At 42.2% G+C, this 72,089-nt stretch overlaps 7 protein-coding genes across 7 annotated transcripts in view; 6 read left to right on the top strand and 1 right to left on the bottom strand.

Moving 5' to 3' along the window:
• Positions 1 to 5,530: 5,530 nt before the first annotated feature.
• On the bottom strand, positions 5,531 to 6,986 carry LOC310947213 (uncharacterized protein). The gene is made up of 3 exons (XM_083913954.1): positions 6,863 to 6,986; positions 6,133 to 6,256; positions 5,531 to 5,883 (listed from the first exon to the last, which is right to left on the bottom strand). Exons 1-3 carry the CDS (start codon positions 6,918 to 6,920, stop codon positions 5,736 to 5,738), a joined length of 330 nt encoding a protein of 109 aa, XP_083770080.1. The 5' UTR covers positions 6,921 to 6,986; the 3' UTR covers positions 5,531 to 5,735.
• A 7,717-nt stretch (positions 6,987 to 14,703) lies between these two features.
• Positions 14,704 to 26,438, top strand: LOC310952257 (uncharacterized protein; the record flags this gene model as incomplete). Its single annotated transcript, XM_083920824.1, has 3 exons — positions 14,704 to 16,351; positions 21,796 to 21,934; positions 24,716 to 26,438. The coding sequence occupies 3 exons, from the start codon at positions 14,704 to 14,706 to the stop codon at positions 26,436 to 26,438; spliced, it is 3,510 nt and encodes a 1,169-aa protein (XP_083776950.1).
• Positions 26,439 to 33,225: 6,787 nt separating this feature from the next.
• LOC310950133 (tripartite motif-containing protein 16-like) lies at positions 33,226 to 34,778 on the top strand (the record flags this gene model as incomplete). The annotated part of the gene is made up of 2 exons (XM_083917795.1): positions 33,226 to 34,576; positions 34,684 to 34,778. 2 exons carry the CDS (start codon positions 33,226 to 33,228, stop codon positions 34,776 to 34,778), a joined length of 1,446 nt encoding a protein of 481 aa, XP_083773921.1.
• Positions 34,779 to 41,234: 6,456 nt separating this feature from the next.
• On the top strand, positions 41,235 to 42,950 carry LOC310950156 (tripartite motif-containing protein 16-like; the record flags this gene model as incomplete). Its single annotated transcript, XM_083917818.1, has 1 exon — positions 41,235 to 42,950. The coding sequence occupies exon 1, from the start codon at positions 41,292 to 41,294 to the stop codon at positions 42,948 to 42,950; it is 1,659 nt and encodes a 552-aa protein (XP_083773944.1). The 5' UTR covers positions 41,235 to 41,291.
• A 4,596-nt stretch (positions 42,951 to 47,546) lies between these two features.
• LOC310950145 (tripartite motif-containing protein 16-like) lies at positions 47,547 to 49,277 on the top strand (the record flags this gene model as incomplete). Its single annotated transcript, XM_083917807.1, has 1 exon — positions 47,547 to 49,277. The coding sequence occupies exon 1, from the start codon at positions 47,619 to 47,621 to the stop codon at positions 49,275 to 49,277; it is 1,659 nt and encodes a 552-aa protein (XP_083773933.1). The 5' UTR covers positions 47,547 to 47,618.
• An 8,262-nt stretch (positions 49,278 to 57,539) lies between these two features.
• Positions 57,540 to 59,198, top strand: LOC310950178 (tripartite motif-containing protein 16-like; the record flags this gene model as incomplete). Its single annotated transcript, XM_083917840.1, has 1 exon — positions 57,540 to 59,198. The coding sequence occupies exon 1, from the start codon at positions 57,546 to 57,548 to the stop codon at positions 59,196 to 59,198; it is 1,653 nt and encodes a 550-aa protein (XP_083773966.1). The 5' UTR covers positions 57,540 to 57,545.
• A 7,863-nt stretch (positions 59,199 to 67,061) lies between these two features.
• LOC310952249 (uncharacterized protein) overlaps positions 67,062 to 72,089 on the top strand; it is a gene marked incomplete at both ends in the record, with an annotated part of 8,956 nt that continues 3,928 nt past the window's right edge. The window contains one exon of the mRNA XM_083920810.1: positions 67,062 to 68,678. Within this exon, the coding sequence (XP_083776936.1) occupies positions 67,062 to 68,678 (1,617 nt within the window). The remainder of the gene's footprint in view (positions 68,679 to 72,089) is intronic.

Below are 72,089 nucleotides of genomic sequence, written 5' to 3'. Positions count from 1 at the left end.
CTTTTAAAAGGAACTACATCATAAGATTACTACATATTAAAAGTAACTAGTTACAGTACAGCATTATGGACTGAAATAATAAACTTGTTAAGAGTATTTTGCACTACAAAAAATATTGCTTATGTTGTCCAGAGGATGTCAGTACGCCATGCTTTGGATATTGACTGTACCGTCATTTCAAAGCCGGTCTCCAGCTCAGAATCTGTAACTCTGCAGGAGAATAACACGAATGACCGACGCTCTTTATTAAAGATTTATTCAGCTGATTCGAATCCAGCTCTGTGTCGTGGCAGTGGACGTCCAGTTTCATGTACTTCATGTCCTTCCGTGTTCATGAAAGTAGGCTAAATATTAATCCTCGAGGGTACCAGACAGGTTTGTGTAACCCATTTGGCTGCTAACAATCTGACAGAAGGCTGGACAGAGGCGTACGCCATTTCAGAGTCCGCCGATACGTCTGTCCTTTGTCTCAAACACAAAAAGCTCAAGTCGGAGTCTCCTCTGGTGACAGGTGCAGGTGGATCAGTGGTTCTTGCAGGGAAATACTATAATAGTTTACTTATTTGAAAACTTAAGAACTGTTTACTTTAATAGCAAAAACGAACGTGTTACGTTAAATGTTACTCATTAGTACAGAAAAGTAATCTGAGCACTCGCGTAACCTCCAACACTGCAAAAGCAGCAACGCTTCTGTAACATCGGCAGTTGGTCCGAACCAGGACACGACGATCTAGATCACAGATGAGCAACAGGTAACAAAGTTGGAGCCTTTTGTGGTGATGCCCGTGCAGAAGAAAAAGGACCAGAGTGCTGTAGGCCTCATGCTGTAGGAGCTTTATCCGCACTTGATCAAGGGGAACAGAAGAGTTGTCAACATAAATAAGTCCGTGAGGCCACCACGGTTCTAAAGGTGCGTTCAGACCAAACGTGAATGACGTTAATTGAGCGAGGACTCTACATTGAAAATCAATGTAAATGGCGCAAATCAGGCTGAAGTGTCTTGAGCGTCTGAAGCGTCTTGAGCGTCTGAAGCGTCTGTGTCTGGAGCGTCTGAAGCGTCTGTGTCTTGAGCGTCTGAAGTGTCTTGAGCTTCTGAAGCGTCTGTGTCTGAAGCGTCAGTGTCTGGAGCGTCTGAAGCGTCTGTGTCTTGAGCGTCTGAAGTGTCTTGAGCGTCTGAAGCGTCAGTGTCTGGAGCGTCTGAAGCGTCTGTGTCTTGAGCGTCTGAAGTGTCTTGAGCGTCTGAAGCGTCTGTGTCTGAAGCGTCAGTGTCTGGAGCGTCTGAAGCGTCTGTGTCTTGAGAGTCTGAAGTGTCTTGAGCGTCTGAAGCGTCTGTGTCTGGAGTGTCTGAAGCGTCTGTGTCTTGAGCGTCTGAAGTTTCTTGAGCGTCTGAAGCGTCTGTGTCTTGAGCGTCTGAAGCGTCTGTGTCTTGAGCGTCTGAAGCGTCAGTGTCTGAAGCGTCAGTGTCTGGAGCGTCTAACGCGTCAGTGTCTGGAGCGTCTGAAGCGTCTGTGTCTTGAGCGTCTTAAGGGTCTTGAGCGTCTGAAGCGTCTGTGTCTGAAGCGTCCGGTGCGTCTAAAGCGTCCGGAGCGTCTGGAGCATCCGAAGCGTCCGAAGCGTCTGAAGTGTCTGAAGCGTCTGGAGTGTCTGAAGTGTCCGAAGTGTCTGAAGCGAGTGGAGCGTCTGAAGTGACGCAAATAAATTGAACTTTTAAGGCGACATCACGCCACGACATCCAATCAGCGACAAGTTCAAGCCGACAACATCACTTCCCTCACGTACTATTGTTTACATTCAGACCAACATGGACGAGAAAAAAAAAAAGGACGAGGCGTGGTGAAGGTGAGTGAGGAGGTGGGACCCTCTGGTAAGTTTTGAAGCGACCTGTGGCTTGCTTTACTACGTTGCTGACCTTGTTTCTCTACGCCTTTCAAACCCCCGGGCGTCAAGCGCCAAGTGCGAATGACGCGAAAGACATGAATAGTCCAAAAATGGCCAAGCGGCGTGATACAAGCGATTGTATTCGCGTCAATCACGTCTGGTGTGAAGGCACAAAAGGGTCCAGCTCAGATTCTTATACAGCGAAGGGGGGACGTGTTAACATCCAATTGGCTGTAGTGCATAAACATGAAGATTCACACCAGCTAGGGAATGCAAAATGTTACCCAGTGACAGGGAGCGTTATAATCTAACTCTGCAGCCGTGTCTGTAACCTGCACAGAGTGAGATACAAGACGCCAAAGAGGGACCACGGCCGAGAGTTTAGGGCAGATAACTGACCCCAGCAGTGATCCACAGAGAGTCCTGTAGTTAAACTGCCCTACACAGCACAAAAGGCTTCAAATCAATCCTAACTTCCATACTTTTCAGGCCCAGAGCTGCGCAACAATCACGTTATTAGTGATTTCGTAGTACAGCTCTCCACTATAACACACAGGGACTGACTAACTACACAAACTGTCTAGGGAAATCAAATTATTCCCTAACGGAGCCCAGCTGACGAACTGTCTTTACTTTAACACCCATCCACACAGATATATCTCCAATCACATCACGTCAGTCGTCAGTCGTCATTGGCACACCTCCCGGAGAAGTGTGTCATCCCTGTGTTCCCAGGATACAAACTAACGTTGGAAGAGTTTGGTGAGGGTTACTGTTGCAGTTCGAATGACAAAAGGACAAAAGGAGACGGACGTTTCAAATGCAGTTTGAATGGTTAGCGTCTGATCAGCCACTGAGGAGAAATCAACCAAATCAAACTGTCTGAGGAGCATAACATCAGTACGATGTATGATTCATTCATTTGTGCCCGACCCTCGTGGGTTTACAAGACACCAACATTTCCACTGCAGTGTTCAATTTCATTATATTTCATTTAACTACAAAGTTATCTTCCAGCTCAGTCTTAGGGCGCACTCACACTGTTCCTCCGTACCGTGCCCAAACACGTTCCACGGGTAAAGTCTGGTTCCTTTGACCAGTGTGAGTGCAACCGTACCACGCCTAGGAGCGGCACGCTTGCCGTCCACGGTCCGTTTGGGAGAGGTGGGCTTTTGTAAAGCACGTTTGCACATGTACGAGCACGAGCGTGCGCACGTGTACGAGCACGAGGACTACGGCGGCTCTGAGGTCATTTCCTGTGCGCCTGTTGGGACGTAGAAAAAAGAAGGAGGGACCATGCGCGGACATTTAAAACAATGGCGGTGAAAGGTTCACGTTGGTGTGATGCGGAGGTGGAGTGTTTACTGCAGATTTGGTCGATGAAAAGATTCAAAAACAGTCGACAAGTTGGCGTTTGTTGGCATTTGTTGGCGTTTGTTGGCGTTTGTTGGTGTTTGTTGGTGTTGGCCTTTTTTGGTGTTTGTTGGCGTTTGTTTGCATTTGTTGGCGTTTGTTGGCGTTTGTTGGTGTTTCCTGCAATTGTTGGTGTTTGTTGGCGTTTGTTGGTGTTTGTTGGTGTTTGTTGGTGTTGGCGTTGCTGTTTGTTGGTGTTTGTTGGCGTTCGTTGATGTTTGTTGGCGTTGGCGTTTGTTGATGTTTGTTGGTGTTTGTTGGCGTTTGTTGATGTTTGTTGGTGTTTGTTGGCGTTTGTTGATGTTTGTTGGTGTTGGCGTTTGTTGGTGTTTGTTGGCGTTTGTTGGTGTTTCTGTTTGTTGGAGTTTGTTGGCGTTTGTTTATGTTGGCATTTGTTGGCGTTTGCTGGCGTTTGTTGGCGTTTGTTGGCGTTTCTGTTTGTTGGCGTTTGTTGGCGTTTGGCATTTGCTGGCGTTTGTTGGCGTTTTTTGGCGTTTGTTGGCGTTTAAATGTAAAAAAGAAATGAATCCACCGTAACAGACGTGCACTTTCATACAACATTTCCATAATTATGGAAATGCACATATTTGCATGTCCACCAGAGCTCTCTACGGTAAATAATAATATTCTCATTTTGTATAAATATGACTCAGCTGCAGAAGGTCACTCAGCATATTTGCTCAGTTTGTCTTTTGACTCGTGGATTCAAAACACAAAGTGCAACATTAGATACAAAAATGACGCTTTTATTATTTGTAGAAATAACAGAAAAATACGTTTCAGAAATCCTCCTGTAATCAATGAATACATTAAATTACATACACAGCTGTTTTAAAAACATGCAAGAGCAAGAAACTAATTCATATTCATACATTTAAAATCCTAAAAAACTGTGTTTTATTTATTAAAATACATTTTTAACCAAACTTCCTCGGCCACGGTGTCGTTTAAATGCAGCAGTTTGAACCAACAAGTAGCTAAATCTGCGTTATCGTCTTTAATTATCTCTGTTATCGTCATTAATTATCTGCGTTATCGTCTTTAATTATCTGCGTTATCGTCTTTAATTATCTCTGTTATCGTCTTTAATTATCTGCGTTATCGTCTTTAATTATCTGCGTTATCGTCTTTAATTATCTGCGTTATCGTCTTTAATTATCTGCGTTATCGTCTTTAATTATCTGCGTTATCGTCTTTAATTATCTGCGTTATCGTCTTTAATTATCTGCGTTATCGTCTTTAATTATCTGCGTTATCGTCTTTAATTATCTGCGTTATCGTCTTTAATTATCTCTGTTATCGTCTTTAATTATCTGCGTTATCGTCTTTAATTATCTGCGTTATCGTCTTTAATTATCTGCGTTATCGTCTTTAATTATCTGCGTTATCGTCTTTAATTATCTGTGTTATCGTCTTTAATTATCTGCGTTATCATCATTAATTATCTGCGTTATCGTCATTAATTATCTGCGTTATCGTCTTTAATTATCTGCGTTATCGTCTTTAATTATCTGCGTTATCGTCTTTAATTATCTGCGTTATCGTCTTTAATTATCTGCGTTATCGTCTTTAATTATCTCTGTTATCGTCTTTAATTATCTGCGTTATCGTCTTTAATTATCTGCGTTATCGTCTTTAATTATCTGCGTTATCGTCTTTAATTATCTGCGTTATCGTCTTTAATTATCTGCGTTATCGTCTTTAATTATCTGCGTTATCGTCTTTAATTATCTGCGTTATCGTCTTTAATTATCTGCGTTATCGTCTTTAATTATCTGCGTTATCGTCTTTAATTATCTGCGTTATCGTCTTTAATTATCTGCGTTATCGTCATTAATTATCTGCGTTATCGTCATTAATTATCTGCGTTATCGTCTTTAATTATCTGCGTTATCGTCTTTAATTATCTGCGTTATCGTCTTTAATTATCTGCGTTATCGTCTTTAATTATCTGCGTTATCGTCATTAATTATCTGCGTTATCGTCATTAATTATCTGCGTTATCGTCTTTAATTATCTGCGTTATCGTCTTTAATTATCTGCGTTATCGTCTTTAATTATCTGCGTTATCGTCTTTAATTATCTGCGTTATCGTCTTTAATTATCTGCGTTATCGTCTTTAATTATCTGCGTTATCGTCTTTAATTATCTGCGTTATCGTCTTTAATTATCTCTGTTATCGTCATTAATTATCTGCGTTATCGTCTTTAATTATGTGCGTTATCGTCTTTAATTATCGTCATTAATTATCTGCGTTATCGTCTTTAATTATCTCTGTTATCGTCTTTAATTATCTGCGTTATCGTCTTTAATTATCTGCGTTATCGTCTTTAATTATCTGCTTTATCGTCATTAATTATCTGCGTTATCGTCATTAATTATCTGCGTTATCGTCTTTAATTATCTGCGTTATCGTCTTTAATTATCTGCGTTATCGTCTTTAATTATCTGGTGAAAGTCGACTTCTTGAACTTCTTTTCACACTTGTGGCGATTGAAATTGGACGGTTTGGTGTGAAACTCGGCCAAACGGTTCTGGGCCCAGTCCCAGTCCGGATCGATGCAGAACTTCACCTGACACACCGTTGTGATTCTGTAAGAAGCATTTATCATCATTATTTAATTTATTAAGTTAATTATTATTATCACCGCTCATTGTTAGAAACACAGCGTCTTCGGTTCTTTTAAAAAAGCACCAGGAAATGTAAAAATCATAATATTCTTTATTCACTTTTGTATTAATCCCGTGATGTTTTCATTTTCCTATTCTTTTTATATACATTTTTAAATTAAAATGTATTTACGTTTGAATTGAAACATGGTGAGTTTAGTGTAAACTCACATGATGACTTTGGAGGCACAGTCCCGCGGGGTCAGACCCACGTGTCGGATCTTTCCTTTAGGAATCTGCGTTTGATTGAAGCCGGGACAGCATCCGTCCTTCTGCACTGATGGAGCAACAGGCGCTGTACGAACACAAACACACACACACACACACACACACAGAGTCAGCCCAGGGACCCTGACTTATCAAATTTGCTAAAGAAAAACCCACAAAATGTCTAAAAATAGATGCAAAAATGACCAAAAAAAGATGCAAAATGCATAAAAATAGTTGCAAAACCACCACAAAAAGATGCAAAATTACTGAAAAAAGATGCAAAACCACCACAAAAAGATGCAAAATGACAGCAACAAACCAAAAATGACCACAGAGAGACAAAAATTGACTACACGGATGCAAAACGACCACGAATAGATGCTAAATGACTGAAAATAGATGTAAAACTGTCATTAAAAGAGGCAAAATTACTAGAAATAAATGCAAAATCGTTCCATAAAGACGAAAATGTCTAGAAATAGATGCAAAATGGCTGAAAACAGATGCAAAACAACCAGAAAAAGATACAAAATGGCTAAAAATTGATGCTAAATGAGAAATTTAGGAATTTGCGTTTGATTGTAGTCTGGACAGCATCCGTCCTTTTACACTGACGGAGCAACAGGCGCTGTGAACACACACACACACACACACACACACACACACACACACACACACCAGAGTCACTGACCGGTGGAGCTGTGGTGCAGGCAGCAGAGCAGAGTGAGGAGAGCCACCGGAGTCTTCATGGTTCAGAGGTGGTGGAGCTTGTGTCCCGGTGAAAGCCTTTAGTCTCGGAGGTTTGATCTGCGTTGGAAAGCTGCTCTGCCGCTCCCCTTCTTATACACACGTCCATTCATGCTCCGCGACGTTCTCAGAAAACACACCACTGTTCCCCTTTCTTCTGTCGCTCAGCTATTTTCTGCACTACAGAGAAAAAAGAGTGTAAAACATTTCTGCAAAAAGTCGTCCTCAGAAAGTAAAGTGGGGGTTTTCCACGGTTTCATGCTTCTGGGTAACTCAGGGATGACTGAGAGCAGCGACGCATTACCTCCACCCTGCAGTGTGAATCAAGCAATCAGAACATTTGCTTTCATTATTTTTGTCAACTGGTTCCACGCAATTAAATTTGGTCCACCGAACACATTAAGTACTGATTGGTGGATGAATGTGTCAGCTTCAGGAAACTGTGGACATTTATGAAACAAGGGGCCGTGGATGGATTATTAACCCTGACAAGAACAGGCCCAGGGACGCTGACTCATCACATGTTGCTTAAACAAAACCCACAAAATGATTAAATGTGTACACAAAACGACCAAAAATGACCAGAGAGACAAAGAATTACTGTAGGGATGCAAAACGACCACAAAGAGATGCAAAATGACTAAAAGTAGATGCAAAACAAAAAAATAAAGACAAAAAATGACGACAAAGACACGCAATTGACTACAAATAGATGTAAACTGAGAATGAGAGAGAAACAAAACAACATCGAAACATAAAATGACTAAAAATAGATGCAAAACCACCACAAAAAGATGCAAAACCACCACAAAAAGATGCAAAATGACCACAAAAAGATGCAAAACCACCACAAAAAGATGCAAAATGACTAAAAATAGACGCAAAACCACCACAAAAGATGCAAAATGACCACAAAAAGATGCAAAATGACCACAAAAAGATGCAAAACCACCACAAAAAGATGCTAAATGACTAAAAATAGATGCAAAACCACCACAAAAAGATGCAAAATGACTAAAAATAGATGCAAAACCACCACAAAAAGATGCAAAATGACTAAAAATAGATGCAAAATCACCACAAAAAGATGCAAAATGACTAAAAATAGATGCAAAACCACCACAAAAAGATGCAAAATGACTAAAAATAGATGCAAAACCACCACAAAAAGATGCAAAATGACTAAAAATAGATGCAAAACCAGCACAAAAAGATGCAAAATGACTAAAAAAAGATGCAAAACCACCACAAAAAGATGCAAAATGACTAAAAATAGATGCAAAACCACCACAAAAAGATGCAAAATGACTAAAAATAGATGCAAAACCACCACAAAAAGATGCAAAATGACTAAAAATAGATGCAAAACCAGCACAAAAAGATGCAAAATGACTAAAAATAGATGCAAAACCACCACAAAAAGATGCAAAATGACTAAGAGTTTACTTTGAAACCTTGAGCACGTTCTGTTGCTCACCCTCTCACTCTGACGCTGTGAATCCATGAAAAGCTGCTGATGTGTCGGAACCATCAGAGGTTAAATCAGCGGCACGACGTCTGTTCGGAGACGTCAGGGGAGGAAACCCGGCTCGTTTGAGGAGGAAGGAGGAAGAAGTGTGATTCCAGAGAAAACCTCCTTCCTTCCTTCTTCCTCTGAACTTGAAATCCGTTCCTCGTGCCCGTTCACGCCCACGTGTGTGCAGCTGCTTCTGAGAAAGGCTGCTGAGGAGGGACGAGGAAGTGAAAACAGAAGAAGAAACTACTGAGGAAGGAAACTTCACAGTGACGTGATCGCCACATTTTCTGTGTCACTGTTGGTTTAAATGAAGCTTTAACGAAGTTTCCCCTGGTGAGTTAAACTGTTCAATGCAGCTTCAGACTGGCAACACTTTCATATTTGAATCGCTGCCGTCCTTCAAAACACTCCATCTCATCTTCAGCCTCTTATCTGGGGTCGGGTCTCGGGGGCAGCAGCTTTAGCAGGGGACCCCAAACTTCCCTTTCCCGGGCCACATTAACCAGCTCTAACTGGGGGATCCTGAGGCGTTCCCAGGCCAGTGTGGAGATCTAATCTCTCCACCTGGTCCTGGGTCTTCCCCGAGGCCTCCTCCCAGCTGGACGTGCCTGGAACACCTCCCTAGGGAGGCGCCCAGGGTTCATCCTTACCAGATGATCCTGAACCACCTCAACTGGCTCCTTTCAACGCAAAGGAGCAGCGGCTCTACTCCGAGTTCCTCACGGATGCTGAACTTCTCCCCCTCTCTCTAAGGGAGACTCCAGACCCCCTCCTGAGGAAACACATTTCACACGCTTGGACCTGGACCTGGTTCTTTGGGTCCTGACCCAGCTTTCATGACCACAGGTGAGGGTAGGAACCAGGACTGAGCGGTAGATCCAGAGCTTTGCCTTCCTCAGCTCTCTTTTCATCACAACGGTGCGGTAGAGCGACTGCAGCTCCGCCCCCGCTGCTCCGATTCTCCGGCCAAACTCACGCTCCATCGTCCCCTCACTCGTGAACATGATCCCGAGGAACTTGAACTCCTTCACTTGGGGTCAGGACTCATTCCCGACCTGCAGTAAACGATCCACGAGACGAGTTTTTAAAGGAAAATGTAGGAGAGCGAAAGGTGTTCGACTGAGATTATCACTGCAGAGAGAAACCAAAGTGATTCATTCTGCTTTTATTTTGAAATACTTTTATTTATTAATCTTCAGAAGTTGTTAGAATATCCTCTGTGTCTAAACCTGTGTGTTTAAATAACCAAGGCCCTTCAACAGAAACCTTCATTCAGTGAAACAGCAGTGATCTAAGTGAGAGAACAGTGTTGATTGTGTCAGAAGAGAAGATTTCACCAGTGTTTCCTTCTCTAGGAGTCAAACCTGAACAGGAAGTGTCGAGGCCACAGCTTTGAGTGACTTCAAGTATTAATAATATATTCATCTCTAACTTTGATCTCCAGTGTATGTTCACTTTCAACCTGTTTGAATACATCACAAACTCAAGCTTCTGCATTTAGAGCTGGATCCAAATCTATTCAGATATTCATTCATTGGATATTTTGGTTTTTTAATTTTGGGACGTGACTCTGAGCGTCACCGTGAACCCCGGAGATCTGCTCCACCTGAGAGGAAACGCCCTGATGGTGAAGAAAGGACTCGACTACGAGGTGATTACAGCGTAAAGATGAACACGGTTCTTTTAATAAAGCACCAGGAAATGTAAAAATCATAATATTCTTTATTCACTTTTGTATTAATCCCGTGATGTTTTCATGTATTTACGTTTGAATTGAAACATGGCGAGTTTAGTGTAAACTTACATGATGACTTTGGACACACACACACACACACACACACACACACACACACACACACACACACACACACACACACACACACACACACACACACACACACACACACACACACACACACACACACACACACACACACACACACACACACACACACACACACACACACACACACACACACACACACACACACACACACACACACACACACAAAATGACAACAACCAACCAAAAATGACCACAAAATGACTACACGGATGCAAAACGACCACAAAAAGATGAAAAATAACAAAAAATAGTGAAACAATGAAAACAGGGATGCAAAACGACCATGAAGAGATGCTAAATGACTGAATATAGATGTAAAACCGTCATTAAAAGAGGCAAAATGACTAAAAATAAATGCAAAATCGTCACAAAATGATGAATAGTAAAGATGAACACATGTGGTCCCATCAGATCCTTTAAATGTGTTTATTTCTCAAAGATTTGTGAGAGAAAATGTGCCAGAGTTGTTCTTATACTGACACCAGCATTGGAAATGCCTCTGATACTGCCTCTAAAGATATCAGCGTAGCAGATATCACATCATTTAGCCGTGAAGAAATCCACTCTAAAGTAGTTTATACATGTTTTCTTCAGGCTCTAGGATTCAAACATGAACAGGAAGTGTAGAGGCCACAGCTTTGAGTGACTTCAGCACGTCTGCGCCCACAGGACATCACTAGTTTCTCACTCTGCTCTGCTTTGACCTGCGTCCGTTCTGACTCACTCTCTAACACACTTCACTGACTGCAGTGGGTTTATTACACTTTACTTTGTTACAGAGGCTTTTCCAGAGCTTCTCTATGGGGTTTAGATCCATGCTGGACATACAGAACAGTGGGCCCTCGTTAATCACCGGAGTTACGTTCTAAACATAACCAGCAACTAACAATGACCAAAAATAGATGCAAAATGACTAAAAATAGATGCAAAATGACTAAAAATAGATGCAAAATGACTAAAAATAGATGCAAAATGTCCAAAAATAGATGCAAAATGTCCAAAAATAGATCCAAAATGTCCAGAAATAGATGCAAAATGTACAAAAATAGATGCAAAATGACTAAAAATAGATGCAAAATGATAACAAAAAGATGCAAAATTACTAAAAATAGATGCAAAATGACTAAAAATAGATGCAAAATGAATAAAAATAGATGTAAAATGACTAAAAATAGATGCAAAATGTCCCAAAATAAATGCAAAATGTCCAAAAATAGATGCAAAATGTCGCAAAATGAATGCAAAATGACTAAAAAATAGATGCAAAACCACCACAAAAAGATACAAAATGACTAAAAAAAGATGCAAAATGACTAAAAATAGATGCAAAACCACCACAAGATGCAAAATGACTAAAAATAGATGCAAAACCACCACAAAAAGATGCAAAATCACTAAAAATAGATGCAAAACCACCACAAAAAGATGCAAAATGACTAAAAATAGATGCAAAACCACCACAAAAAGATGCAAAATGACTAAAAAAGATGCAAAACCACCACAAAAAGATGCAAAATGACCACAAACAGATGCAAAACCACCACATAAAGATGCTAAATGACTAAAAATAGATGCAAAACCACCACAAAAAGATGAAAAATGACTAAAAATAGATGCAAAACCACCAGGCTCATGGGGGAATTGTTGTGTCTCGTAAATCATAAATAAGTCAGAGAGTGTGGTCTTTACCTGCTCCATATGTAAAGTGTCCTGAGAGAACTTTTGTTATGACTTGGCACTGTAAATAAAACTAAATGGAGTTGAAACGTCTCCATCTAGTGGTGATTTTAAAGGCGTACACCCTCCAAGTAGAAAGTTCCTATTGGTGCAACACAAAGAGAGAGCCTTGGGCTTTTCTTCTGGCTGTGGTGAATGTGTCCTGATCCAGAGAGTCCAGGAAGTGCTCGTCCCCAAACAGTGATTTAAATAAAACCCTACTGCAAAATAAAGGATTTAAACATGTGAGTGATGAATATTGGAGATGACGCAGATTTACAATCCTGGACAGATTTTGTATCTTCGTCATTTTGGGGAAAGAATTGTTGAAACAAATCTCAAATAATGACAAAAAACAATTTCACTGTCATCAAAGAAACAGATGATATAGTTTCTAATGCTGCAATGACAGAGGCCATTCTGCTGCCTGAGAATTACTGTAAGTGCTTTTATACTGAAGTTCACATTTGAATGCAGGACTTTTTGTTGCGGGCCGACTGACAGCTGCACCCTAAAGCAGAGGCAGGCAGGTTAGATAGGTGCGTCAAAAGTGTTTATTTTAACAAAGGGGCTCCACAAGTTAAAGCAACAAGTGGCTGGCAAGGCATGCGGGGAGAACTCAACCGCCAGAAGACGCTCAGGCAACGAGGCAGCTCAGGAACTCAGGCAACGAGGCAGCTCGGGGAAAACTCAGGCAACGAGGCAGCTCGGGGCAAACTCGGGCAACGAGGCAGCTCAGGGCAAACTCGGGCAACGAGGCAGCTCAGGGCAAACTCGGGCAACGAGGCAGCTCAGGGCAAACTCGGGCAACGAGGCAGCTCAGGGCAAACTCGGGCAACGAGGCAGCTCAGGGCAAACTCAGGCAACGAGGCAGCTCAGGGCAAACTCGGGCAACGAGGCAGCTCAGGGCAAACTCGGGCAACGAGGCAGCTCAGGGCAAACTCGGGCAACGAGGCAGCTCAGGGCAAACTCAGGCAACGAGGCAGCTCAGGGCAAACTCAGGCAACGAGGCAGCTCGGGGCAAACTCGGGAAACGAGGCAGCTCAGGGCAAACTCGGGCAACGAGGCAGCTCAGGGCAAACTCGGGCAACGAGGCCGCTCAGGGCAAACTCAGGAACTCAGGCACAATGCAGCGAGGTACGAAGAACTGAGAAGGCTCACAAAGAAAAACATCAGCACTTGTTGGAAAGACTGCAGCAAAAACTCACTAGGAGAGGAAGGTCAGCTCTACAGACAAGACGGAAATCTCTGTGAGGGGAGCAGGGCCAAGACCAGGTGTGTATATAGAGGTGGTACTGAGTGAAAGACTGCAGGTGTGCCTCGTCAGCCCCGTCAGCCAAACCCTGCAGAGGGGGAGGAACAACAACAGCCAGACCCAGAACCCTCACACTTTACATCTTTACAGTGTGACAGTGAAACTTTTACTCACAATAAAAGATATAAATACTACTTCCACCTGAAAATGCATTTCTATACAATTCCAACAGGGCATCACTGTTTGTTTATTCATAAACGGTGATTTATTTATTTTATTTGTGTTTGTCTTATTCCCAAATACTGTTTACGTTTTATTTGTTTGTGGTTTTATTTTTTAGAGTTTAACCTCTTCCCCTGAAAAGCAGTTTAATGTAAAATATATATTTAAATGTCTGCAAACACTGATCCAATGTAACCCTGTCTGATGCTGTTGTATACTGTTTTTAGTATTTATATTTAATAAAAACAAACAAAAACAAACATATAACCAGGTCATTTTGTTCAACAAACACAGAATCAAGACAGCTTCAAGTCCAAACTCTGTGTTTTCTAAATATTTCTGCTAAAATCCTGTTGAATAGAGTTTGAAGCAGATGAAAAGTCCATAAATCAAATATCTGCACGACTCTTTGGTTCCTCAATGTGCTGTTTTCTGTACGCAGTGTGTTTCAACACATGAAGCAGGGATGTAGTGCAGGTTAAAGCACCTCAGCTCAGTTCATCTGCATTTTGAGTCAAGAAGATGTTTTAGTGTGATTAAAGAGCTTTAAAGTAAAAGTGCGTCGTTTCAAATATCAGTGCAAATGCAGTCAAAGCAGAAAAAGTGAAGCTTGAATCATTCTGGTCTGATTCATTCACGTCCTTCTGGATTCACAGTCGCAACAAATCACTGATGAAATGATGTTTGTTTAAATGAGGCTTGAAACGCTCGTTTGGCTCCAGATGATGTTGTGTAATTGAATCGTCTTCTCACAAACGCTTCTAAGAAGACGATTGAATTATTATAGAAGAGGTGAAATCATTCAGAGCCGCTGTCAGTCGGCAAGAGTCAGAGAAATACGGAGCCGCCCCCAAAGACTGAGCTGCCAACAAGTGTTTTATAACTAAACACCGACGTGTTTTCAGACGTGGAGCGGGTTTGAACCGAGGCTTTGTTGTCAACGAGGAAACAAAGTGGCGCTCCTCTTCCTGGAGTGAACACAGCTTGATAACCCCTCCCTCCTCCTCCTGCTCTGAAACACAGCCAGCTCCACCCTGAACTCCACTTATTTCCTTGTTCCCTCCCCTTCAGATCTACACTTTGAAAATGGGTGGAACCAACATGGTGGTGACGTGCAGGAGCTGACAGGCCCCACTCACTGCACACAAACATGTTGTTGAGATCAGAGCTCAGACTAGTTTCACTGCTGAGGAAGAGAAACTCACACAGGCGTTGGCACTGAGAGGTGAAATGGCGCAGAAAGGAGTTCAGCTGGACCGGGAAACCTTCTCTTGTTCCATCTGTCTGGATCTACTGAAGGACCCGGTGGCTATTCCCTGTGGACACAGCTACTGCATGAACTGTATTAAAAGCTGCTGGGATGAAGAGGAGGGGAAGAAAACACACAGCTGCCCTCAGTGCAGGCAGAGCTTCACACCGAGGCCTGCCCTGCTGAAAAACACCATGTTAGCAGTTTTAGTGGAGGAACTGAAGAAGACTGGACTCCAAGCTGCTCCTGATGATCCCTGCTATGCTGGACCTGAGGATGTGGGATGTGATTTCTGCACTGGGAGGAAACGGAAGGCCCTCAAGTCCTGTCTCTTCTGTGTGGCCTCTTATTGTGAGGAACACCTGCAGCCTCATTTTGACTCAGTCCCATTCAAGAAACACAAGCTGGTGGAGCCCTCCAAGAAGCTGCAGGAGAACATCTGCTCTCGTCACGATGAGGTGCTGAAGATGTTCTGCCGCACTGATCAGCAGTGTATCTGCTACCTCTGCTCTGTGGACGAACACAAAGGCCACGACACAGTCTCAGCTGCAGCAGAAAGGAGCCAGAGGCAGAGAGAGCTGGAGGGGAGTCGACTAAACATCCAGCAGAGGATCCAGGACAGAGAGAAAGATGTGAAGCTGCTTCAGCAGCAGGTGGAGGCCATCAACCGCTCTGCTGATAAAGCAGCGGAGGACAGCGAGAAGAGCTTCAGCCAGCTGATCCGTCTCATGGAGAAAAGACGCTCCGATGTGAAGCAGCAGGTCAGATCCCAGCAGGAAACTGAAGTGAGTCGAGTCAAAGAGCTGCAGGAGGAGCTGGAGCAGGAGATCACTGAGCTGAAGAGGAAAGACGCTGAGCTGGAACAACTCTCACACACAGAGGATCACAACCAGTTTCTCCACAGCTACACCTCACTGTCTCCACTCACTGAATCTACATCCAGCTTCAAGATCCGTCCTCTGAGACACTTTGAGGACGTGACGGCGGCTGTGTCAGAAGTCACAGAGAAACTACAGGACGTCCTGAGAGAGAAATGGACAAACGTCTCACTGACTGTGACTGAAGTGGATGTTTTACTGTCAGATCCACGAGCAGAGCCCGAGACCAGAGCTGACTTCTTAAGATACTCACGTGAAATCACACTGGATCCAAACACAGCACAGAAATATCTGTTATTATCTGAGGGGAACAGAAAAGCATTATACATGAGTAAAGAACAGTCTTATTCTGATCACACAGACAGATTCAATCATATTTTCTATCCTCAGGTCCTGAGTAGAGAGAGTCTGACTGGACGTTGGTACTGGGAGGTGGAGTGGAGAGGAAGAGTTCGTGTAGCAGTCGCATACAAGAATATGAGCAGAGAAGAGATATTTGGATTCAATGACAAATCTTGGAGGTTATTTTGTGACAACAACAGTTATAACTTTTATCACAACAAAGTCCAAACTCCCGTCTCAGGTCCTTGGTCCTCCAGAGTCGGAGTGTACCTGGATCACAGTGCAGGTGTTCTGTCCTTCTACAGCGTCTCTGAAACCATGACTCTCCTCCACAGAGTCCAGACCACATTCACTCAGCCTCTCTATGCTGGACTTGGTATTTATGGTGTAAACTCTGCTGCTGAGTTGTGTAAAGTCAAATAGTCAGAAGTCATTTAATGGTTAAATCCTCAAACTTATTTCGTCTCCACGTTTGTCGCTGAGAGCTGATTTTTCTTTCCACGTCTCGGCCGCACACAGATCAGCTGTCACTCACACGTTGTGGGCGGGACTTTGACGTCTTGTCATTAAGTTGTGGTGTAAATGTTTGAGTGTCTTTAGGTGGCGCTCCTTCCTGCGTGTGTTTAGCCACGGAGCCTATCACTGCTCATGGGGATGGAAAAGGAAACGTGTGTGTGCTCTAAATGTCTGATGAATATCTGATTCTATGGATGCATTTGTATGTTGTTGTTTCTTTGTTTGTCACACGTACGAATGAGGCTCTGGGATTGATGCTAAAGTGTAATAATCCAGATTATAATGAGGGAGGAAATCCTGATTCTTCTCTGTTCCACAGCTGAGATTCTGCTCAAACATGTTGATTGTGTGGATGAAGTGTTCCTGAAATCATTGAGTCATTTCACTTTACTGATGGGACGTGTGAACAAACTGAAGCTTTATCAAGAAATAAACGTCAACACACTCTTTTCTCCTCTTTGTTGTTTCAATAACATATAATCAGATAATGTTGGAATATAAACAGCTGCAAAAGAAACTAATGAAACATACTGTACAGTAATTATGCTCTTTCATTAGATATTTAATAAATAAATATAGACATCATTTAAAAATATGCCTATGAAATAAATATGACTGCAAAATTAATCTTTAATTAAATAAATAAAATCCTGTTTAATTTCCCCTTTTATTCACTAATTATTTATTTTAATTATATTTTTAAATTATTTATTAATTCATTTATTTTAATAATGTAGCAGATTAAATAAGATGTTATTGTGCTAATTAATAAACATAATTGTTAAAGCTCATTAAACCAGATGTTCATGAATAAAGTGCTGAAATAAAAACATAAAAATAAAAAAACAACGCCCAGGTTTAATTTTTTGCTATTTCATTAAATATTTAATAAATAAATATAGATATAAATAATTTAAAAATATGCCTATGAAATAAAAAAGATAATAAAAAGATGCAAAACTACCACAAAAAGATGCAAAATGACTCAAAATAGATGCAAAACCACCACAAAAAGATGCAAAATGACTAAAAAAAGATGCAAAACCACCACAAAAAGATGCAAAATGACTAAAACAGATGCAAAACCACCACAAAAAGATGCAAAATGACTAAAACAAGATGCAAAACCACCACAAAAAGATGCAAAATGACTAAAAAAAGATGCAAAACCACCACAAAAAGATGCAAAATGACTAAAACAGATGCAAAACCACCACAAAAAGATGCAAAATGACTAAAAATAGATGCAAAACCACCACAAAAATATGCAAAATGTCTAAAAATAGATGCAAAACCAGCACAAGAAGATGCAAAATGACTAAAAATAGATGCAAAACCACCACAAAAAGATGCAAAATGACTAAAAATAGATGCAAAACCACCACAAAAATATGCAAAATGTCTAAAAATAGATGCTAAACCACCACAAGAAGATGCAAAATGACTAAAAATAGATGCAAAACCACCACAAAAAGATGCAAAATGACTTAAAATAGATGCAAAACCACCACAAAAAGATGCAAAGTGACTAAAAATAGATGCAAAACCACCACAAAAAGATGCTAAATGACTAAAAATAGATCCAAAACCACCAAAAAAAGATGCAAAATTAATTAAAATAAATGCAAAACCACCACAAAAAGATGCAAAATGACTAAAAATAGATGCAAAACCACCACAAAAAAATGCAAAATGACTAAAAATAGATGCAAAACCACCACAAAAAGATGCAAAATGACTAAAAATAGATGCAAAACCACCACAAAAATATGCAAAATGAATTAAAATAAATGCAAAACCACCACAAAAAGATGCAAAATGACTAAAAATAGATTCAAAACCACCACAAAAAAATGCAAAATGACTAAAAATAGATGCAAAACCATCATAAAAAGATGCAAAATGACTAAAAAAGATGCTAAACCACCACAAAAAGATGCAAAATGACTAAAAATAGATGCAAAACCACCACAAAAAGATGCAAAATGACTAAAAATAGATGCAAAACCACCACAAAAAGATGCAAAATGACTAAAAATAGATGCAAAACCACCACAAAAAGATGCAAAATGACAAATAGTTGCAAAACCACCACAAAAAGATGCAAAATGACTACAAATATATGTAAAACCACCACAAAAAGATGCAAAATGACTAAAAAATAGATGAAAAACCACCACAAAAAGATGCAAAATGACTAAAAATAGATGCAAAACCACCACAAAAAGATGTAAAATGACTAAAAATAGATGAAAAACCACCACAAAAAGATGCAAAATGACTGAAAATGGATGCAAATTTGAGGCGCTTTCATCTTCTTACACATCAGAGTAATATTTCACTTATTTGACTTCACTGCATTTATTTAAAGAGCTGTAGTAACTTTTCAAATGAAGATGAACGTCATTAAAGTTGACATGTTAACACATCAATAAAAACACGGTGTAACAGTCACAGGAGCAGGATGAGCACCTTTACTTTGACACTTGAAGCACGTTCTGTTGCTAATGTTGTAAACAGCAGCAGCAGCAGCAGCAGCAGAGGTCACGTTATAACCGTCACTTTCACTTCCCCGTCACTTTCCTCCGCAGCGTTTCTGAGAACTGTGAAAAAGTCTTTCACATTAAATCTGTGTGTGCTTCAGAATTCTGGCTCTGAGATCAAACACGAGTTCATGAGGAAACAACAGGAAGTGACGTTACAAAGAAGCTTTTTTCCTGATCTGTGAGCTTCAGGAAGTCCCGTTATTAGATGTGTTGATATTAGGGCGTCCATTGTTTCAAGGATGTCATTCTAAATGAATAACACATTTTCTTATCTGCTCTAAATGAACACAGAACAGATGAAGGATTTATCAGTCCATGAATCTGTCCGTTGGCCATTTGGGCTTCAGGAAACTGTGGACATTTATAGAACAAGGACGGATTACAGAACGGACCTATCAGGATGCTGAATGACCACAAGTGCACACGAAACAACCAGAAACGACCACAGAGAGACAAAAAATGACTACAGGGATGCAAAACCACCACGAAGAGATGCTAAATGACTGAAAACAGATGCAAAATGACCACGAAGAGATGCTAAATGACTGAAAATAGATGAAAAACCACCACGAAGAGATGCAAAATGACTAAAAACAGATGCAAAACCACCAAAAATGATGCTAAATGACTGAAAATAGATGCAAAACCACCACAAAAAGATGCAAAAAGACTAAAAATAGATTCAACACTACCCCAAAAAGAGGCAAAATGACTAAAAATAGATGCAAAACCACCACAAAAAGATGCAAAATGACTAAAAAAGATGCAAAACCACCACAAAAAGATGCAAAATGACTAAAAATAGATGCAAAACCACCACAAAAAGATGCAAAATGACTGAAAATAGATGCAAAACCACCACAAAAAGATGCAAAAAGACTAAAAATAGATTCAACACTACCCCAAAAAGAGGCAAAATGACTAAAAATAGATGCAAAACCACCACAAAAATATGCAAAATGACTAAAAATAGATGCAAAACCACCACAAGAAGATGCAAAATGACTAAAAATAGATGCAAAACCACCACAAAAAGATGCAAAATTAATTAAAATAGATGCAAAACCACCAAAAAAAGATGCAAAATGACTAAAAATAGATGCAAAACCACCACAAAAAGATGCAAAATCACTAAAAATAGATGAAAAACCACCACAAAAAGATGCAAAATGATTAAAAAAAGATGCAAAACCACCAAAAAAAGATGCAAAATGACTAAAAATAGATGCAAAACCACCACAAAAAGATGCAAAATGACTAAAAATAGATGCAAAACCATGATGATTAACATCTTGGTATGGTTCTAGGTGACAAAGGTTATCCTCTAACGGAATAGCTAATAACCCCGCTGGCAAACCCAGCTACAGAGCAAGAGCGCCGGTGTTGTGCCGTATTCAGCCCCCCTGCAGTGAAATGCACCCCCTCGCATTAAAGGTGATATTCTGCATCAGAAGGCTGCTGTTTCCACCTATAGGAGTAGTTTATATACAGGTAACCCATGGTAACGGTCAGAACATGTGTTATCTACAGTCTTTAAACTATTTTAAAGAGTTTAAAATCACAAAGTTGGATGATAGCGAACACAAAACAACACCTTTTTATATGTTCTGTGGAAATAAACTGCAGCAGAATTACAACATGAATGAAATGGATCTTTGGAGCAAGTTGAATGTGTTTGACTCAGTGTTTCCTAAATATGATCCCAGCTTTTCTTGCAGTTCATAGGTTCAAACGTGTGCTTTTAATTGGGTTACACCTGTCCAACAGTGCGCACAGGCGCGCTCGGGTCACAGTGGAGCGCTGCCGTTATTCTTTTCCATACAGCGTTTTTATGGGGCCCTTTTATTCCACTCTTAAGACAAAAAACATCTTTATTTTGCTCCATCTCGGATGTCAGGATGCCGATCTGTGTGTCGGAAAAGTTTATTTTCTAACCTGCGTTCTTCCTCTCCGTGTTTGACCTCAGTGGGCGAGGCCTCCGAACCAGGAATATTTAAGGGCGTAACGTGTTAAAGACGATCGAATTCAGCCGCCGCATTTATCACGGCCCGCTCGTTCGTACGCTGAGATTGGTCCGATACGAATGTTTCATGAATCACACCTGGGTCCTTTCCTACGAACACTTCTGCGCTCAGATCTGCGCCCGTTTTCACGCAACATTGATAAATGAGGCCCAATGAGTGGTAAAGGGTACTTATTACGTAGAGTAATGTCATTTAAGCCCCTGCAGTCAATACAGGGCCGAACAGTGTTGTCCTTCTTATCCACAAAGAAGAAGCCCGCCCCCACAGAAGAGGAGGAGGGACGGATAAGATCAGCTGCAAGGGAGTCTCTGATGTGAGTTTCCATGGCCTCCCTTTCTGGTCTGGAGAAGTTATAAAGCTTGCTGGACGGTAGGGGGGCGCCGTGGAGTAAATCTATGCCACAGTCATAGGGTCTGTGGGGTGACAAGGATTGGGCACGGTCCTTATTAAAAACCTCCTGGAGGTCGTGATACTGAGCAGGGACAAGAGTGAGGTCAACTGGTCAGGGTGGAGGTGGTGTAGAGGAGACTGTGGTAGGAATGGCAGAGTGAAAGCAGTGTAAGTGGCAAAAAAGGCGCGTGTCGTCGTCGCCAGGTGTCGTTGTCGTTCAGTTGGGCCTCCTTGCCCTGTAAGGGGTGGTCAAAAATCTTTCTTATCTCAGCTGTAAACAAAGGGAGTGAACTAGATAGGGGAGAGATGCTGTCAGACAAGGCCAGATGCCTTATCTGACAGCAAACTCATAATAAAAGCAATCTTTGATCCATCAGTGGAGTGGGTTAAAGGCTGTTGTACCTGGACGGTTCATGGGATGAAGGGCTCACGAGGATGGTTGGATGGAAGAACCGGGGCGGAGTCCGGAGAGGAGTTCAGAGAAGGATCAGAGTCTGGAGCTGGAGGACTGAGGATGTGAGTGGAAACATGGTCCAAATGACTCGAGTTGAGTAAATCCTGAAGCAAGGTGCTGAAGTGTGTCCCTACTTTGTTTAAGGGCCCCTTCGTTTTGCCCCAAAAGGACTCCCTGACTTGCTAGCGCCTGCCGAAGTGAAGAGATCTCTGCAGGGTCCATATTGGCCAGATAATTCTGACGCGGGCCTACTGACAGCTGGACCCTAAAGCAGAGGCTGGCAGGTTAGATAGGTGCGTCAAAAGTGTTTATTTTAACAAAGGGGCTCCACAAGTAAAAGCAACAAGTGGCTGGCAAGGCATGCGGGGAGAACTCTACCGCCAGAAGACGCTCAGGCACGGGGCAAACTCAGGAACTCAGGCAACGAGGCAAACTCAGGAACTCAGGCAACGAGGCAGCTCAGGGTAAACTCGGGCAACGAGGCAGCTCAGGGCAAACTCGGGCAACGAGGCAGCTCGGGGCAAACTCGGGCAACGAGGCAGCTCGGGGCAAACTCGGGCAACGAGGCAGCTCGGGGCAAACTCGGGCAACGAGGCAGCTCGGGGCAAACTCGGGCAACGAGGCAGCTCGGGGCAAACTCGGGCAACGAGGCAGCTCGGGGCAAACTCGGGCAACGAGGCAGCTCGGGGCAAACTCGGGCAACGAGGCAGCTCGGGGCAAACTCGGGCAACGAGGCAGCTCGGGGCAAACTCGGGCAACGAGGCAGCTCAGGGCAAACTCGGGCAACGAGGCAGCTCAGGGCAAACTCGGGCAACGAGGCAGCTCAGGGCAAACTCGGGCAACGAGGCAGCTCGGGGCAAACTCGGGCAACGAGGCAGCTCAGGGCAAACTCGGGCAACGAGGCAGCTCAGGGCAAACTCGGGCAACGAGGCAGCTCAGGGCAAACTCGGGCAACGAGGCAGCTCAGGGCAAACTCAGGCAACGAGGCAGCTCAGGGCAAACTCAGGCAACGAGGCAGCTCAGGGCAAACTCAGGCAACGAGGCAGCTCAGGGCAAACTCAGGCAACGAGGCAGCTCAGGGCAAACTCAGGCAACGAGGCAGCTCAGGGCAAACTCAGGCAACGAGGCAGCTCAGGGCAAACTCAGGCAACGAGGCAGCTCAGGGCAAACTCAGGCAACGAGGCAGCTCAGGGCAAACTCAGGCAACGAGGCAGCTCAGGGCAAACTCAGGCAACGAGGCAGCTCAGGGCAAACTCAGGCAACGAGGCAGCTCAGGGCAAACTCAGGAACTCAGGCAACGAGGCAGCTCGGGGCAAACTCGGGCAATGAGGCAGTGAGGTACGAAGAACTGAGAAGGCTCACAAAGAAAAACATCAGCACTTGTTGGAAAGACTGCAGCAAAAACTCACTAGGAGAGGAAGGTCAGCTCTACAGACAAGATGGAAATCTCTGTGAGGGGAGCAGGGCCAAGACCAGGTGTGTATATAGAGGTGGTACTGAGTGAATGGCTGCAGGTGTGCCTCGTCAGCCCCGTCAGCCAAACCCTGCAGAGGGGGAGGAACAACAACACCAAGACCCAGAACCCTCACACTTTACATCTTTACAGTGTGACAGTGAAACTTTATTCACAATAAAAGATATAAATACTACTTCCACCTGAAAATACAGTTCTATACAATTCCAACAGGGCATCACTGTTTATTTATTCATTAACGGTGATTTATTTATTTTATTTGTGTTTGTCTTATTCCCAAATACTGTTTACGTTTTATTTGTTTGTGTTTTTATCTTTTAGAGTTTAACCTCTTCCTCTGAAAAGCAGTTTAATGTAAAATATATATTTAAATGTCTGCAAACACTTATCCAATGTAACCCTGTTTGATGCTGTTGTATACTGTTTTTAGTATTTATATTTAATAAAAACAAACAAAAACAAACATATAACCAGGTCATTTTGTTCAACAAACACAGAATCAAGACAGCTTCAAGTCCAAACTCTGTGTTTTCTAAATATTTCTGCTAAAATCCTGTTGAATAGAGTTTGAAGCAGATGAAAAGTCCATAAATCAAAGATCTGCACGACTCTTTGGTTCCTCAATGTGCTGTTTTCTGTACGCAGTGTGTTTCAACACATGAAGCAGGGATGTAGTGCAGGTTAAAGCGCCTCAGCTCAGTTCATCTGCATTTTGAGTCAAGAAGATGTTTTAGTGTGATTAAAGAGCTTTAAAGTAAAAGTGCGTCGTTTCAAACATCAGTGCAAATGCAGTCAAAGCAGTAAAAGTGAAGCTTGAATCATTTTGGTCTGATTCATTCACGTCCTTCTGGATTCACAGTCGCAACAAATCACTGATGAAATGATGTTTGTTTAAATGAGGCTTGAAACGCTCGTTTGGCTCCAGATGATGTTGTGAAATTGAATCGTCTTCTCACAAACGCTTCAAAGAAGACGATTGAATTATTATAGAAGAGGTGAAATCATTCAGAGCCGCTGTCAGTCGGCAAGAGTCAGAGAAATACGGAGCCGTCCCCAAAGACTGAGCTGCCAACAAGTGTTTTATAACTAAACACCGACGTGTTTTCAGACGTGGAGCGGGTTTGAACCGAGGCTTTGTTGTCAACGAGGAAACAAAGTGGCGCTCCTCTTCCTGGAGTGAACACAGCTTGATAACCCCTCCCTCCTCCTCCTGCTCTGAAACACAGCCAGCTCCACCCTGAACTCCACTTATTTCCTTGTTCCCTCCCCTTCAGATCTACACTTTGAAAATGGGTGGAACCAACATGGTGGTGACGTGCAGGAGCTGACAGGCCCCACTCACTGCACACACACATGTTGTTGAGATCAGAGCTCAGACTAGTTTCACTTCTGAGGAAGAGAAACTCACACAGGCGTTGGCACTGAGAGGTGAAATGGCGCAGAAAGGAGTTCAGCTGGACCGGGAAACCTTCTCTTGTTCCATCTGTCTGGATCTACTGAAGGACCCGGTGACTATTCCCTGTGGACACAGCTACTGCATGAACTGTATTAAAAGCCACTGGGATGAAGAGGAGGGGAAGAAAACACACAGCTGCCCTCAGTGCAGGCAGAGCTTCACACCGAGGCCTGCCCTGCTGAAAAACACCATGTTAGCAGTTTTAGTGGAGGAACTCAAGAAGACTGGACTCCAAGCTGCTCCTGATGATCACTGCTATGCTGGACCTGAGGATGTGGGATGTGATTTCTGCACTGGGAGGAAACTGAAGGCCCTCAAGTCCTGTCTCTTCTGTGTGGTCTCTTATTGTGAGGAACACCTGCAGCCTCATTACAACGTAGCTGCTTTAAAGAAACACAAGCTGGTGGAGCCCTCCAAGAAGCTGCAGGAGAACATCTGCTCTCGTCACGATGAGGTGATGAAGATGTTCTGCCGTACTGATCAGCAGTGTATCTGCCACCTCTGCCTCGATGACGAACACAAAGGCCACGACACAGTCTCAGCTGCAGCAGAGAGGAGCCAGAGGCAGAGAGAGCTGGAGGGGAGTCGACTAAACATCCAGAAGGGGATCCAGGACAGAGAGAAAGATGTGAAGCTGCTTCAGCAGCAGGTGGAGGCCATCAACCGCTCTGCTGATAAAGCAGCGGACGACAGCGAGAAGAGCTTCAGCCAGCTGATCCGTCTCATGGAGAAAAGACGCTCCGATGTGAAGCAGCAGGTCAGATCCCAGCAGGAAACTGAAGTGAGTCGAGTCAAAGAGCTTCAGGAGGAGCTGGAGCAGGAGATCACTGAGCTGAAGAGGAAAGACGCTGCGCTGGAACAACTCTCACACACAGAGGATCACAACCAGTTTCTCCACAGCTACACCTCACTGTCTCCACTCACTGAATCTACATCCAGCTTCAAGATCCGTCCTCTGAGACACTTTGAGGACGTGACGGCGGCTGTGTCAGAAGTCACAGAGAAACTACAGGACGTCCTGAGAGAGAAATGGACAAACGTCTCACTGACTGGGACTGAAGTGGATGTTTTACTGTCAGATCCACAAGCAGAGCCCAAGACCAGAGCTGACTTCTTAAGATACTCACGTGAAATCACACTGGATCCAAACACAGCAAACAAATGTCTGTTATTATCTGAAGGGAACAGAAAAGCAACATGGATGCTTGAAGAACAGTCTTATTCTGATCACACAGACAGATTCATTGGTTATCCTCCTCAGGTCCTGAGTAGAGAGAGTCTGACTGGACGTTGGTACTGGGAGGTGGAGAGGAGAGGAGCAGTTTCTGTAGCAGTCGCATACAAGAATATGAGCAGAGCAGAGAGTTTTGGAAACGATGACAAATCTTGGGTGTTAGTTTGTTACAACAACATTTATGACTTTTATCACAACAACGTCCGAACTCCCGTCTCAGGTCCTCGGTCCTCCAGAGTCGGAGTGTACCTGGATCACAGTGCAGGTGTTCTGTCCTTCTACAGCGTCTCTGAAACCATGACTCTCCTCCACAGAGTCCAGACCACATTCACTCAGCCTCTCTATGCTGGACTTGGTCTTTATTGTGTAAACTCTGCTGCTGAGTTGTGTAAAGTCAAATAGTCAGAAGTCATTTAATGGTTAAATCCTCAAACTTATTTCGTCTCCACGTTTGTCGCTGAGAGCTGATTTTTCTTTCCACGTCTCGGCTGCACACAGATCAGCTGTCACTCACACGTTGTGGGCGGGACTTTGACGTCTTGTCATTAAGTTGTGGTGTAAATGTTTGAGTGTCTTTAGGTGGCGCTCCTTCCTGCGTGTGTTTAGCCACGGAGCCTATCACTGCTCATGGGGATGGAAAAGGAAACGTGTGTGTGCTCTAAATGTCTGATGAATATCTGATTCTATGGATGCATTTGTATGTTGTTGTTTCTTTGTTTGTCACACGTACGAATGAGGCTCTGGGATTGATGCTAAAGTGTAATAATCCAGATTATAATGAGGGAGGAAATCCTGATTCTTCTCTGTTCCACAGCTGAGATTCTGCTCAAACATGTTGATTGTGTGGATGAAGTGTTCCTGAAATCATTGAGTCATTTCACTTTACTGATGGGACGTGTGAACAAACTGAAGCTTTATCAAGAAATAAACGTCAACACACTCTTTTCTCCTCTTTGTTGTTTCAATAACATATAATCAGATAATGTTGGAATATAAACAGCTGCAAAAGAAACTAATGAAACATGCTGTACAGTAATTATGCTCTTTCATTAGATATTTAATAAATAAATATAGACATCATTTAAAAATATGCCTATGAAATAATAAAGATAATAAAAAGATGAACAACCACCACAAAAAGATGCATAATGACTAAAAATAGATGCAAAACCACCACAAAAAGATGCAAAATGACTAAAAACAGATGCAAAACCACCACAAAAAGATGCAAAATGGCTAAAAATAGATGCAAAACCACCACAAAAAGATGCAAAATGACTAAAAACAGATGCAAAACCACCACAAAAAGATGCTAAATGACTAAAAATAGATGCAAAACCACCAAAAAAAGATGCAAAATGAATTAAAATAAATGCAAAACCATCACAAAAAGATGCAAAATGACTAAAAATAGATTCAAAACTACCACAAAAAGATGCAAAATGACTAAAAATAGATTCAAAACCACCACAAAAAGATGCAAAATAACTGAAAATAGATGAAAAACCACCAGAAAAAGATGTAAAATGACTAAAAATAGATGCAAAATGTCACAAAAAGATGCAAAATGACTGAAAATAGATGCAAATTTGAGGCGCTTTCATCTTCTTACACATCAGAGTAATATTTCACTTATTTGACTTCACTGCATTTATTTAAAGAGCTGTAGTAACTTTTCAAATGAAGATGAACGTCATTAAAGTTGACATGTTAACACATCAATAAAAACACGGTGTAACAGTCACAGGAGCAGGATGAGCACCTTTACTTTGACACTTGAAGCACGTTCTGTTGCTAATGTTGTAAACAGCAGCAGCAGCAGCAGCAGCAGAGGTCACGTTATAACCGTCACTTTCACTTCCCCGTCACTTTCCTCCGCAGCGTTTCTGAGAACTGTGAAAAAGTCTTTCACATTAAATCTGTGTGTGCTTCAGAATTCTGGCTCTGAGATCAAACACGAGTTCATGAGGAAACAACAGGAAGTGACGTTACAAAGAAGCTTTTTTCCTGATCTGTGAGCTTCAGGAAGTCCCGTTATTAGATGTGTTGATATTAGGGCGTCCATTGTTTCAAGGATGTCATTCTAAATGAATAACACATTTTCTTATCTGCTCTAAATGAACACAGAACAGATGAAGGATTTATCAGTCCATGAATCTGTCCGTTGGCCATTTGGGTTTCAGAAAACTGTGGACATTTATAGAACAAGGACGGATTACAGAACGGACCTATCAGGATGCTGAATGACCACAAGTGCACACGAAACAACCAGAAACGACCACAGAGAGACAAAAAATGACTACAGGGATGCAAAACCACCACGAAGAGATGCTAAATGACTGAAAATAGATGAAAAATGACCAAAAAAGATGCTAAATGTCTGAAAATAGATTTAAAACCAGCACAAAAAGATGCAAAAAGACTAAAAATAGATGCAAAACCACCACAAAGAGATGCAAAATGACTAAAAAAAGATGCAAAACCATCACAAAAAGATGCAAAATGACTGAAAATAGATCAAAACCACCACAAAAAGATGCGAAATGACTAAAAATAGATGCAAAAACACCACAAAATGATGCAAAATGACTAAAAATAGATGCAAAACACCACAAAAAGATGCAAAATGACTGAAAATAGATGCAAAACCATCACAAAAAATGTAAATGACCAAAAAAGATGCAAAACCACCACAAAAAGATGCAAAATGACTAAAAATAGATGCAAAACCATCAGAAAAAGATGCAAAATGACTGAAAATAGATGCAAAACCATCACAAAAAGATGCAAAATGACTAAAAATAGATGCAAAGCCACAACAAAAAGATGTAAATGACTAAAAAAGATGCAAAACCATCACAAAAAGATGCAAAATGACTGAAAATAGATCAAAACCACCACAAAAAGATGCGAAATGACTAAAAATAGATGCAAAAACACCACAAAATGATGCAAAATGACTCAAAATAGATGCAAAACACCACAAAAAGATGCAAAATGACTAAAAATAGATGCAAAACCACCACAAAAAGATGCAAAATGACTAAAAATAGATGCAAAACCACCACAAAAAGATGCAAAATGACTAAAAATAGATGCAAAACCATCAGAAAAAGATGCAAAATGACTAAAAATAGATGCAAAACCATCAGAAAAAGATGCAAAATGACTAAAAATAGATGCAAAACCACCACAAAAAGATGTAAATGACTAAAAACAGATGCAAAAACATCACAAAAAGATGCAAAATGACTAAAAATAGATGCAAAACCATCAGAAAAAGATGCAAAATGACTAAAAATAGATGCAAAACCAGCACAAAAAGATGAAACAGATGAAATATAAAAGCTTAGTAAGTTAGAAAGTTAAAGGGATATTTTTCATGCTTTTTATTCTCTTAAAGACGTGGGAGCGGACAAATGTGCTGCTTGTGTCTGTAAGTTGGAAGCAGCCCTGTAAAGCTTCATCGGGCTCCTGTGACCATCTCCTCACAGTCCTGGTGCTCACAGGAAGCCGCTGGACTTGGGGCTGCAGGTGGATGAGGTTGTGATCTGATCTTCCAAGAGGAGGAAGGGCAGTGGAGCTGTAAGCCTCCTTAACGTTAGCATACAGCAGGTCCAGTGTCTTGTTTTCCCTGGTGGGACAGTCCACAAACTGCTTGAAAGTGGGCAGTGTCGCAGCCGGAGCGATGTGGTTGAAGTCCCCAGATATTGCAATGAATGCGTCTGGGTGCCGTGTCTGAAGGCCCGAGACGACGATGTGGATGACGTCACTCGTGCGCCGCGTTTGCAGTCGGAGGAATGTAAACAACCAGAACGATCACGTGTGAAAACTCCCTCGGCAGGTAGTATGGCCTCAGACTCACGGCGAGCAGCTCAATGTCCGGGCTACACACACGCTCCTTTACAGTCACGTGTCCAGGATGACACCACTTGTTGTTAATAAGAATAGCAAGTCCCCCACCTTTCCTCTCGCCACTCTCACGGTGACTCCTGTCCGCCCGAACAGTCTGAAAGCCGTCCACAGTTACGTTGAGTCCGGGATGTCCTCGTGGAGCCACCTCTCCGTGAAACACAGCACGCTGCTCACACGATACATCCACTGAGTCTTCACCAGGCCCGCCAGCTCGTCCATCTTGTTAGCCAGCGACCTCACGTTCCCCATGGTGATGGAAGGGAGAGATGGTTTATATCTCCTCTTCTTTTCCCGGTGTTTACGTCCAGCTTTACATCCCCTGTACTTTCTCCTCAGTTCTTTGGGGATTTCAGGCGTCTCCCACATTAGCGCCGTTGGTGTTAGCGACAACAGCTGTTCACGGGTGTAAACAATGGAGCCGCCGCATTGTTGCGTCCAGACGGAGACGCGGTCGGCAAAAAGTGCCAAGAATGAGACAAACGGACAAAAAACACGTAAGAAAGTTCACGAACATAGTTGGCTAAGGTTAGCACTACGACTTACAGGGAAAAGCACCAATAAAACGACAGTAAATAAGATAAACATGAATATTCAGACATCCGTTCGTTACGTCGGCGTTTGGTTTTTAATTTGGTATTTGGATGTTTGTTGTTTTCACACTTGCAGACATCAGATAAGCCGTCGACTATTAACAGAGAAATCCTGGAGAGACACTAATAGCTGGATGTGGCTAACAGTGATTAGCTCGGGGCAGCACGGTGAAGGCATTCAAAGGTCTTTTTTAACCACTAATGCTGCTGAAAATAACAGCAAACCTCTGCAGCAGCATGAGAAGAGTCCCTACACACAAAACAAAGCAGCAACAGTGTAGTCAGTGAAGCCAGAGTTTATTAAAAGAGGGTTTTAAAGACTTACCTACTGGCCCCTGTACCAGCTCCTCTCATAGTAAAGCCCATTCAAGTGGATTAGCAAAGTCAATCCCAAAGGAAGGAGAACAGAGGGAAGGGGAGATGGGGCTTCATTCACAGAGTTTCAGGCCAGAAAATAGGAGCAACATCAACCTCCGTGTGGACACGAGCGGAGGGAGAAACCGTGAGATTTGGAGCCACTTGGACATCCAGTGGAGAGTGAGAGCGAGAAAGAATTCAAGGTTTCAAACGGTGACAGATGAACTGAAATGACGGCTAGAACATCACAGCAAAGAAAGAGAGAGAAGAGAGCAACAAACATGCTGCTGAATATTCTTTTATTCCATGCTGAACAAACAGAACAGTGGGCCCTCGTTAATCACCGGAGTTACGTTCTAAACATAACCCGCAACAAACAATGACCAAAAATAGATGCAAAATGAGCACAAAAAGATGCAAAATGACTAAAATTAGATGCAAAATGACTAAATATAGATGCAAAATGACTAAATATAGATGCAAAATGACTAGAAAAAGATGCAAAACCACCACAAAAAGATACGAAATTACTAAAAATAGATGCAAAACCACTAAAAAAAGATGCAAAATGTCTAAAAACAGATGCAAAACCACCACAAAAAGATGCAAAATGACTAAAATTAGATGCAAAATGACTAAAAATAGATGCAAAACCAGCACAAAAAGATGCAAAATGACTAAAATTAGATGCAAAATGACTAAAAATAGATGCAAAATGAGCACAAAAAGATGCAAAATTACTAAAAATAGATGCAAAATGACAAAAAATAGATGCAAAATGTCTAAAAACAGATGCAAAATGACTAAAAATAGATGCAAAACCACCACAAAAAAATGCAAAATGACTAAAAATAGATGCAAAATGACTAAAAATAGATGCAAAATGACTAAAAAAAGATGCAAAACCACCACAAAAAGATGAAAAATTACTAAAAAAAAGATGCAAAATTACTAAAAAAAGATGCAAAATGACCAAAAAGAGATGCAAAACCACCACAAGATGCAAAATGACTTAAAATAGATGGAAAACCACCACAAAAAGATGCAAAATGACTAAAATTAGATGCAAAACCACCACAAAAAGATGCAAAATGACTAAAAATAGATGCAAAACCACCACAAAAAGATGCAAAATGACTAAAATATATGCAAAACCACCACAAAAAGATGCAAAATGACTAAAATAGTTGCAAAACCACCACAAAAAGATGCAAAATGTCTAAAAATAGATGCAAAACCACCACAAAAAGATGCAAAATGTCTAAAAATAGATGCAAAACCACCACAAAAAGATGCAAAATGTCTAAAGATAGATGCAATAAGAGAAACATCAGTGTTAATACAGGTGATATGGATTCATGTGAGGAGCTACAGAAGCAGGTCAGGAAATCAATAAAACTTGCCAAGCAGCAAAATAAGGACAGGGTGGAGAACCTGTTCAGCACTGGCAGCGCACGCCCTGCATGGGAGGGGTTGAATTCCTGGCTGGGGACGCAGCCTCATAAGACAAACATCTCCTTAGATATGAAGTCTGATTACCACCTGGCAAATGAACTAAATATGTATTCAAACCGTTTGAATGACCATGATTTTAGCCAGGAACATTTTGAGTCAAGAAGATGTTTTAGTGTGATTAAAGAGCTTTAAAGTAAAAGTGCGTCGTTTCAAACATCAGTGCAAATGCAGTCAAAGCAGTCAAAGTGAAGCTTGAATCATTCTGGTCTGATTCATTCACGTCCTTCTGGATTCACAGTCGCAACAAATCACTGATGAAATGAAGTTTGTTTAAATGAGGCTTGAAACGCTCGTTTGGCTCCAGATGATGTTGTGAAATTGAATCGTCTTCTCACAAACGCTTCAAAGAAGACGATTGAATTATTATAGAAGAGGTGAAATCATTCAGAGCCGCTGTCAGTCGGCAAGAGTCAGAGAAATACGGAGCCGCCCCCAAAGACTGAGCTGCCAACAAGTGTTTTATAACTAAACACAGACGTGTTTTCAGACGTGGAGCGGGTTTGAACCGAGGCTTTGTTGTCAACGAGGAAACAAAGTGGCGCTCCTCTTCCTGGAGTGAACACAGCTTGATAACCCCTCCCTCCTCCTCCTGCTCTGAAACACAGCCAGCTCCACCCTGAACTCCACTTATTTCCTTGTTCCCTCCCCTTCAGATCTACACTTTGAAAATGGGTGGAACCAACATGGTGGTGACGTGCAGGAGCTGACAGGCCCCACCCACTGCACACACACCTGTTGTTGAGATCAGAGCTCAGACTAGTTTCACTGCTGAGGAAGAGAAACGCACACAGGCGTTGGCACTGAGAGGTGAAATGGCGCAGAAAGGAGTTCAGCTGGACCGGGAAACCTTCTCTTGTTCCATCTGTCTGGATCTACTGAAGGACCCGGTGGCTATTCCCTGTGGACACAGCTACTGCATGAACTGTATTAAAAGCTACTGGGATGAAGAGGAGGGGAAGAAAACACACAGCTGCCCTCAGTGCAGGCAGAGCTTCACACCGAGGCCTGCCCTGCTGAAAAACACCATGTTAGCAGTTTTAGTGGAGGAACTGAAGAAGACTGGACTCCAAGCTGCTCCTGATGATCACTGCTATGCTGGACCTGAGGATGTGGGATGTGATTTCTGCACTGGGAGGAAACTGAAGGCCCTCAAGTCCTGTCTCTTCTGTCTGGTCTCTTATTGTGAGGAACACCTGCAGCCTCATTTTGACTCAGCCACATTCAAGAAACACAAGCTGGTGGAGCCCTCCAAGAAGCTGCAGGAGAACATCTGCTCTTGTCACGATGAGGTGCTGAAGATGTTCTGCCGTACTGATCAGCAGTGTATCTGTCTTGTGTGCGTTATGGACGAACACAAAGGCCACGACACAGTCTCAGCTGCAGCAGAAAGGAGCCAGAGGCAGAGAGAGCTGGAGGGGAGTCGACTAAACATCCAGCAGAGGATCCAGGACAGAGAGAAAGATGTGAAGCTGCTTCAGCAGCAGGTGGAGGCCATCAACCGCTCTGCTGATAAAGCAGCGGAGGACAGCGAGAAGAGCTTCAGCCAGCTGATCCGTCTCATGGAGAAAAGACGCTCCGATGTGAAGCAGCAGGTCAGATCCCAGCAGGAAACTGAAGTGAGTCGAGTCAAAGAGCTTCAGGAGGAGCTGGAGCAGGAGATCACTGAGCTGAAGAGGAAAGACGCTGAGCTGGAACAACTCTCACACACAGAGGATCACAACCAGTTTCTCCACAGCTACACCTCACTGTCTCCACTCACTGAATCTACATCCAGCTTCAAGATCCGTCCTCTGAGACACTTTGAGGACGTGACGGCGGCTGTGTCAGAAGTCACAGAGAAACTACAGGACGTCCTGAGAGAGAAATGGACAAACGTCTCACTGACTGGGACTGAAGTGGATGTTTTACTGTCAGATCCACGAGCAGAGCCCGAGACCAGAGCTGACTTCTTAAGATACTCACGTGAAATCACACTGGATCCAAACACAGCAGACAAACGTCTGTTATTATCTGAGGGGAACAGAAAAGCAACATGGATGAGTAAAGAACAGTCTTATTCTGATCACACAGACAGATTCAATCATATTTTCTATCCTCAGGTCCTGAGTAGAGAGAGTCTGACTGGACGTTGGTACTGGGAGGTGGAGTGGAGAGGAGTAGTTCGTGTAGCAGTCGCATACAAGAATATGAGCAGAGCAGAGAGATTTGGATTCGATGACAAATCTTGGATGTTATTTTGTTACAACAACAGTTATTACTTTAATCACAACAACGTCCAAACTCTCGTCTCAGGTCCTCGGTCCTCCAGAGTCGGAGTGTACCTGGATCACAGTGCAGGTGTTCTGTCCTTCTACAGCGTCTCTGAAACCATGACTCTCCTCCACAGAGTCCAGACCACATTCACTCAGCCTCTCTATGCTGGACTTGGTATTTATGGTATAAACTGTGCTGCTGAGTTGTGTAAAGTCAAATAGACAGAAGCCATTTAATGGTTAAATCCTCAAACTTATTTCGTCTCCACGTTTGTCGCTGAGAGCTGATTTTTCTTTCCACGTCTCGGCTGCACACAGATCAGCTGTCACTCACACGTTGTGGGCGGGACTTTGACGTCTTGTCATTAAGTTGTGGTGTAAATGTTTGAGTGTCTTTAGGTGGCGCTCCTTCCTGCGTGTGTTTAGCCACGGAGCCTATCACTGCTCATGGGGATGGAAAAGGAAACGTGTGTGTGCTCTAAATGTCTGATGAATATCTGATTCTATGGATGCATTTGTATGTTGTTGTTTCTTTGTTTGTCACACGTACGAATGAGGCTCTGGGATTGATGCTAAAGTGTAATAATCCAGATTATAATGAGGGAGGAAATCCTGATTCTTCTCTGTTCCACAGCTGAGATTCTGCTCAAACATGTTGATTGTGTGGATGAAGTGTTCCTGAAATCATTGAGTCATTTCACTTTACTGATGGGACGTGTGAACAAACTGAAGCTTTATCAAGAAATAAACGTCAACACACTCTTTTCTCCTCTTTGTTGTTTCAATAACATATAATCAGATAATGTTGGAATATAAACAGCTGCAAAAGAAACTAATGAAACATACTGTACAGTAATTATGCTCTTTCATTAGATATTTAATAAATAAATATAGACATCATTTAAAAATATGCCTATGAAATAAATAAACATGACTGCAAAATTAATCTTTAATTAAATAAATAAAATCCTGTTTAATTTCCCCTTTTATTCACTAATTATTTTTTAATTATTTATTAAATTATTTATTTTAATAATGTAGTAGCAGATTAAATTAGATGTTATTGTGATAATTAATAAACATAATTGTTAAAGCTCATTAAACCAGATGTTCATGAATAAAGTGCTGAAATAAAAACATTAAAATAAAAAAACGCCCAGGATAAATTTTTTGCTATTTCATTAAATATTCAATGAATAAATATAGATATAAATAATTTTAAAATATGCCTATGAAATAAATAAAGATAGTAAAAAGATGCAAAACCACCACAAAAAGATGCAAAATGACTAAAAATAGATGCAAAACGACCACAAAAAGATGCAAAATGACTAAAAATAGATGCAAAACCACCACAAAAAGATGCAAAATGACTAAAAATAGATGCAAAACCACCACAAAATGATGCAAAATGACTAAAAATAGATGCAAAACCACTACAAAAAGATGCAAAATGACTAAAAATAGATGCAAAACCACCACAAAAAGATACAAAATGACTAAAAATAGATGCAAAACCACCACAAAAAGATGCAAAATGACTAAAATAGATGCAAAACCACCACAAAAAGATGCAAAATGACTAGAAATAGATGCAAAATGTCACAAAAAGATGCAAAATGACTAAAAAGAGATGCAAAACCACCACAAAAAGATGCAAAATGACTAAAAATAGATGCAAAACCACCACAAAAAGATGCAAAATGACTAAAATTAGATGCAAAACCACCACAAAAAGATGCAAAATGACTAAAAATAGATGCAAAACCTCACAAAAAGATGAAAAATAACAAAAAATAGTGAAACAATGAAAACAGGGATGCAAAACGACCATGAAGAGATGCTAAATGACTGAATATAGATGTAAAACCGTCATTAAAAGAGGCAAAATGACTAGAAATAAATGCAAAATCGTCACAAAATGATGAATAGTAAAGATGAACACATGTGGTCCCATCAGATCCTTTAAATGTGTTTATTTCTCAAAGATCTGTGACAGAAAATGTGCCAGAGTTGTTCTTACACTGACACCAGCATTGGAAATGCCTCTGATACTGCCTATAAAGATATCAGCGTAGCAGATATCACATCATTTAGCCCTGAAGAAATCTACTCTAAAGTAGTTTATACATGTTTTCTTCAGGCTCTAGGATTCAAACATGAACAGGAAGTGCAGAGGCCACAGCTTTGAGTGACTTCAGCACGTCTGCGCCCACAGGACATCACTAGTTTCTCACTCTGCTCTGCTTTGACCTGCGTCCGTTCTGACTCACTCTCTAACACACTTCACTGACTGCAGTGGGTTTATTACACTTTACTTTGTTACAGAGGCTTTTCCAGAGCTTCTCTATGGGGTTTAGATCCATGCTGGACATACAGAACAGTGGGCCCTCGTTAATCACCGGAGTTACGTTCTAAACATAACCAGCAACTAACAATGACCAAAAATAGATGCAAAATGATAACAAAAAGATGCAAAATGACTAAAAATAGATGCAAAATGACTAAAAAAAGATGCAAAATGACTAAAAATAGATGCAAAATGTCCAAAAATAGATGCAAAACCACCACAAAAAGATACAAAATGACAAAAAAAAGATGCAAAATGACAAAAAAAAGATGCAAAATGACTATAAATAGATGCAAAATGACTATAAATAGATGCAAAACCACCACAAGATGCAATATGACTTAAAATAGATGCAAAACGACTAAAAATAGATGCAAAACCACCACAAAAAGATGCAAAATTACTAAAAATAGATGCAAAACCACCACAAAAAGATGCAAAATGACTAAAAATAGATGCAAAACCACCACAAAAAGATGCAAAATGACTAAAAATAGATGCAAAACCACCACAAAAAGATGCAAAATGACTAAAAATAGATGCAAAACCACCACAAAAAGATGCAAAATGACTAAAAATAGATGCAAAACCACCACAAAAAGATGCAAAATGACTAAAAATAGATGCAAAACCACCACAAAAAGATGCAAAATGACTAAAAATAGATGCAAAACCACCACAAAAAGATGCAAAATGACTAAAAATAGATGCAAAACCACCAGGCTCATGGGGGAATTGTTGTGTCTCTGTAAATCATGAATAAGTCAGAGAGTGTGGTCTTTACCTTCTCCATATGTAAAGTGTCCTGAGAGAACTTTTGTTCTGACTTGGCACTGTAAATAAAACTAAATGGAGTTGAAACGTCTCCATCTAGTGGTGATTTTAAAGGCGTACACCCTCCAAGTAGAAAGTTCCTATTGGTGGAACACAAAGAGAGAGCCTTGGGCTTTTCTTCTGGCTGTGGTGAATGTGTCCTGATCCAAAGAGTCCAGGAAGTGCTCCTCCCCAAACAGTGATTTAAATAAAACCCTACTGCAAAATAAAGGATTTAAACATGTGAGTGATGAATATTGGAGATGACGCAGATTTACAATCCTGGACGGATTTTGTAGCTTCGTCATTTTGGGGAAAGAATTGTTGAAACAAATCTCAAATAATGACAAAAAACAATTTCACTGTCATCAAAGAAACAGATGATATAGTTTCTAATGCTGCAATGACAGAGGCCATTCTGCTGCCTGAGAATTACTTTAAGTGCTTTTATACTGAAGTTCACATTTGAATGCAGGACTTTTTGTTGCGGGCCGACTGACAGCTGCACCCTAAAGCAGAGGCAGGCAGGTTAGATAGGTGCGTCAAAAAGTTTATTTTAACAAAGGGGCTCCACAAGTTAAAGCAACAAGTGGCTGGCAAGGCATGCAGGGGAACTCAACCGCCAGAAGACGCTCAGGCAACGAGGCAAACTCAGGGCAAACTCGGGCAACGAGGCAGCTCAGGGCAAACTCAGGCAACGAGGCCGCTCAGGGCAAACTCGGGCAATGAGGCAGCTCAGGGCAAACTCGGGCAACGAGGCAGCTCGGGGCAAACTCGGGCAACGAGGCAGCTCGGGGCAAACTCGGGCAACGAGGCGGCTCGGGGCAAACTCGGGCAACGAGGCGGCTCGGGGCAAACTCGGGCAACGAGGCGGCTCGGGGCAAACTCGGGCAACGAGGCGGCTCGGGGCAAACTCGGGCAACGAGGCGGCTCGGGGCAAACTCGGGCAACGAGGCGGCTCGGGGCAAACTCGGGCAACGAGGCGGCTCGGGGCAAACTCGGGCAACGAGGCGGCTCGGAGCAAACTCGGGCAACGAGGCAGCTCGGGGCAAACTCGGGCAACGAGGCAGCTCGGGGCAAACTCGGGCAACGAGGCGGCTCGGGGCAAACTCGGGCAACGAGGCGGCTCGGGGCAAACTCGGGCAACGAGGCGGCTCGGGGCAAACTCGGGCAACGAGGCGGCTCGGGGCAAACTCGGGCAACGAGGCGGCTCGGGGCAAACTCGGGCAACGAGGCGGCTCGGGGCAAACTCGGGCAACGAGGCGGCTCGGGGCAAACTCAGGCAACGAGGCAGCTCGGAGCAAACTCGGGCAACGAGGCAGCTCGGAGCAAACTCGGGCAACGAGGCAGCTCGGGGCAAACTCGGGCAACGAGGCAGCTCGGGGCAAACTCGGGCAACGAGGCAGCTCGGGGCAAACTCGGGCAACGAGGCAGCTCGGGGCAAACTCAGGCAACGAGGCAGCTCGGGGCAAACTCAGGCAACGAGGCAGCTCGGGGCAAACTCAGGCAACGAGGCAGCTCGGGGCAAACTCAGGCAACGAGGCAGCTCGGGGCAAACTCGGGCAACGAGGCGGCTCAGGGCAAACTCGGGCAACGAGGCGGCTCAGGGCCAACTCGGGCAACAAGGCGGCTCAGGGCAAACTCAGGCAACGAGGCGGCTCAGGGCAAACTCGGGCAACGAGGCAGCTCAGGGCAAACTCAGGCAACGAGGCAGCTCAGGGCAAACTCGGGCAACGAGGCGGCTCAGGGCAAACTCAGGCAACGAGGCAGCTCAGGGCAAACTCAGGCAACGAGGCAGCTCAGGGCAAACTCGGGCAACGAGGCGGCTCAGGGCAAACTCGGGCAACGAGGCAGCTCAGGGCAAACTCAGGAACTCAGGCACAATGCAGGGAGGTACGAAGAACTGAGAAGGCTCACAAAGAAAAACATCAGCACTAGTTGGAAAGACTGCGGCAAAAACTCACTAGGAGAGGAAGGTCAGCTCTACAGACAAGATGGAAATCTCTGTGAGGGGAGCAGGGCCAAGACCAGGTGTGTATATAGAGGTGGTACTGAGTGAACGGCTGCAGGTGTGCCTCGTCAGCCCCGTCAGCCAAACCCTGCAGAGGGGGAGGAACAACAACACCAAGACCCAGAACCCTCACACTTTACATCTTTACAGTGTCACAGTGAAACTTTTACTCACAATAAAAGATAGAAATACTACTTCCACCAGAAAATACAGTTCTATACAATTCCAACAGGGCATCACTGTTTATTTATTCATAAACGGTGATTTATTTATTTTATTTTTGTTTGTCTTATTCCCAAATACTGTTTACGTTTTATTTGTTTGTGTTTTTATGTTTTAGAGTTTAACCTCTTCCTCTGAAAAGCAGTTTAATGTAAAATATATATTTAAATGTCTGCAAACACTTATCCAATGTAACCCTGTTTGATGCTGTTGTATACTGTTTTTAGTATTTATATCTAATAAAAACAAACAAAAACAAACATATAACCAGGTCATTTTGTTCAACAAACACAGAATCAAGACAGCTTCAAGTCCAAACTCTGTGTTTTCTAAATATTTCTGCTAAAATCCTGTTGAATAGAGTTTGAAGCAGATGAAAAGTCCATAAATCAAAGATCTGCACGACTCTTTGGTTCCTCAATGTGCTGTTTTCTGTACGCAGTGTGTTTCAACACATGAAGCAGGGATGTAGTGCAGGTTAAAGCACCTCAGCTCAGTTCATCTGCATTTTGAGTCAAGAAGATGTTTTAGTGTGATTAAAGAGCTTTAAAGTAAAAGTGCGTCGTTTCAAACATCAGTGCAAATGCAGTCAAAGCAGTAAAAGTGAAGCTTGAATCATTCTGGTCTGATTCATTCACGTCCTTCTGGATTCACAGTCGCAACAAATCACTGATGAAATGATGTTTGTTTAAATGAGGCTTGAAACGCTCGTTTGGCTCCAGATGATGTTGTGAAATTGAATCGTCTTCTCACAAATGCTTCAAAGAAGACGATTGAATTATTATAGAAGAGGTGAAATCATTCAGAGCCGCTGTCAGTCGGCAAGAGTCAGAGAAATACGGAGCCGCCCCCAAAGACTGAGCTGCCAACAAGTGTTTTATAACTAAACACAGACGTGTTTTCAGACGTGGAGCGGGTTTGAACCGAGGCTTTGTTGTCAACGAGGAAACAAAGTGGCGCTCCTCTTCCTGGAGTGAACACAGCTTGATAACCCCTCCCTCCTCCTCCTGCTCTGAAACACAGCCAGCTCCACCCTGAACTCCACTTATTTCCTTGTTCCCTCCCCTTCAGATCTACACTTTGAAAATGGGTGGAACCAACATGGTGGTGACGTGCAGGAGCTGACAGGCCCCACTCACTGCACACACACCTGTTGTTGAGATCAGAGCTCAGACTAGTTTCACTGCTGAGGAAGAGAAACGCACACAGGCGTTGGCACTGAGAGGTGAAATGGCGCAGAAAGGAGTTCAGCTGGACCGGGAAACCTTCTCTTGTTCCATCTGTCTGGATCTACTGAAGGACCCGGTGACTATTCCCTGTGGACACAGCTACTGCATGAACTGTATTAAAAGCTACTGGGATGAAGAGGAGGGGAAGAAAACACACAGCTGCCCTCAGTGCAGGCAGAGCTTCACACCGAGGCCTGCCCTGCTGAAAAACACCATGTTAGCAGTTTTAGTGGAGGAACTGAAGAAGACTGGACTCCAAGCTGCTCCTGATGATCACTGCTATGCTGGACCTGAGGATGTGGGATGTGATGTCTGCACTGGGAGGAAACTGAAGGCCCTCAAGTCCTGTCTCGTCTGTCTGGTCTCTTATTGTGAGGAACACCTGCAGCCTCATTACAACGTAGCTGCTTTAAAGAAACACAAGCTGGTGGAGCCCTCCAAGAAGCTGCAGGAGAACATCTGCTCTCGTCACGATGAGGTGATGAAGCTGTTCTGCCGTACCGATCAGCAGTGTATCTGCCACCTCTGCCTTGATGACGAACACAAAGGCCACGACACAGTCTCAGCTGCAGCAGAAAGGAGCCAGAGGCAGAGAGAGCTGGAGGGGAGTCGACTAAACATCCAGCAGAGGATCCAGGACAGAGAGAAAGATGTGAAGCTGCTTCAGCAGGAGGTGGAGGCCATCAACCGCTCTGCTGATAAAGCAGCGGAGGACAGCGAGAAGAGCTTCAGCCAGCTGATCCGTCTCATGGAGAAAAGACGCTCCGATGTGAAGCAGCAGGTCAGATCCCAGCAGGAAACTGAAGTGAGTCGAGTCAAAGAGCTTCAGGAGGAGCTGGAGCAGGAGATCACTGAGCTGAAGAGGAAAGACGCTGAGCTGGAACAACTCTCACACACAGAGGATCACAACCAGTTTCTCCACAGCTACACCTCACTGTCTCCACTCACTGAATCTACATCCAGCTTCAAGATCCGTCCTCTGAGACACTTTGAGGACGTGACGGCGGCTGTGTCAGAACTCACAGAGAAACTACAGGACGTCCTGAGAGAGAAATGGACAAACGTCTCACTGACTGTGACTGAAGTGGATGTTTTACTGTCAGATCCACGAGCAGAGCCCAAGACCAGAGCTGACTTCTTAAGATACTCACGTGAAATCACACTGGATCCAAACACAGCACACAAACATCTGTTATTATCTGAGGGGAACAGAAAAGCAACATACATGAGTGAAGAACAGTCTTATTCTGATCACACAGACAGATTCATTCATTATTATCCTCAGGTCCTGAGTAGAGAGAGTCTGACTGGACGTTGGTACTGGGAGGTGGAGTGGAGAGGAGGAGTTTCTGCAGCAGTCGCATACAAGAATATGAGCAGAACAGATGGATTTGGATTCAATGACAAATCTTGGATGTTATTTTATTACAACAACAGTTATGACTTTTATCACAACAAAGTCAAAACTCCCGTCTCAGGTCCTCGGTCCTCCAGAGTCGGAGTGTACCTGGATCACAGTGCAGGTGTTCTGTCCTTCTACAGCATCTCTGAAACCATGACTCTCCTCCACAGAGTCCAGACCACATTCACTCAGCCTCTCTATGCTGGACTTGGTATTTATTATGAAAACTCTGCTGCTGAGTTGTGTAAAGTCAAATAGTCAGAAGTCATTTAATGGTTAAATCCTCAAACTTATTTCGTCTCCACGTTTGTCGCTGAGAGCTGATTTTTCTTTCCACGTCTCGGCTGCACACAGATCAGCTGTCACTCACACGTTGTGGGCGGGACTTTGACGTCTTGTCATTAAGTTGTGGTGTAAATGTTTGAGTGTCTTTAGGTGGCGCTCCTTCCTGCGTGTGTTTAGCCACGGAGCCTATCACTGCTCATGGGGATGGAAAAGGAAACGTGTGTGTGCTCTAAATGTCTGATGAATATCTGATTCTATGGATGCATTTGTATGTTGTTGTTTCTTTGTTTGTCACACGTACGAATGAGGCTCTGGGATTGATGCTAAAGTGTAATAATCCAGATTATAATGAGGGAGGAAATCCTGATTCTTCTCTGTTCCACAGCTGAGATTCTGCTCAAACATGTTGATTGTGTGGATGAAGTGTTCCTGAAATCATTGAGTCATTTCACTTTACTGATGGGACGTGTGAACAAACTGAAGCTTTATCAAGAAATAAACGTCAACACACTCTTTTCTCCTCTTTGTTGTTTCAATAACATATAATCAGATAATGTTGGAATATAAACAGCTGCAAAAGAAACTAATGAAACATACTGTACAGTAATTATGCTCTTTCATTAGATATTTAATTAATAAATATAGACATCATTTAAAAATATGCCTATGAAATAAATAAATATGACTGCAAAATTAATCTTTAATTTAATAAATAAAATCCTGTTTAATTTCCCCTTTTATTCACTATTTATTCATTTTAATTATATTTTTAAATTATTTATTAATTCATTTATTTTAATAATGTAGTAGCAGATTTAATTAGATGTTATTGTGATAATTAATAAACATAATTGTTAAAGCTCATTAAACCAGATGTTCATGAATAAAGTGCTGAAATAAAAACATAAAAACAAAAAACAACACCCAGGTTTAATGTTTTGCTATTTCATTAATATTTAATAAATAAATATAGATATAAATAATTTAAAAATATGCCTATGAAATAAAAAAGATAATAAAAAGATGCAAAACCAGCACAAAAAGATGCAAAACCACCACAAATAGATGCAAAATGACTGAAAATAGATGCAAAACCAACACAAAAAGATGCAAAATGACTGAAAATAGATGCAAAACCACCACAAAAAGATGCAAAATGACTGAAAATAGATGCAAAACCATCACAAAAAGATGCAAAATGACTAAAAATAGATGCAAAACCACCACAAAAAGATGCAAAATGACTGAAAATAGATGCAAAACCATCACAAAAAGATGCAAAATGACTAAAAATAGATGCAAAACCACCACAAAAAGATGAAATATAGACGAAATATAAAAGCTTAGTAAGTTAGAAAGTTAAAGGGATGTTTTTTATGCTTTTAATTCTCTTAAAGACGTGGGAGCGGACAAATGTGCTGCTTGTGTCTGTAAGTTGGAAGCAGCCCTGTAAAGCTTCATCGGGCTCCTGTGACCATCTCCTCACAGTCCTGGTGCTCACAGGAAGCCGCTGGACTTGGGGCTGCAGGTGGATGAGGTTGTGGTCTGATCTTCCAAGAGGAGGAAGGGCAGTGGAGCTGTAAGCCTCCTTAACATTAGCATACAGCAGGTCCAGTGTCTTGTTTTCCCTGTTGGGACAGTCCACAAACTGCTTGAAAGTGGGCAGTGTTGCAGCCAGAGCGATGTGGTTGAAGTCCCCAGATATTGCAATGAATGCGTCTGGGTGCCGTGTCTGAAGTCCCGCGACGACGATGTGGATGACGTCACTTGCGCGCGCCGCGTTTGCAGTCGGAGGTATGTAAACAGCCAGGACCATCACGTGTGAAAACTCCCTCGGCAGGTAGTAAGGCCTCAGACTCACGGCGAGCAGCTCAATGTCCGGGCTACACACACGCTCCTTTACAGTCACGTGTCCATGATGACACCACTTGTTGTTAATAAGAATAGCAAGTCCCCCACCTTTCCTCTTGCCACTCTCACGGTGACTCCTGTCCGCCAGAACAGTCTGAAAGCCGTCCACAGTTACGCTCGAGTCCGGGATGTCCTCGTGGAGCCACGTCTCCGTGAAACACAGCACGCTGCTCACACGATACATCCACTGAGTCTTCACCAGGCCCGCCAGCTCGTCCATCTTATTAGCCAGCGACCTCACGTTCCCCATGGTGATGGAAGGGAGAGATGGTTTATATCTCCTCTTCTTTTCCCGGTGTTTACGTCCAGCCTTACATCCCCTGTACTTTCTCCTCAGTTCTGTGGGGATTTCAGGCCTCTCCCGCATTAGCGCCGTTGGTGTTAGCGACAACAGCTGTTCACAGGTGTAAACAATGGAGCCGCCGCATTGTTGCGTCCAGACGGAGACGCGGTCGGCAAAAAGTCCCAAGAATGAGACAAACGGACAAAAAACATGTAAGAAAGTTCACGAACATAGTTGGCTAAGGTTAGCACGACGACTTACAGGGAAAAGCACCAATAAAACGACAGTAAATAAGATAAACATGAATATTCAGACATCCGTTCGTTACGTCTGCGTTTGGTTTATAATTTGATATTTGGATTTTTGTTGTTTTCAACACTTGCATACATCAGATAAGCCATCGACTATTAACAGAGAAATCCTGGAGAGACGCTAACAGCTGGATGTGGCTAACAGTGATTAGCTCGGGGCAGCACGGTGAAGGCATTCAAAGGTCTTTTTTAACCACTAATGCTGCTGAAAATAACAGCAAACCTCTGCAGCAGCATGAGAAGAGTCCCTACACACAAAACAAAGCACCAACAGCGTAGTTAGTGAAGCCAGAGTTTATTAAAAGAGTGTTTTAAAGACTTACCTACTGGCCCCTGTACCAGCTCCTCTCATAGTAAAGCCCATTCAAGTGGATTAGCAAAGTCAATCCCAAAGGAAGGAGAACAGAGGGAAGGGGAGATGGGGCTTCATTCACAGAGTTTCAGGCCAGAAAATAGGAGCAACATCAACCGCCGTGTGGACACGAGCGGAGGGAGAAACCGTGAGATTTGGAGCCACTTGGACATCCAGTGGAGAGTGAGAGCGAGAAAGAATTCAAGGTTTCAAACGGTGACAGATGAACTGCAATGACGGCTAGAGCATCACAGCAAAGAAAGAGAGAGAAGAGAGCAACAAACATGCTGCTTAATATTCTTTTATTCCATGCTGAACATACAGAACAGTGGGCCCTCGTTAATCACCGGAGTTACGTTCTAAACATAACCAGCAACAAACAATGACCAAAAATAGATGCAAAATGAGCACAAAAAGATGCAAAATGACTAAAATTAGATGCAAAACCAGCACAAAAAGATGCAAAATGACTAAAAAAGATGCAAAACCACCACAAAAAGATGCAAAATTACTAAAAAAAGATGAAAAATTACTAAAAATAGATGCAAAACCACCACAAGATGCAAAATGACTTAAAATAGATGAAAAAACATCACAAAAAGATGCAAAATAACTAAAAAAAGATGCAAAATGACTAAAAATAGATGCAAAATGAGCACAAAAAGATGCAAAAAGACTAAAATTAGATGCAAAATAACTAAAAAAAGATGCAAAATGACTAAAAAAAGATGCAAAACCACCACAAAAGATGCAAAATGACTAAAAATAGATGCAATGAGAGAAACCTCAGTGTTAATACAGGTGATATGGATTCATGTGAGGAGCTACAGAAGCAGGTCAGCAAATCAATAAAACTTGCCAAGCAGCAAAATAAGGACAGGGTGGAGAACCTGTTCAGCACTGGCAGCGCACGCCCTGCATGGGAGGGGTTGAATTCCTGGCTGGGGACGCAGCCTCATAAGACAAACATCTCCTTAGATATGAAGTCTGATTACCACCTGGCAAATGAACTAAATATGTATTCAAACCGTTTCAGTGACCATGATTTTAGCCATGAACATTTTGAGTCAAGAAGATGTTTTAGTGTGATTAAAGAGCTTTAAAGTAAAAGTGCGTCGTTTCAAACATCAGTGCAAATGCAGTCAAAGCAGTAAAAGTGAAGCTTGAATCATTCTGGTCTGATTCATTCACATCCTTCTGGATTCACAGTCGCAACAAATAACTGATGAAATGATGTTTGTTTAAATGAGGCTTGAAACGCTCGTTTGGCTCCAGATGATGTTGTGAAATTGAATCGTCTTCTCACAAACGCTTCAAAGAAGACGATTGAATTATTATAGAAGAGGTGAAATCATTCAGAGCCGCTGTCAGTCGCCAAGAGTCAGAGAAATACGGAGCCGTCCCCAAAGACTGAGCTGCCAACAAGTGTTTTATAACTAAACACCGACGTGTTTTCAGACGTGGAGCGGGTTTGAACCGAGGCTTTGTTGTAAACGAGGAAACAAAGTGGCGCTCCTCTTCCTGGAGTGAACACAGCTTGATAACCCCTCCCTCCTCCTCCTGCTCTGAAACACAGCCAGCTCCACCCTGAACTCAACTTATTTCCTTGTTCCCTCCCCTTTAGATCTACACTTTGAAAAAGGGTGGAACCAACATGGTGGTGACGTGCAGGAGCTGACAGAGCCCCACTCACTGCACACACACCTGTTGTTGAGATCAGAGCTCAGACTAGTTTCACTGCTGAGGAAGAGAAACTCACACAGGCGTTGGCACTGAGAGGTGAAATGGCGCAGAAAGGAGTTCAGCTGGACCGGGAAACCTTCTCTTGTTCCATCTGTCTGGATCTACTGAAGGACCCGGTGACTATTCCCTGTGGACACAGCTACTGCATGAACTGTATTAAAAGCTACTGGGATGAAGAGGAGGGGAAGAAAACACACAGCTGCCCTCAGTGCAGGCAGAGCTTCACACCGAGGCCTGCCCTGCTGAAAAACACCATGTTAGCAGTTTTAGTGGAGGAACTGAAGAAGACTGGACTCCAAGCTGCTCCTGATGATCACTGCTATGCTGGACCTGAGGATGTGGGATGTGATTTCTGCACTGGGAGGAAACTGAAAGCCCTCAAGTCCTGTCTCGTCTGTCTGGTCTCTTATTGTGAGAAACACCTGCAGCCTCATTACAACGTAGCTGCTTTAAAGAAACACAAGCTGGTGGAGCCCTCCAAGAAGCTGCAGGAGAACATCTGCTCTCGTCACGATGAGGTGATGAAGATGTTCTGCCGTACCGATCAGAAGTGTATCTGCTACCTCTGCCTTGATGACGAACACAAAGGCCACGACACAGTCTCAGCTGCAGCAGAAAGGAGCGAGAGGCAGAGAGAGCTGGAGGGGAGTCGACTAAACATCCAGCAGAGGATCCAGGACAGAGAGAAAGATGTGAAGCTGCTTCAGCAGCAGGTGGAGGCCATCAACCGCTCTGCTGATAAAGCAGCGGAGGACAGCGAGAAGAGCTTCAGCCAGCTGATCCGTCTCATGGAGAAAAGACTCTCCGATGTGAAGCAGCAGGTCAGATCCCAGCAGGAAACTGAAGTGAGTCGAGTCAAAGAGCTTCAGGAGGAGCTGGAGCAGGAGATCACTGAGCTGAAGAGGAAAGACGCTGAGCTGGAACAACTCTCACACACAGAGGATCACAACCAGTTTCTCCACAGCTACACCTCACTGTCTCCACTCACTGAATCTACATCCAGCTTCAAGATCCGTCCTCTGAGACACTTTGAGGACGTGACGGCGGCTGTGTCAGAAGTCACAGAGAAACTACAGGACGTCCTGAGAGAGAAATGGACAAACGTCTCACTGACTGGGACTGAAGTGGATGTTTTACTGTCAGATCCACGAGCAGAGCCCAAGACCAGAGCTGACTTCTTAAGATACTCACGTGAAATCACACTGGATCCAAACACAGCACACAAACGTCTGTTATTATCTGAGGGGAACAGAAAAGCAACATGCATGAGTGAAGAACAGTCTTATTCTGATCACACAGACAGATTCAGTCATTGTCATCCTCAGGTCCTGAGTAGAGAGAGTCTGACTGGACGTTGGTACTGGGAGGTGGAGTGGAGAGGAGCAGTTTCTGTAGCAGTCGCATACAAGAATATGAGCAGAGCAGATGCATTTGGATTCAATGACAAATCTTGGAGGTTATATTGTTACAACAACAGTTATAACTTTTATCACAACAGAGTCAAAACTCCCGTCTCAGGTCCTCGGTCCTCCAGAGTCGGAGTGTACCTGGACCACAGTGCAGGTGTTCTGTCCTTCTACAGCGTCTCTGAAACCATGACTCTCCTCCACAGAGTCCAGACCACATTCACTCAGCCTCTCTATGCTGGACTTGGTCCTTATGATGTAAACTCTGCTGCTGAGTTGTGTAAAGTCAAATAGTCAGAAGTCATTTAATGGTTAAATCCTCAAACTTATTTCGTCTCCACGTTTGTCGCTGAGAGCTGATTTTTCTTTCCACGTCTCGGCTGCACACAGATCAGCTGTCACTCACACGTTGTGGGCGGGACTTTGACGTCTTGTCATTAAGTTGTGGTGTAAATGTTTGAGTGTCTTTAGGTGGCGCTCCTTCCTGCGTGTGTTTAGCCACGGAGCCTATCACTGCTCATGGGGATGGAAAAGGAAACGTGTGTGTGCTCTAAATGTCTGATGAATATCTGATTCTATGGATGCATTTGTATGTTGTTGTTTCTTTGTTTGTCACACGTACGAATGAGGCTCTGGGATTGATGCTAAAGTGTAATAATCCAGATTATAATGAGGGAGGAAATCCTGATTCTTCTCTGTTCCACAGCTGAGATTCTGCTCAAACATGTTGATTGTGTGGATGAAGTGTTCCTGAAATCATTGAGTCATTTCACTTTACTGATGGGACGTGTGAACAAACTGAAGCTTTATCAAGAAATAAACGTCAACACACTCTTTTCTCCTCTTTGTTGTTTCAATAACATATAATCAGATAATGTTGGAATATAAACAGCTGCAAAAGAAACTAATGAAACATACTGTACAGTAATTATGCTCTTTCATTAGATATTTAATAAATAAATATAGACATCATTTAAAAATATGCCTATGAAATAAAAAAAGATAATAAAAAGATGCAAAATGACTAAAAATAGATGCAAAACCATCACAAAAAGATGCAAAATGAATAAAAATAAATGCAAAACCACCACAAAAAGATGCAAAATGACTAAATATAGATGCAAAACCACCACAAAAAGATGCAAAATGACTAAAAATAGATGCAAAACCACAAAAAGATTCAAAATGTCTAAAAATAGATGCAAAACCACCACAAAAAGATGCCAAATGACTAAAAATAGATGCAAATCCACCTCAAGAAGATGCAAAATGACTAAAAATAGATGCAAAACCACCAAAAAAGATGCAAAATGACTAAAAATAGATGCAAAACCACCAAAAAAGATGCAAAATGACTAAAAATAAATGCAAAACCACCACAAAAAGATGCATAATGACTAAAAATAGATGCAAAACAATCACAGAAAGATGCAAAATGACTAAAAATAGATGCAAAACCACCACAAAAAGATGTGAAATGACTAAAAATAGATGCAAATCCACCTCAAGAAGATGCAAAATGACTAAAAATAGATGCAAAACCACCACAAAAAGATACAAAATGACTAAAAATAGATGCAAAACCACCACAAAAAGATGCAAAATGACTAAAATAGATGCAAAATGTCACAAAAAGATGCAAAATGACTAAAAATAGATGCAAAACCACCACAAAAAGATGCAAAATGACTTAAAATAGATGCAAATTTGAGGCGCTTTCATCTTCTTACACATCAGAGTAATATTTCACTTGTTTTACTTCACTGCATTTATTTAAAGCGCTGTAGTAACTTTTCAAATGAAGATGAGCGTCATTAAAGTTGACATGTTAACACATCAATAAAAACACGGTGTAACAGTCACAGGAGCAGGATGAGCACCTTTACTTTGACACTTGAAGCACGTTCTGTTGCTAATGTTGTAAACAGCAGCAGCAGCAGCAGCAGCAGAGGTCACGTTATAACCGTCACTTTCACTTCCCCGTCACTTTCCTCCGCAGCGTTTCTGAGAACTGTGAAAAAGTCTTTCACATTAAATCTGTGTGTGCTTCAGAATTCTGGCTCTAAGATCAAACACGAGTTCATGAGGAAACAACAGGAAGTGACGTTACAAAGAAGCTTTTTCCTGATCTGTGAGCTTCAGGAAGTCCCGTTATTAGATGTGTTGATATTAGGGCGTCCATTGTTTCAAGGATGTCATTCTAAATGAATAACACATTTTCTTATCAGCTCTAAATGAACACAGAACAGATGAAGGATTCATCAGTCCATGAATCTGTCCGTTGGCCATTTGGGCTTCAGGAAACTGTGGACATTTATAGAACAAGGACGGATTACAGAACGGACCTATCAGGATGCTGAATGACCACAAGTGCACACAAAACAACCAGAAACGACCACAGAGAGACAAAAAATGACTACAGGGATGCAAAACGACCACGAAGAGATGCTAAATGACTGAAAAAAGATGCAAAATGACCACGAAGAGATGCTAAATGACTGAAAACAGATGCAAAATGACCAGAAAGATGCAAAATTACTAAAAATAGATGCAAAACCACCACAAAAAGATGCAAAATGACTAAAAATAGATGCAAAACCACTACAAACGGATGCAAAATGACTAAAAATAGATGCAAAACCACCACAAATAGATGCAAAATGACTAAAAATAGATACAAAACCACCACAAAAAGATGCAAAATGACTAAAAATAGATGCAAAACTACCACAAAAAGATGCAAAATTACTTAAAATAGATGCAAAACCACCACAAAAAGATGCAAAATGACTCAAAATAGATGCAAAACCACCACAAAAAGATGCAAAATGTCACAAAAAGATGCAAAATGACTAAAAATAGATGCAAAACCACCACAAAAAGATGCAAAATGACTAAAAATAGATGCAAAACAATCACAAAAAGATTCAAAATGACTAAAAATAGATGCAAAACCACCACAAAAAGATGCAAAATTACTAAAAATAGATGCAAAACCACCACAAAAAGATGCAAAATGACTAAAAATAGATGCAAAACCACCACAAAAAGATGCAAAATGACTAAAAATAGATGCAAAACCACCACAAAAAGATGCAAAATGACTAAAAATAGATGCAAAAAGATGCAAAATGACTAAAAATAGATGCAAAAAGATGCAAAATGACTAAAAATAGATGCAAAACCACCACAAAGATGCAAAATGACTAAAAATAGATACAAAACCACCACAAAAAGATGCAAAATGACTAAAAATAGATGCAAAACCACCACAAAAAGATGCAAAATGACTCAAAATAGATGCAAAACCACCACAAAAAGATGCAAAATTACTAAAAATAGATGCAAAACCACCACAAAAAGATGCACAATTACTAAAAATAGATGCAAAACCACCACAAAAAGATGCAAAATGACTAAAAATAGATGCAAAACCACTACAAAAAGATGCAAAATGACTAAAAATAGATGCAAAAAGATGCAAAATGACTAAAAATAGATGCAAAACCACCACAAAAAGATGCAAAATGACTAAAAATAGATGCAAAAAGATGCAAAATGACTAAAAATAGATGCAAAACCACCACAAAAAGATGCAAAATGACTAAAAATAGATGCAAAACCACTACAAAAAGTTGCAAAATGACTAAAAATAGATGCAAAACCACCACAAAATGATGCAAAATGACTAAAAACAGATGAAAAAACCACCACAAAAAGATGCAAAATGACTTAAAATAGATGCAAAACCACCACAAAAAGATGCAAAATGACTAAAAATAGATGCAAAACCACCACAAAAAGATGCAAAATGACTAAAAATAGATGCAAAACCACCACAAAAAGATGCAAAATGACTAAAAATAGATGCAAAATGTCACAAAAAGATGCAAAATGACAAAAAATAGATGCAAATTTGAGGCGCTTTCATCTTCTTACACATCAGAGTAATATTTCACTTATTTGACTTCACTGCATTTATTTAAAGAGCTTTAGTAACTTTTCAAATGAAGATGAGCGTCATTAAAGTTGACATGTTAACACATCAATAAAAACACGGTGTAACAGTCACAGGAGCAGGATGAGCACCTTTACTTTGACACTTGAAGCACGTTCTGTTGCTAATGTTGTAAACAGCAGCAGCAGCAGCAGCAGCAGAGGTCACGTTATAACCGTCACTTTCACTTCCCCGTCACTTTCCTCCGCAGCGTTTCTGAGAACTGTGAAAAAGTCTTTCACATTAAATCTGTGTGTGCTTCAGAATTCTGGCTCTGAGATCAAACACGAGTTCATGAGGAAACAACAGGAAGTGACGTTACAAAGAAGCTTTTTTCCTGATCTGTGAGCTTCAGGAAGTCCCGTTATTAGATGTGTTGATATTAGGGCGTCCATTGTTTCAAGGATGTCATTCTAAATGAATAACACATTTTCTTATCTGCTCTAAATGAACACAGAACAGATGAAGGATTTATCAGTCCATGAATCTGTCCGTTGGCCATTTGGGCTTCAGGAAACTGTGGACATTTATAGAACAAGGACGGATTACAGAACGGACCTATCAGGATGCTGAATGACCACAAGTGCACACAAAACAACCAGAAACGACCACAGAGAGACAAAAAATGACTACAGGGATGCAAAACCACCACGAAGAGATGCTAAATGACTGAAAATAGATGCAAAACCACCACGAAGAGATGCAAAATGACTAAAAACAGATGCAAAACCACCACGAAGAGATGCTAAATGACTGAAAATAGATGCAAAACCACCACGAAGAGATGCTAATTGATTAAAAATAGATGCAAAACCACCAAAAAAAGATGCTAAATGACTGAAAATAGATGCAAAACCACCACAAAAAGATGCAAAATGACTAAAAATAGATGCAAAACCAACACAAAAAGATGCAAAATGACTAAAAATAGATGCAAAACCACCAAAGAAGAGGAAAAATGACCAAAAATAGATGCAAAATGAGTTAAAATAGATACAAAACCACCAAAAGAAGATGCAAAATGACTAAAATTGATGCAAAACCAACACACAAAGATGCAAAATGACTAAAAATAGATGCAAAACCACCACAGAAGATGCAAAATGACTTAAAATAGATGCAAAACCAACACAAAAAGATGCAAAATGACTAAAAATAGATGCAAAACCACCACAAAAAGATGCAAAATGACTAAAAATAGATGCAAAACCACTACAAAAAGATGCAAAATTACTAAAAATAGATGCAAAACCACCACAAAAACATGCAAAATGTCTAAAAATAGATGCAAAACCACCACAAGAAGATGCAAAATGACTAAAAATAGATGCAAAACCACCACAAAAAGATGCAAAATTACTAAAAATAGATGCAAAACCACCACAAGAAGATGCAAAATGACTAAAAATAGATGCAAAACCACCACAAAAAGATGCTAAATGACTAAAAATAGATGCAAAACCACCACAAAAAGATGCATTAACCAGCTCTAACTGGGGGATCCCGAGGCGTTCCCAGGCCAGTGTGGAGATCTAATCTCTCCACCTGGTCCTGGGTCTTCCCCGAGGCCTCCTCCCAGCTGGACGTGCCTGGAACACCTCCCTAGGGAGGCGCCCAGGGTTCATCCGTACCAGATGATCCTGAACCACCTCAACTGGCTCCTTTCAACGCAAAGGAGCAGCGGCTCTACTCCGAGTTCCTCACGGATGCTGAACTTCTCCCCCTCTCTCTAAGGGAGACTCCAGACCCCCTCCTGAGGAAACACATTTCAGACGCTTGGACCTGGACCTGGTTCTTTGGGTCCTGCCCCAGCTTTCATGACCACAGCTCTCTATGTCAATCAGAACTGGTGTAGAGACGTGATGGTCAGGGAGAGTCTTTGTTCCCCGGACCTTGACCTTCTCTCTGTTTAGCTTTGGCCCTTTTGTTTACCAAGGGAATTCACTCAGTTGTTTGTCACACTGGTAAATATTCACCCCAAAGCTAATATGGATAATGCTGTTGGGGCTATCACTCGCACAGGGCTACAGCTACAAGCTCTATCGCCAGACGCTCCTAGCTTCATTATGGGTGACTTTAATAACTGTAAACCAGGGAAACACCTGGGGAACTTTTACCAGTATGTGACATGTGCGACTAGACTTACTAAGTGCCTGGATCTGTGTTATGGTTCCAGAAAAGGGGCTTATAAGTCCCTCCGGAGAGCTTCACTGGGTGCGTCAGACCACAACACTGTTTATTTGGTCCCGTCCTACAAACCGGTCCTGAAGAGACACAAACCGGAATGAAGATTAGTTCAGTTCAGTTCAGTTCAGTTTATTTTCAGACATTTCAGACAAAGACATTTCATGACAAACACAAAAAATAAATGTATAAGGTCTGAAAAAAGGGAACAGGCAGAAGCTAAAGCTGATAACGCCGGCCCTTTAAAACACATAAACGTAGGTCGCTGCTACACACAGGTCAGAAAGAAAATGTATAATAATGAATTTATTGCTGCTGTCAGCGAAACACAATCAACATATGTTTGAATCATGTTCCTCTTGAGCACAGTTTTAAAGTCAATTAATGTTCTGCAGTCTTTTAAATCTACGGCCGAATCATCCAAACATTCACTCCAACAACAGAAACACATGTTTGCGTTTGTTCTAACACTGGGCTTTTTTAGCACGTCTCGCCCTCTCAGCAGATCGGTACTCTCCCTTTCCTGGAACAGGCTCTGGATCAAAATGGGGAATTGATTATTCTTTATTTTAAACATAAATTGTGCCGTTCGAAAGTAAACTAAGTCCTTGAATTTCAAGGCTTTTTTTCCGGATGAAAAGTGTATTTGTGTGTTCCCTATATCCAGCTTTATTTATAAGTGGCATTGCCCTTTTTTGGATCAAACTGACTGGTTTGGTGTTAGTTTGGTATGTGTGTCCCCACACCTCCAGACCATAGGTCATGTAGATTAGTTCCGGTCTGGACGGAGGAGTGTGAAAGAACTTCTCTGGAGTCCTCAGTGTTTCTCAAATCATGTCTTTACTAAATACTGCATGCATACAGGAGAGACATCATACCAACAGCCGGGTCTCCAACCATCTCTCTGCCTGTCTTCAAGTCACTTCAACATTTATACAGTTACATCAAAGCTCCTTACAGACACAAGGACATCAAAGTAACCAAAAACACCCTACCCAATGTTTATGACCCCAGTGGATGTTATCAGTGTTTTACGACCACCCAATGTCACCATTTGCAAACCCCCTGTGACTCCTATCCACAACCCCCCCAGCAGTCATTCACAGCTTGACTATTATGGGATTTACATCATAAATAAAGAGTTACAAAAAAAAGTTAGGTCCATCTTTGGTTATTTCTCACAGGAGTCTATCGGACGTCTCCAGGATTGTTACGATTGCACGGACTGGGACTTGTTCAAAAAGTCGTGGATGAAATGACTGAGACCGTCTCTGATTATGTTACATTTTGTGAGGAGCTATGTATCCATAAAAAATCAATCTCCATTTCCCCTAACAATCAGCCATGGGTCTCAAAATCAGTCAAAAACGCTATCAACAAGAGAAACATCAGTGTTAATACGATATGGATTCATGTGAGGAGCTACAGAAGCAGGTCAGCAAATCAATAAAACTTGCCAAGCAGCAAAATAAGGACAGGGTGGAGAACCTGTTCAGCACTGGCAGCGCACGCCCTGCATGGGAGGTGTTGAATTCCTGGCTGGGGACGCAGCCTCATAAGACGAACATCTCCTTAGATATGAAGTCTGATTACCACCTGGCAAATGAACTAAATATGTATTCAAACCGTTTGAATGACCATGATTTTAGCCATGAACATTTTGAGTCAAGAAGATGTTTTAGTGCGATTAAAGAGCTTTAAAGTAAAAGTGCGTCGTTTCAAACATCAGTGCAAATGCAGTCAAAGCAGTCAAAGTGAAGCTTGAATCATTTTGGTCTGATTCATTCACGTCCTTCTGGATTCACAGTCGCAACAAATCACTGATGAAATGATGTTTGTTTAAATGAGGCTTGAAACGCTCGTTTGGCTCCAGATGATGTTGTGAAATTGAATCGTCTTCTCACAAACGCTTCAAAGAAGACGATTGAATTATTATAGAAGAGGTGAAATCATTCAGAGCCGCTGTCAGTCGGCAAGAGTCAGAGAAATACGGAGCCGCCCCCAAAGACTGAGCTGCCAACAAGTGTTTTATAACTAAACACCGACGTGTTTTCAGACGTGGAGCGGGTTTGAACCGAGGCTTTGTTGTCAACGAGGAAACAAAGTGGCGCTCCTCTTCCTGGAGTGAACACAGCTTGATAACCCCTCCCTCCTCCTCCTGCTCTGAAACACAGCCAGCTCCACCCTGAACTCCACTTATTTCCTTGTTCCCTCCCCTTCAGATCTACACTTTGAAAATGGGTGGAACCAACATGGTGGTGACGTGCAGGAGCTGACAGGCCCCACTCACTGCACACACACCTGTTGTTGAGATCAGAGCTCAGACTAGTTTCACTGCTGAGGAAGAGAAACTCACACAGGCGTTGGCACTGAGAGGTGAAATGGCGCAGAAAGGAGTTCAGCTGGACCGGGAAACCTTCTCTTGTTCCATCTGTCTGGATCTACTGAAGGACCCGGTGACTATTCCCTGTGGACACAGCTACTGCATGAACTGTATTAAAAGCCACTGGGATGAAGAGGAGGGGAAGAAAACACACAGCTGCCCTCAGTGCAGGCAGAGCTTCACACCGAGGCCTGCCCTGCTGAAAAGCACCATGTTAGCAGTTTTAGTGGAGGAACTGAAGAAGACTGGACTCCAAGCTGCTCCTGATGATCACTGCTATGCTGGACCTGAGGATGTGGGATGTGATTTCTGCACTGGGAGGAAACTGAAGGCCCTCAAGTCCTGTCTCTTCTGTCTGGCCTCTTATTGTGAGAAACACCTGCAGCCTCATTTTGACTCAGCCACATTCAAGAAACACAAGCTGGTGGAGCCCTCCAAGAAGCTGCAGGAGAACATCTGCTCTCGTCACGATGAGGTGATGAAGATGTTCTGCCGTACTGATCAGCAGTGTATCTGTCTTGTGTGCGTTATGGACGAACACAAAGGCCACGACACAGTCTCAGCTGCAGCAGAAAGGAGCCAGAGGCAGAGAGAGCTGGAGGGGAGTCGGCTAAACATCCAGCAGAGGATCCAGGACAGAGAGAAAGATGTGAAGCTGCTTCAGCAGGAGGTGGAGGCCATCAACCGCTCTGCTGATAAAGCAGCGGACGACAGCGAGAAGAGCTTCAGCGAGCTGATCCGTCTCATGGAGAAAAGACGCTCCGATGTGAAGCAGCAGGTCAGATCCCAGCAGGAAACTGAAGTGAGTCGAGTCAAAGAGCTTCAGGAGGAGCTGGAGCAGGAGATCACTGAGCTGAAGAGGAAAGACGCTGAGCTGGAACAACTCTCACACACAGAGGATCACAACCAGTTTCTCCACAGCTACACCTCACTGTCCCCACTCACTGAATCTACATCCAGCTTCAAGATCCGTCCTCTGAGACACTTTGAGGACGTGACGGCGGCTGTGTCAGAAGTCACAGAGAAACTACAGGACGTCCTGAGAGAGAAATGGACAAACGTCTCACTGACTGGGACTGAAGTGGATGTTTTACTGTCAGATCCACGAGCAGAGCCCAAGACCAGAGCTGACTTCTTAAGATACTCACGTGAAATCACACTGGATCCAAACACAGCACACAAACATCTGTTATTATCTGAGGGGAACAGAAAAGCAACATACATGAGTGAAGAACAGTCTTATTCTGATCACACAGACAGATTCATTGTTTATCCTCAGGTCCTGAGTAGAGAGAGTCTGACTGGACGTTGGTACTGGGAGGTGGAGTGGAGAGGAACAGTTTCTGTAGCAGTCGCATACAAGAATATGAGCAGAGCAGGTGGATTTGGAAAGAATGACAAATCTTGGAGGTTATATTGTAACATCAACAGTTATTACTTTTATCACAACAACGTCAAAACTCCCGTCTCAGGTCCTCGGTCCTCCAGAGTCGGAGTGTACCTGGATCACAGTGCAGGTGTTCTGTCCTTCTACAGCGTCTCTGAAACCATGACTCTCCTCCACAGAGTCCAGACCACATTCACTCAGCCTCTCTATGCTGGACTTTATATTTATGTAAACTCTGCTGCTGAGTTGTGTAAAGTCAAATAGACAGAAGTCATTTAATGGTTAAATCCTCAAACTTATTTCGTCTCCACGTTTGTCGCTGAGAGCTGATTTTTCTTTCCACGTCTCGGCTGCACACAGATCAGCTGTCACTCACACGTTGTGGGCGGGACTTTGACGTCTTGTCATTAAGTTGTGGTGTAAATGTTTGAGTGTCTTTAGGTGGCGCTCCTTCCTGCGTGTGTTTAGCCACGGAGCCTATCACTGCTCATGGGGATGGAAAAGGAAACGTGTGTGTGCTCTAAATGTCTGATGAATATCTGATTCTATGGATGCATTTGTATGTTGTTGTTTCTTTGTTTGTCACACGTACGAATGAGGCTCTGGGATTGATGCTAAAGTGTAATAATCCAGATTATAATGAGGGAGGAAATCCTGATTCTTCTCTGTTCCACAGCTGAGATTCTGCTCAAACATGTTGATTGTGTGGATGAAGTGTTCCTGAAATCATTGAGTCATTTCACTTTACTGATGGGACGTGTGAACAAACTGAAGCTTTATCAAGAAATAAACGTCAACACACTCTTTTCTCCTCTTTGTTGTTTCAATAACATATAATCAGATAATGTTGGAATATAAACAGCTGCAAAAGAAACTAATGAAACATACTGTACAGTAATTATGCTCTTTCATTAGATATTTAATAAATAAATATAGACATCATTTAAAAATATGCCTATGAAATAAATAAATATGACTGCAAAATTAATCTTTAATTAAATAAATAAAATCCTGTTTAATTTCCCCTTTTATTCACTAATTATTTATTTTAATAATATTTTTAAATTATTTATCAATTAATTTATTTTATAATGTAGCAGATGAAATTAGATGTTATTGTGCTAATTAATAAACATAATTGTTAAAGCTCATTAAACCAGATGTTCATGAATAAAGTGCTGAAATAAAAATAATAAAAAATATTCAATAAATAAATAAAGATATATATAATTTAAAATTATGCCTATGAAATAAAAAAGATAATAAATAGATGCAAAACCACCACAAAAGATGCAAAATGACTAAAAATAGATGCAAAACCACCACAAAAAGTTGCAAAATGTCTAAAAATAGATGCAAAACCACCATAAAAAGATACAAAATGACTAAAAATAGATGCAAAACCACCACAAAAAGATGCAAAATGACTAAAAATAGATGCAAAACCAGCACAAAAAGATGCAAAACAACTAAAAATAGATGCAAAACCACCACAAAAAGATGCAAAATGACTAAAAATAGATGCAAAACCACCACAAAAAGATGCAAAATGTGTAAAAATAGATGCAAAACCACCACAAAAAGATGCAAAATGTGTAAAAATAGATGCAAAACCACCACAAAAAGATGCAAAATGACTATAAATAGATGCAAAACCACCACAAAAAGATGCAAAATGACTAAAAATAGATGTCCAGACCACAGAGAGCGCTGCACTTCATTCACTTCCCCAGTGAAGTGTTTGTCATAAACTCACTCTTAGTGACTCATTACAAACTCATGCTGCCTTCAGGTGCTCTGGAAAAGACGGTTCTTTCCTCTTGTGACCTGGAAATGACCAGTGCGTTGTGTTCAAGTGCGTTTGTTGTGGTAGTGAAATGAAAGATGGCGGAGCCACAGATCCTGACCTGTTACTTTGGGAAAAGCATTTGAAACTAATTCATCAGCTGCAGCAAAAAGAGGATTGATCCAAACCAAAGCAGTAAATAATGTGCTGTATTTTTATAGATCATGAAGAGTCGACTTCTGAAAGGACCAGAGAGAAAGCTCATGTTCCTGTTTTAGCTGCAGGACCTTGTTCTACACTAATCTGCAGCACATCATCTTCCCTTCCAGCTCCAAAACAGCGCTGTTGTAATAAAGTAGACTCTTGCGTTGTGCTCCGCCATGTTGAAAAGGTCAAGGTCATCTCTGCAACTGGTGTATCAAAGTCTTCTACGAGCATCCCAGTGGAAATGACCACATGAGGGGGTATTCATGTGCAATTTTCCCTTCAGCTTTTGGTATTTCACATGTTCCCATAGGACGTGAAGGCTCCAGTAGAGTCCAGCTTAAGGAAAAGATCTGGGTACGTCTTCTGTAGGAATGACGTCGCCTCACTTGGCCTGACGCTTGACGCACGCGGTTACATAAGGACCTGTGGGCTGATCGTCTGGAGCGTTTCTCTTCACGCAGGTAATGTGAGCGCGTCACTCAGGAGATGTGCAGAGGACGAGAAGTGTTCAGGAAACATTCCTGTCATATTCCAGCCTGTCGAGCCTGAAACGCAGCATGCTTCAGGCGTGTCTGAAGGAAGGCTGAGAGCACGCCAGCTGCTGTTTGAACACATGGTTTCATTTGCTCTTCTTAGTGACAGGAAGTAGATATGAGTTGGTCCTGGGAAGCTGTGACATTACCTGTGACTTCAACCAATGAAACACACACATGCTGTACGTTCACAACCTTAAACCCACTTTTCTCCCTGAGGTCAGAAAGCCTGAAACACAAAACATGACGGGAGAAAAGAGACGTCTGATAGATGAAAAATAGATGCAAAACCACCTCAAAAGATGCAAAATGACTAAAAATAGATGCAAAACCACCTCAAAAGATGCAAAATGACTAAAAATAGATGCAAAACCACCACAAAAAGATGCAAAATGACTAAAAATAGATGCAAAACCACCACAAGAAGATTCAAAATGACTAAAAATAGATGCAAAATGACTAAAAATAGATGCAAAACCACCACAAAAAGATGCTAAATGACTAAAAATAGATGCAAAACCAACACAGAAGATGCAAAATGACTAAAAACAGATGCAAAACCACCACAAAAAGATGCAAAATGACTAAAAACCACCACAAAAAGATTAAAAATATCTAAAAATAGATGCAAAACCACCACAAAAGGTGCAAAATGACTAAAAATAGATGCAAAACCACTACAAAAAGATTCAAAATGTCTAAAAATAGATGTTAAACCACCACAAAAAGATGCAAAATGACTGAAAATAGATGCAAAACCACCACAAAAAGATGCAAAATGACTAAAAATAGATGCAAAGCCAGCACAAAAAGATGCAAAATGACTAAAAATAGATGCAAAACCAGCACAAAAAGATGCAAAATGACTAAAAATAGATGCAAAACCAGCACAAAAAGATGCTAAATGACTGAAAACAGATGCAAAACCACCACAAAAAGATGCAAAATGACTAAAAATAGATGCAAAACCACCACAGAAAGATGCAAAATGACTAAAAATAGATGTAAAACCACCACAAAAAGATGCAAAATGACTAAAAATAGATGCAAAACCAGCACAAAAAGATTCAAAATGTCTAAAAATAGATGTTAAACCACCACAAAAAGATGCAAAATGACTGAAAATAGATGCAAAACCACCACAAAAAGATGCAAAATGACTAAAAATAGATGCAAAGCCAGCACAAAAAGATGCAAAATGACTAAAAATAGATGCAAAACCAGCACAAAAAGATGCAAAATGACTAAAAATAGATGCAAAACCAGCACAAAAAGATGCTAAATGACTGAAAACAGATGCAAAACCACCACAGAAAGATGCAAAATGACTAAAAATAGATGCAAAACCAGCACAAAAAGATGCAAAATGACTAAAAATAGATGCAAAACCAGCACAAAAAGATGCTAAATGACTGAAAACAGATGCAAAACCACCACAAAAAGATGCAAAATGACTAAAAATAGATGCAAAACCACCACAGAAAGATGCAAAATGACTAAAAACCACCACAAAAACCACCAGAAAAAGATTCAAAATAACTAAAAATAGATGTTAAACCACCACAAAAAGATGCAAAATGACTAAAAATAGAGGCAAAACCACCACAAAAAGATGCATTAACCAGCTCTAACTGGGGGATCCTGAGGCGTTCCCAGGCCAGTGTGGAGATCTAATCTCTCCACCTGGTCCCGGGTCTTCCCCGAGGCCTCCTCCCAGCTGGACGTGCCTGGAACACCTCCCTAGGGAGGCGCCCAGGGTTCATCCTTACCAGATGATCCTGAACCACCTCAACTGGCTCCTTTCAACACAAAGGAGCAGCGGCTCTACTCCGAGTTCCTCACGGATGCTGAACTTCTCCCCCTCTCTCTAAGGGAGACTCCAGCCCCCCTCCTGAGGAAACACATTTCACACGCTTGTACCCGCGACCTGGTTCTTTGGGTCCTGACCCAGCTTTCATGACCACAGCTCTCTATGTCAATCAGAACTGGTGTAGAGACGTGATGGTCAGGGAGAGTCTTTGTGCCCCGGACCTTGAACTTCTCTCTGTTTAGCTTAGGCCCTTTTGTTTACCAAGGGAATTGACTCAGTTGTTTGTCACACTGGTAAATATTCACCCCAAAGCTAATATGGATAATGCTGTTGGGGCTATCACTCGCACAGGGCTACAGCTACAAGCTCTATCGCCAGACGCTCCTAGCTTCATTATGGGTGACTTTAATAACTGTAAACCAGGGAAACACCTGGGGAACTTTTACCAGTATGTGACATGTGCGACTAGACTTACTAAGTGCCTGGATCTGTGTTATGGTTCCAGAAAAGGGGCTTATAAGTCCCTCCGGAGAGCTTCACTGGGTGCGTCAGACCACAACACTGTTTATTTGGTCCCGTCCTACAAACCGGTCCTGAAGAGACACAAACCGGAATGAAGATTAGTTCAGTTCAGTTCAGTTCAGTTTATTTTCAGACATTTCAGACAAAGACATTTCATGACAAACACAAAAAATAAATGTATAAGGTCTGAAAAAAGGGAACAGGCAGAAGCTAAAGCTGATAACGCCGACCCTTTAAAACACATAAACGTAGGTCGCTGCTACACACAGGTCAAAAAGAAAATGTCTAATAATGAATTTATTGCTGCTGTCAGTGAAACACAATCAACATATGTTTGAATCATGTTCCTCTTGAGCACAGTTTTAAAGTCAATTAATGTTCTGCAGTCTTTTAAATCTACGGCCAAATCATCCAAACATTCACTCCAACAACAGAAACACATGTTTGCGTTTGTTCTAACACTGGGCTTTTTCAGCACGTCTCGCCCTCTCAGCAGATCGGTACTTTCCCTTTCCTGGAACAGGTTCTGGATCAAAATGGGGAATTGATTATTCTTTATTTTAAACATAAATTGTGCCGTTCGAAAGTAAACTAAGTCCTTAAACTTCAAGGCTTTTTTCCGGATGAAAAGTGTATTTGTGTGTTCCCTATATCCAGCTTTATTTATAAGTGGCATTGCCCTTTTTTGGATCAAACTGACTGGTTTGGTGTTAGTTAGACTTAGACTTAGACTAACTTTATTGTCATTCACACACATTTTCATGTATACAAACGAAATTCCGTTGCAAGGCTCCAGAAACCACCAAAAAATATACAATATAAAAAGTAAATATAAAATATAAAAGGAGGCAAGATATAGACATATCTACAACAAATAAAATATAAAATAAAATATGAAAAATAAAATAAAAAATAATATAGCATCTAAGTCGACAGAGTTGACAGCTGTTTGAAGTGAGTATTAGCAGCAGAATATTAAGTATAAATAATAAATAAACAGTGAACAGTGAATATAAACAGAGAGTAACAGAATGGAATGAGGTAGTGCATAGTGTCCAAGTAAAGTGACGCAGTGTCCAGTAAAGTGACGAGTGTGTGTGTGTGTGTGTGTGTGGGGGGTTATTTGGAGTTTAAAAGTCTTATTGCGTGGGGGATGAAGCTGTTGTGGAGTCTGGATGTTCTGCTCTTGAAGCTGCTGAACCTCTTACCAGAGGGCAGCAGGGAGAACAGAACATGATGGGGGTGAGAGGGGTCCTTGATGATGGACTCTGCCCTGGTCAGGCAGCGTCTGCGTGCAGTCTCGTGGATAGCAGGAAGAGCTGTACAGATGATACCCTCCGCTGTTCTCACCACTCTTTCTACACGTTTCCAGTCTGAGGCGTTGCAGGCCCCAGACCAGACAGAGATGCAGCTGGTTAAAATGCTCTCTATTGTCCCTTTGTAGAAGGTGGTGAGAATGGGAGGGGGAAGGAATGCTCTTCTCATCCGACGCAGAAAGTGCAGACGCTGCTGTGCTCTCTTCACGAGAGCAGAGGTGTGAAGGGACCAGGTCAAAGTGTCGGTGATCTGCACCCCCAGGAATCTGGTGCTACTGACCATACATAGTTTGGTACGTGTGTCCCCACACCTCCAGACCATAGGTCATGTAGATTAGTTCCGGTCTGGACGGAGGAGTGTGAAAGAACTTCTCTGGAGTCCTCAGTGTTTCTCAAATCATGTCTTTACTAAATACTGCATGCATACAGGAGAGACATCATACCAACAGCCGGGTCTCCAACCATCTCTGCCTGTCTTCAAGTCACTTCAACATTTATACAGTTACATCAAAGCTCCTTACAGACACAAGGACATCAAAGTAACCAAAAACACCCTACCCAATGTTTATGACCCCAGTGGATGTTATCAGTGTTTTACGACCACCCAATGTCACCATTTGCAAACCCCCTGTGACTCCTATCCACAACCCCCCCAGCAGTCATTCACAGCTTGACTATTATGGGATTTACATCATAGATAAATAAAGAGTTACAAAAAAAAGTTAGGTCAATCTTTGGTTATTTCTCACAGGAGTCTATCGGACGTCTCCAGGATTGTTACGATTGCACGGACTGGGACTGGGTTCAAAAAGTCGTGGATGAAATGACTGAGACGGTCTCTGATTATGTTACATTTTGTGAGGAGCTATGTATCCATAAAAAATCAATCTCCATTTTCACTAACAATCAGCCATGGGTCTCAAAATCAGTCAAAAACGCTGTCAACAAGAGAAACATCAGTGTTAATACAGGTGATATGGATTCATGTGAGGAGCTACAGAAGCAGGTCAGCAAATCAATAAAACTTGCCAAGCAGCAAAATAAGGACAGGGTGGAGAACCTGTTCAGCACTGGCAGCGCACGCCCTGCATGGGAGGGGTTGAATTCCTGGCTGGGGACGCAGCCTCATAAGACAAACATCTCCTTAGATATGAAGTCTGATTACCACCTGGCAAATTAACTAAATATGTATTCAAACCGTTTGAATGACCATGATTTTAGCCAGGAACATTTTGAGTCAAGAAGATGTTTTAGTGCGATTAAAGAGCTTTAAAGTAAAAGTGCGTCGTTTCAAACATCAGTGCAAATGCAGTCAAAGCAGTAAAAGTGAAGCTTGAATCATTTTGGTCTGATTCATTCACGTCCTTCTGGATTCACAGTCGCAACAAATCACTGATGAAATGATGTTTGTTTAAATGAGGCTTGAAACGCTCGTTTGGCTCCAGATGATGTTGTGAAATTGAATCGTCTTCTCACAAACGCTTCAAAGAAGACGATTGAATTATTATAGAAGAGGTGAAATCATTCAGAGCCGCTGTCAGTCGCCAAGAGTCAGAGAAATACGGAGCCGTCTCCAAAGACTGAGCTGCCAACAAGTGTTTTATAACTAAACACCGACGTGTTTTCAGACGTGGAGCGGGTTTGAACCGAGGCTTTGTTGTCAACGAGGAAACAAAGTGGCGCTCCTCTTCCTGGAGTGAACACAGCTTGATAACCCCTCCCTCCTCCTCCTGCTCTGAAACACAGCCAGCTCCACCCTGAACTCCACTTATTTCCTTGTTCCCTCCCCTTCAGATCTACACTTTGAAAATGGGTGGAACCAACATGGTGGTGACGTGCAGGAGCTGACAGGCCCCACTCACTGCACACACACCTGTTGTTGAGATCAGAGCTCAGACTAGTTTCACTGCTGAGGAAGAGAAACGCACACAGGCGTTGGCACTGAGAGGTGAAATGGCGCAGAAAGGAGTTCAGCTGGACCGGGAAACCTTCTCTTGTTCCATCTGTCTGGATCTACTGAAGGACCCGGTGACTACTTCCTGTGGACACAGCTACTGCATGAACTGTATTAAAAGCCACTGGGATGAAGAGGAGGGGAAGAAAACACACAGCTGCCCTCAGTGCAGGCAGAGCTTCACTCCGAGGCCTGCCCTGCTGAAAAACACCATGTTAGCAGTTTTAGTGGAGGAACTGAAGAAGACTGGACTCCAAGTTGCTCCTGATGATCACTGCTATGCTGGACCTGAGGATGTGGGATGTGATTTCTGCACTGGGAGGAAACTGAAGGCCCTCAAGTCCTGTCTCTTCTGTCTGGCCTCTTATTGTGAGGAACACCTGCAGCCTCATTTTGACTCAGCCACATTCAAGAAACACAAGCTGGTGGAGCCCTCCAAGAAGCTGCAGGAGAACATCTGCTCTTGTCACGATGAGGTGATGAAGATGTTCTGCCGTACTGATCAGCAGTGTATCTGCCACCTCTGCCTTGATGACGAACACAAAGGCCACGACACAGTCTCAGCTGCAGCAGAAAGGAGCCAGAGGCAGAGAGAGCTGGAGGGGAGTCGACTAAACATCCAGCAGAGGATCCAGGACAGAGAGAAAGATGTGAAGCTGCTTCAGCAGCAGGTGGAGGCCATCAACCGCTCTGCTGATAAAGCAGCGGAGGACAGCGAGAAGAGCTTCAGCGAGCTGATCCGTCTCATGGAGAAAAGACGCTCCGATGTGAAGCAGCAGGTCAGATCCCAGCAGGAAACTGAAGTGAGTCGAGTCAAAGAGCTTCAGGAGGAGCTGGAGCAGGAGATCACTGAGCTGAAGAGGAAAGACGCTGAGCTGGAACAACTCTCACACACCGAGGATCACAACCAGTTTCTCCACAGCTACACCTCACTGTCTCCACTCACTGAATCTACATCCAGCTTCGAGATCCGTCCTCTGAGACACTTTGAGGACGTGACGGCGGCTGTGTCAGAAGTCACAGAGAAACTACAGGACGTCCTGAGAGAGAAATGGACAAACGTCTCAATGACTGGGACTGAAGTGGATGTTTTACTGTCAGATCCACGAGCAGAGCCCGAGACCAGAGCTGACTTCTTAAGATACTCACGTGAAATCACACTGGATCCAAACACAGCATACAAACAACTGTTACTATCTGAGGGGAACAGAAAAGCAACATACATGAGTGAAGAACAGTCTTATTCTGATCACACAGACAGATTCAGTCATTATTATCAGGTCCTGAGTAGAGAGAGTCTGACTGGACGTTGGTACTGGGAGGTGGAGTGGAGAGGAATAGTTTCTGTAGCAGTCGCATACAAGAATATGAGCAGAGCAGGTGGATTTGGAAAGAATGACAAATCTTGGAGGTTATATTGTAACATCGACAGTTATTACTTTTATCACAACAACGTCAAAACTCCCGTCTCAGGTCCTCGGTCCTCCAGAGTCGGAGTGTACCTGGATCACAGTGCAGGTGTTCTGTCCTTCTACAGCGTCTCTGAAACCATGACTCTCCTCCACAGAGTCCAGACCACATTCACTCAGCCTCTCTATGCTGGACTTTATATTTATGTAAACTCTGCTGCTGAGTTGTGTAAAGTCAAATAGACAGAAGTCATTTAATGGTTAAATCCTCAAACTTATTTAGTCTCCACGTTTGTCGCTGAGAGCTGATTTTTCTTTCCACGTCTCGGCTGCACACAGATCAGCTGTCACTCACACGTTGTGGGCGGGACTTTGACGTCTTGTCATTAAGTTGTGGTGTAAATGTTTGAGTGTCTTTAGGTGGCGCTCCTTCCTGCGTGTGTTTAGCCACGGAGCCTATCACTGCTCATGGGGATGGAAAAGGAAACGTGTGTGTGCTCTAAATGTCTGATGAATATCTGATTCTATGGATGCATTTGTATGTTGTTGTTTCTTTGTTTGTCACACGTACGAATGAGGCTCTGGGATTGATGCTAAAGTGTAATAATCCAGATTATAATGAGGGAGGAAATCCTGATTCTTCTCTGTTCCACAGCTGAGATTCTGCTCAAACATGTTGATTGTGTGGATGAAGTGTTCCTGAAATCATTGAGTCATTTCACTTTACTGATGGGACGTGTGAACAAACTGAAGCTTTATCAAGAAATAAACGTCAACACACTCTTTTCTCCTCTTTGTTGTTTCAATAACATATAATCAGATAATGTTGGAATATAAACAGCTGCAAAAGAAACTAATGAAACATACTGTACAGTAATTATGCTCTTTCATTAGATATTTAATAAATAAATATAGACATCATTTAAAAATATGCCTATGAAATAATAAAGATAATAAAAAGATGCAAAACCCCCACAAAAAGATGCAAAATGACTAAAAATAGATGCAAAACCACCACAAAAAGATGCAAAATGACTAAAAATAGATTCAAAACTACCACAAAAAGATGCAAAACGACTAAAAACAGATGCAAAACCACCACAAAAAGATGCAAAATGACTAAAGATAGATGCAAATTTGAGGCGCTTTCATCTTCTTACACATCAGAGTAATATTTCACTTATTTTACTTCACTGCATTTATTTAAAGAGCTGTAGTAACTTTTCAAATGAAGATGAACGTCATTAAAGTTGACATGTTAACACATCAATAAAAACACGGTGTAACAGTCACAGGAGCAGGATGAGCACCTTTACTTTGACACTTGAAGCACGTTCTGTTGCTAATGTTGTAAACAGCAGCAGCAGCAGCAGCAGCAGAGGTCACGTTATAACCGTCACTTTCACTTCCCCGTCACTTTCCTCCGCAGCGTTTCTGAGAACTGTGAAAAAGTCTTTCACATTAAATCTGTGTGTGCTTCAGAATTCTGGCTCTGAGATCAAACACGAGTTCATGAGGAAACAACAGGAAGTGACGTTAAAAAGAAGCTTTTTTTCCTGATCTGTGAGCTTCAGGAAGTCCCGTTATTAGATGTGTTGATATTAGGGCGTCCATTGTTTCAAGGATGTCATTCTAAATGAATAACACATTTTCTTATCAGCTCTAAATGAACACAGAACAGATGAAGGATTTATCAGTCCATGAATCTGTCCGTTGGCCATTTGGGCTTCAGGAAACTGTGGACATTTATAGAACAAGGACGGATTACAGAACGGACCTATCAGGATGCTGAATGACCACAAGTGCACACGAAACAACCAGAAACGACCACAGAGAGACAAAAAATGACTACAGGGATGCAAAACCACCACGAAGAGATGCAAAATGACTGAAAATAGATGCAAAACCACCACGAAGAGATGCTAAATGACTAAAAATAGATGCAAAACCACCACAAAAAGATGATAAATGACTGAAAATAGATGCAAACCACCACAAAAAGATGCAAAATGACTAAAAATAGATGCAAAACCACCACAAAAAGATGCAAAATGACTGAAAATAGATGCAAAACCACCACAAAAAGATGCAAAATGACTAAAAATAGATGCAAAACCACCACAAAAAGATGCAAAATGACTAAAAATAGATGCAAAACCACCACAAAAAGATGCAAAATGACTAAAAATAGATGCAAAACCACTAAAGAAGATGCAAAATGACTAAAAATAGATGCAAAACCATGATGATTAACATCTTGGTATAGTTCTAGGTGACAAAGGTTTTCCTCTAACGGAATACCTAATAACCCCGCTGGCAAACCCCGCAACAGAGCAAGAGCGCCGGTGTTGTGCCGTATTCAGCCCCCCTGCCGTGAAATGCACCCCCTCGCATTACAGGTGATATTCTGGATCAGAAGGCTGCTGTTTCCACCTATTGGAGTAGTTTATATACAGGTAACCCATGGTAACGGTCAGAACATGTGTTACTTACAGTCTTTAAACTATTTTAAAGAGTTTAAAATCACAAAGTTGGATGATAGCGAACACAAAACAACACTTTTTATATGTTCTGTGGAAATAAACTGCAGCAGAATTACAACATGAATGAAATGGATCTTTGGAGCAAGTTGAATGTGTTTGACTCAGCGTTTCCTAAATATGATCCCAGCTTTTCTTGCAGTTCATAGGTTCAAACGTGTGCTTTTAATTGGGTTACACCTGTCCAACAGTGCGCACAGGCGCACTCGGGTCACAGTGGAGCGCTGCCGTTATTATTTTCCATACAGCGTTTTTATGGGGCCCTTTTATTCCACTCTTAAGACAAAAAACATCTTTATTTTGCTCCATCTCGGATGTCAGGATGCCGATCTGTGTGTCGGAAAAGTTTCTTTTCTAACCTGCGTTCTTCCTCTCCGTGTTTGACCTCAGTGGGCGAGGCCTCGAACCAGGAATATTTAAGGGCGTAACATGTTAAAGACGATCGAATTCAGCCGCCGCATTTATCACGGCCCGCTCATTCGTACGCTGAGATTGGTCCGATACGAATGTTTCATAAATCACACCTGGGTCCTTTCCTACGAACAATTCTGCGCTCAGATCTGCGCCCGTTTTCACGCAACATTGATAAATGAGGCCCAATGAGTGGTAAAGGGTACTTATTACGTAGAGTAATGTCATTTAAGCCCCTGCAGTCAATACAGGGCCGAACAGTGTTGTCCTTCTTATCCACAAAGAAGAAGCCCGCCCCCACAGAAGAGGAGGAGGGACGGATAAGATCAGCTGCAAGGGAGTCTGTGATGTGAGTTTCCATGGCCTCCCTTTCTGGTTTGGAGAAGTTATAAAGCTTGCTGGACGGTAGGGGGGCGCCGTGGAGTAAATCTATGCCACAGTCATAGGGTCTGTGGGGTGACAAGGATTGGGCACGGTCCTTATTAAAAACCTCATGGAGGTCGTGATACTGAGCAGGGACAAGAGTGAGGTCAACTGGTCAGGGTGGAGGTGGTGTAGAGGAGACTGTGGTAGGAATGGCAGAGTGAAGGCAGTGTAAGTGGCAAAAAAGGCGTGTGTCGTCGTTGCCAGGTGTCGTTGTCGTTCAGTTGGGCCTCCTTGCCCTGTA

The sequence above is a fragment of the Echiichthys vipera genome (genome assembly GCF_963691815.1).
Source record: "Echiichthys vipera genome assembly, chromosome: 1".
In the NCBI taxonomy this organism is placed as follows: domain Eukaryota; kingdom Metazoa; phylum Chordata; class Actinopteri; order Perciformes; family Trachinidae; genus Echiichthys; species Echiichthys vipera.
The sequence above is the reverse complement of the archived record's forward strand: the minus strand, read 5'-3'. Positions and strand labels throughout refer to the sequence as shown.

What these genes read in the sequence shown, in the direction of transcription:
- LOC310947213 (XM_083913954.1), bottom strand. Translation starts at nt 6,920, where the DNA reads ATGAAGACTCCGGTGGCTCTCCTCACTCTGCTCTGCTGCCTGCACCAC. An exon ending in CCTGCACCACAGCTCCACCG is followed by an intron (nt 6,257 to 6,862) that starts GTCAGTGACTCT and finishes GTGTTCGTACAG; the next exon opens with CGCCTGTTGCTCCATCAGTG. An exon ending in TGTGCCTCCAAAGTCATCAT is followed by an intron (nt 5,884 to 6,132) that starts GTGAGTTTACAC and finishes TGCTTCTTACAG; the next exon opens with AATCACAACGGTGTGTCAGG.